The sequence below is a fragment of the Lampetra fluviatilis genome, chromosome 42, assembly GCF_964198595.1.
Source record: "Lampetra fluviatilis chromosome 42, kcLamFluv1.1, whole genome shotgun sequence".
In the NCBI taxonomy this organism is placed as follows: domain Eukaryota; kingdom Metazoa; phylum Chordata; class Hyperoartia; order Petromyzontiformes; family Petromyzontidae; genus Lampetra; species Lampetra fluviatilis.
Window position 1 is genome coordinate 591,236 of NC_136316.1, and position 71,410 is coordinate 662,645.

At 58.3% G+C, this 71,410-nt stretch overlaps 2 protein-coding genes across 2 annotated transcripts in view; both read right to left on the reverse strand.

Moving 5' to 3' along the window:
• LOC144946724 (rho family-interacting cell polarization regulator 2-like) overlaps window positions 1–4,433 on the reverse strand; it is a 19,454-nt gene extending 15,021 nt beyond the window's left edge. Inside the window, exons 1-2 of the mRNA XM_078875853.1 lie at window positions 4,363–4,433; window positions 385–482 (exon numbers count right to left, since the gene is read on the reverse strand). Of these exons, the coding sequence (XP_078731979.1) occupies window positions 385–476 (92 nt within the window). The 5' untranslated portion in view covers window positions 477–482; window positions 4,363–4,433. The remainder of the gene's footprint in view (window positions 1–384; window positions 483–4,362) is intronic.
• Window positions 4,434–20,393: 15,960 nt separating this feature from the next.
• On the reverse strand, window positions 20,394–38,552 carry CYP24A1 (cytochrome P450 family 24 subfamily A member 1). Its single transcript, XM_078875865.1, has 11 exons — window positions 38,154–38,552; window positions 35,830–36,020; window positions 34,240–34,333; window positions 31,940–32,036; window positions 30,209–30,300; window positions 29,255–29,366; window positions 28,536–28,678; window positions 27,049–27,215; window positions 22,941–23,019; window positions 21,394–21,594; window positions 20,394–20,970 (listed from the first exon to the last, which is right to left on the reverse strand). The coding sequence occupies exons 1-11, from the start codon at window positions 38,439–38,441 to the stop codon at window positions 20,854–20,856; spliced, it is 1,581 nt and encodes a 526-aa protein (XP_078731991.1). The 5' UTR covers window positions 38,442–38,552; the 3' UTR covers window positions 20,394–20,853.
• Window positions 38,553–71,410: the final 32,858 nt, after the last annotated feature.

The window sequence follows — 71,410 nt, forward strand, 5'->3', positions numbered from 1 at the left end:
TGACTTTACCGAAAAAACAAAGAGTATCTGCGTGGTTATCGAGGTGCCCGAGGCTCCCGTCACAGGTCCGGAATGTTGTCTTTCTTTCTGAACACATTTCACTCGAGCGGGGGGGGGGGGGGCTCGTGGTGGCGGCCGCGTTTGCCTCTCGCCGGCGCCGCTTGGCTCGACAACCCGGGACTGGGAGTCTAACCCGGGCCTGGGAGTCTAACACGTGACTGGGAGTCTAACATGGGGACGCAGCTGCGCCGCGGTTTCCGCTGCAGGCGATGCAATCTCACAGATCGACAAACCACACGGGCGCAGACTGCGGCCATGAGCCCAGAGTGAGACAACCTCGACAGCCAGGAGAGAGTCGGGGGTGAAGGAGGGGGGGGGTCTCACCTGCCCGTGGAGTCCTGCTGACCCCTGAACCCATGGAAGGATCGACTCCTCGTCACCGCGGGATGCAGCTTGGTTTGACCCCCAAGGGGCATGGTGACCTGTGGTGGTGGGGCAGGAAGAGAGACCACACCCTTACTCACTCACTCACTTCCTCCTTGCTCCAGCCTCACCCAGTGCCCCCTCCCTGACATCCTCCTGATGTCCCCATCCCCGCTGTGTTTCTGCCTCAATGTCCCCGCAGCCTCCAAATCTTCCTCGTCACCCACTCACCCCGTCTCCCTCCCTCCCTGTCTGCCAGGTCGCCTCCGAAAAATAAGTTCAAACCGAAGTGGGATTTGCCCGGTAGGATGGGGATGGTTAGCCTTCATTTGTTTGTGTTTGGGGTGATTTGTTTAACTTTGCTTGTACTTCGCACTCCTATCGTGTTTGTGTACTGTTTGTGTTGTGACGTTCTTACTCCCCCCCCCCCCACAGGACATCTGTGAAAGAGAGCTTGATAGCTCATGGGATTGCTGCAGCATGAATAGACATCCTGATTGTTAGTTGAAGCCGCCACTCAGACAGGAGCGTGGTGATCGAGACCCGACGCGAGTTTTATTTATTTTTCTCCCTGCACGAACCTCGCACGCTCGCAACACGCAAACGCTGCCACAAACACCCCCCCACCACACCACCACCCCCCACCCCACCACCACCACTCTCGGGTCTCGTGGAAATAAATCTGCCGAGCCGCCCAGACGCAGGAAAGCGACGATTCCCATCTGCAGCCGCCTGATCGTGACTCAATGGGGTCCCCCCCCCCCGGCTCAAGTTGAGACGCGGCGTGCCACTCCGGACTTCTGGCTTCGTCAGCGTCCAGGACGCCGGCGACAACCGCAGGGCCCTCTGGCCTGCCGCCTCTGCCATGCGGCGACTCGCCCTCTGGCCTGCCGCCTCTGCCATGCGGCGATCCGCGAACTCCCGATTCAGCCCACGGACTCGGAATTCCGCGGCAAACGACCACAGTGCCCATTTCGGACTCTCAGGACGCGGCGCTTGGGATTCAGAAAAAACGGTTACCGGTTTATGGGTGAACGGTTTACCTTCACTCAGGATGGAGGAGGGAGGGGGAAGGGAGATGAGTGAGGGGAGGGGGCCTTGCCTCCTCTGCACCAGCAGTGGTTCAAGCAGCCGCCACACTGACTCTGCCGAATGGAGACAGCGAACGTTGACACTGGCCCAGAGTTTTTCCTGTGCTCGACAACTTGCTGCTGATTCCATGCACTCCCAGAAGGCCACTTCGACTGCCCGTGAAGGCGGGGAGGCATCACGTGCCCAGCCGGGCCGTCTTGCGCTGCCCTCTGCGCTCCGAACCGCATCGCACCCCGACTCCCGCGAGTGACATCGACGATGCCGCCATCATCACCCGACCTCGTGGTTTCGGGTGGGCACCCTCGCTGTATCCCACCCGCTCGTTATCGTTAACTCAGCGTGTGCGGCAGGGTGGCGCTGGAGAGATCACAGCCGTGTCTCCTCACCCAACCCCGGGTGATGTCCGTATGGAGAGGTCACAGCCATGTCTCACCCAACCCCGGGTGATGTCCGTATGGAGAGGTCACAGCCGTGTCTCCTCACCCAACCCCGGGTGATGTCCGTATGGAGAGGTCACAGCCGTGTCTCCTCACCCAACCCCGGGTGATGTCCGTATGTTCCTCCCCCCTCCCTCCCTTTTATGCACGGGGTTGTATCCTCTAGATTCTCCGGGTTTTTACTCCTGCGGGCCAAATTAACACCGTCCAACATAACAACTGGAATCGAAAAAAAATATCACTGCAAGGCTGACAGGCGAAACAACAAAAATCACCCCCATATTTATAACTCAATTGGGATGACACTGCACCAGCAACATTGACCACCCCCGTAGCTGCGAAAAAGACTTGGCAAGACCCCTCCTGAGAGTGAGAGAGAGAGCGGGCAGACGAGGCAATCGTCGGTAAAGCGGCCGAGGGAGCGAGAGACTTGAAGCGAGCGGAGCTGGGCGCTGTGCCGCTGGCACGCGGCGCGCGATGCACGACGGGGGCTGCCCCGGGGACGTGGGGAGTCACGGAGTGGTTCTTGTTTTACTTTCTCCTCCGGGAAAGAAAAATAAATCTTCCAATGAGTTCAGTGGACACCTCAGGCGCGTCGCCTCTGTGATGTTTGCAGAAGGAACGCGCCAAGTCAAAGTCGGCTCGGTTATTCGGCACTTTGCTTCGTTAATGGTGTCGGGGTTTTTACGGGGGGGGGGGTGGGGGACGTATTTAATGTTTGGCTTTTATGGACTTTTTGTTTGTTTGTTAATACAATAAATGTGACAGAGTCGATCATCGATCATCCAGCGGCGTCGCGGGGGTTGGGGAAGGGGCGGGCACCGGATTTTCAAAATAAAGATTTAGTCACTGACCATTTAATTACCGACTAAATAAATAAATATTTTACATAGCTTACTTTTGCACACTCTTGCATAACGTTATGTTTTTAGGTTTCGCCGGATAATCGATGATCAATTGTCATACCTGACGACCCTTATCAGTGCTATACCTCATTACAGACCAATTCAGACCTGATTGGTCATCCCGTGACCTTACAACTCTCAACGTTCATCCTACAAAGTCCCATCACAAGTTTGTTTGAGAAATAAATAGGCAAACTTCGTTTTTTGTTGCGCGCACTGAAACGGATGTACGCCGTATGGACATGAAAACTCAATTTCCCTGCACAAGAATTGCATTTATATTTGTGCCGCGAGAATTATCATCATTATTAAAAGCTGAGTGCAGAACGCGATTACGGTAAACCACCACCAGCACCACCACCACGCTTCGTGCTGACAGCAATTGGCGACCACGCGTGGAACCACGCGGCCCGTTGCAACAAATGCCGCCTTCAAGATCCGATTTCTATAAAAACAACAACTAACCGCATAGCCGCAAGTATTTTTCATTCACGGATATTGTTTTACATCCCATCAGGCAAACACGGGCTATTATTCAGGCGTGCATCGCTTTAGCAGCGGTACTTCGCTGAACGCAAGCCAAACTCCGGAGCGGCTGTGTGTATCAACGCCAGGCTCACTGCTGTGTTCGGTGATGTTGCAGAAGCCTGCGACTGTTTTCTAGGAAGGCGCCCCTGGTGGTGTGAGACCGCGGCTCTCTCGAGGGGTCCTTGTTACGCCAGTCTCAAAACAAATGTCCCATGGTGGAGCTGCTCACCACCCCGAGCTATAAAATGCCCTGAGGGTGCATTGCCCTTGTGCTGTTCGCCCTTAGGCGTTCTCTGGGCTGACACTTGCGAGACAAGGCCCTACAGAAGGCTGTCTCTGGTGTAGCACAAGCAGTTCCAAAGGCAATGCCAACTATTCACCACAAGTCCTGTGTGTGGTTAATGCAGTACTCGATTCCTTGAAAATGTTTTATATTTGCTCTAAACATCCTGTCTCACTGCCAGAAATGGTAACATCTACTATTATTATTGTGTCTTACTCTGAGCTTGAGCTCGCGTGGCGAGGTGCGGAGTCAAGAGAGCCCAGGAGAAGAGGGAGTCTCATTCGCACGAGTGGACTGGGTCGACGACATGGCAACAGCGAAGCCCTAACGCCAGAAAGAGAAAGCTGAGCCACCCGCATGCACTGCCACGGCATTCTGCAGGCGTGCCGTGAGAGAGAGGGCTTGCTACACAATCCCGGCGACCAGAATTCGATTCCCGATCACGGCCAACGCCAGTGACGATTATCCGAACAGGTCTTGGGCTTCCCCTAGGTCGACTCAGCCTCAAACGAGTACCTGAGTGCGATGTGTAAAAAAAAACATCGTCGCCGGGGAGACGAAGGCGGGCGGGCGGTGGTGCTTGACCACCCACCCCCTCGTGTGCCCCGCCGGCCTTCACAGGTGCTGCTCGCTAACAGCACTTGCCCCTACAGCCTGTTACAGGCCATCCCCGGGGGGGGGATCTTTGTCTCACCTTGTGGGAGAGGCGTGGGAGGAGAGGCGCTGGGGCGACTCGATCGGCGCTGACGGCGAACGAGAAGGGGGACTCCGAGACTCTGGAACCAAACCCCAGCAGCGTCACCGCGCCCCGTCCGGCCACAATGCCCCCCCACCCCCCACTCCCCCCACCCCTCCCGCCCTCACTCCCTCCCGCACCCCCCTCGCCATGCGGTCAGCGCTCGGCGTTGCGAGTGAACGCCCCCCCCACACCCCCCACACCCCCGTGTAGCCTTAACAGACTGTAGGGGCAAGTGCTGTTAGCGAGCACCGATGATGAAGGCCGGCACGGCACGCGAGGGGGGTGGGTGGCCAGTACCACGCCCGACCGCCTTTGTCTTCCCGGTGGTGATGTTTACACACCGCACCAGGTACTAATTTGAGGCTGAGTCGACCTAGGGGAGGCCCAGGAGCTGATTCAGATAATTGTCATCGAACTCGGGTCGCCGGGTTCGTAGCGCAGCGTAGCGCTGACCGCAACGCTCCCGCTCCCCACAGACTGTTGGGGTAAGTGGAGTTTGCGAGCACCTATAAAGGCCGGCACGGCGCACACACGGACTCACCAAGCAAGCAACAACTGCCATTCGCCACTAGGTGGCGGTGATGTCACCACGACGCTTGTGCCAGGCAAGGATCCACTGAGGCCACGTGAAGTGTCGAAGGCTCGCTGGCAGGAGCTCACGAGACAGACCCAGGTGCCATGGGTTGACTGACTGAGATGACTGGCTGATGCACCACCTGTGCCCCCCACTGTGCCCCCCACTGTGCCCCTTACTGTGCTTTAGCCGCCGGGCGCTCCACTCGTTGTGAGCATCGCTCCTCTGGGCCCTCCGTTATTGGAGGGCGACTGCCTCCAAATGCCCAATTCCTTATCTTCTCCTGCCCGTTCTGCGCCCATTTAGCCTCCTCTATAGCGTCAAACAAACTCTGTTTGGGCATGCGGTGGATAGGCAGGCTAGCTACATGCCCCAGCCAATGCAGCCTCGATTGCAGGATGAACTCACCGTTGGGACTGTGTCCAGATCTTTCAAGGATCTGTGAGCTCCTCACACAATCCAGCCTGGTTAAACACAGGATGGATCGTAGGTAGGCCAGCCTAAATGTTTCTAACCGGCGCAAATGTTCCATTAGGGGAGATCCGCGTTCCGCAAGCGTAGAGAAGGGAGGGCATGACTGCAGAGTCAGACCAGGTAGCTTCCACAGAGCCTTACGCAGTCGATGAAAAGATACTGCCGCCAGACTGATTTGGAGTGAGACCTCTGCCGTCAAACTGGAGCTGGTCACAAGCACACTTCCCGGGTATAGAAACCTCTCAAATCTCCACCACTGCACTATCACCAATGGAGAGTGAGGGAGTTGGAGTGTTTGATGACACAGAATACCCAGGCAGGTGCTTAGTGTTTTGGTGGGGCTGATGGTAAGGCCCCACCTCTTGGCAGCACTCTCCAGCTTCAGAGCAGCGCCTCCAACTCCTTCACTGAGTGACCAGCAATCACCAGATCATCAGCAATCACCAGATCATCAACAATCACCAGATCATCAGCAATCACCAGATCATCAGCAATCCCCAGATCATCAGCAATCACCAGATCATCAACAATCACCAGATCATCAGCAATCACCAGATCATCAACAATCACCAGATCATCAACAATCACCCGATCATCAGCAATCACCAGATCATCAGCAATCACCAGATCATCAGCAATCCCCAGATCATCAGCAATCACCAGATCATCAATCACCAGATCATCAGCAATCACCAGATCATCAACAATCACCAGATCATCAGCAATCACCAGATCATCAGCAATCACCAGATCATCAGCAATCCCCAGATCATCAGCAATCCCCAGATCAATATACATAAAATGGCTGACCACGAGTGAGAGAAGGCGCTGGGTTTGGGAGGTCAACATCATCGCCATGATCAATCAACTGCTGGATGATGATGGCCTCCAAAACCCAGCGCCATCTCTCACCTGTCCTGCAATGTAACAATCTACCCTTTTGCATTGTAATTTCCCAGCATGCAATTGTAACGACTCTCGGTGGCACGGACTGTACAGGGTTTCTTCATTTCAACTTAGTCGCTTCACAGCGATGACTTCAAGACAGCGACGATGCGAAGACAGCGACGACCCGATTTCCACAGCAGCCCCGAACCTCGCCCCTCGCCCCTTTTTTTTATCCCCGGCGTGGCCATCCCTCCGCCCCTGGCCACGTCCTTACTTCTCCTTACTTCTCCTGGAGATTCCAGATCGTTCCCTTCTCTGTCACCTAGCCTGTTATTACTGCTTGTGACCGCTAGCCTTCTAGATTGCCGTCACACCTGTAATTACCACTCGTGACCACTAGTCCCCGCACTGTCTTTACACACGCAGTCTGTCTTTACACACGCAGTCTGTCTTTACACACGCAGTCTGTCTTTACACACGCAGTCTTTACACACGCACTGTCTTTACACACGCACTGCCTTTACACACGTATTCCCAGGAATGTTCCTCGTTTGGCTGCCACTCCGTTGTGAGTCCTGACCATCGGCCATCATCCCGTCTTAGCCACGAAGCGTCCTGCCCAAGGTCCACTGGCATTTTAACAGTCGCGATGATGAGTTTAACTCTTTAAATCGCAATACTATTCTTGCCTATAGTGGCAACATGTTCAGGGGCTTAATGGCAATGTCGAGGTCTGCTGGCTAGGAGAGGGCTTTGCTGTTCCTGCTCCGTTGAAGGAGCGCAGACTACCGTGGGTTACCATTCGGCCCATAGCTGGAGTTGCATGGCCACGATCGCACTCCATGTGCCTGGTGTCTTTTTAATTTATTTTCAATTTGGGAAGATGTGTGCATCGGTCTGGCGATGTTCTGGCGAGGTTGATGGTTCACACCACCGGTGTCTTGGAGGACTGTTAAAGGCAGGGGTGCGATGTTTGGGTCTGCAATGGTGTGTTTATTCTTGGAGGTCCAAGTTGCGCCCTTCTGTTCACCAGCGTTCCACCAGATCTGGGTGAGATTCTAGGCTGGTGGCAGCAGCTCAATCACAGAATGTTTGCCATCATCATTTGGCCGTGTTGCTCCCAAAGGCCGAATTGCAGGGATAGGTGACTTTGAAGTGCAGGACAAAACTTCCGTGCGTGAACATTGTTCCATTGTTGTTGAGTCCAACGGCGCCAACTCCGAGCTGCCTTTACGATGACTCCACAAGGGCAGTTTCTCGATTTGAAATGTTATATAGATTTAAACAAGGAACCGTTCAAACATCCTGTAAACAATCAAATTCATTTAAATAATCTTGTTTGCTTCGTCTGAACTTACGATTGAGAGTCTGGCAAAGATACGAGCCGACGGGTTAAACAGCAGTCCCCTCCCGCACGGGGTGATATCTCGACTCCGCAGCCGCCACCACCGTCCTCTCTTCCTCCCCGCAGCTTGACCACAGCCCCTGCCGCGCCCTGCGCAGCAGATGGGCTCCACAGCCACGAAAGAGGAACCGCGACCGTGGGAATCGAGCGCTCGCCGCACTCGCGGTCCCTGCGTCCCACGTGGCACGGCGGAGGTCGCTCTGGCGAAACTCGCGCGGGTTTTGTAAGCGCCCGGTTACTGGAAACACGCGCAGAGAACTGGGGGCGAGTGACTTGAGCGAGAGAGAGAGAAAAAAGAGGGGCATTTAATTTTCAGACCGTGAGCGTAACTTAAGAAGTGCCGTGACGTTGGTCGGAAGCAGGAGGCACCGTGGGAGAGGGCTGCGACCCCCTCCCCGTGACCGCATCCGAATTTCAAAAAAGTCAAATTTTAGGTGAATAATGTTTGGGGCACCATGTAGAGCCGGTGGGTGGATATTCCACGTTCTTGTGGTGCGGTCGAGTTTCTCCATAGCACGCAGGGCGGCCGCTGTTGGCTTGCCCAAAACAAGCGATTGTCGTTGTATGGGTCCCGGAAGGAGGAATGATGTGCCGAGTTCACCTCCCAATCAGGATTTGAACTCGTGACCTTCCGATTGCGAGCCGCTCGGTCTGCCGCTGAGCCAGTCAGACAGAGGGTCGAATCCGCTCCGGAGTTTGTGTTCAGCCATTGCTGGCGAAACGATGCGCTCGCGAGAAGGCCGTGTGGCTGATGGGATGTGTGAAAAAACAAAACGTGATTTTGTTGCGAGAAGGAGAGACGTGGGAATGAGGAGGCGGATTGTCTGACAGCTCAACGATTGTAGCGGCTCGAGCCTGGGCAACAACCGCCAGAACGCAACGACAATGGAGACATCAACATCAATTACCCGACATGCGCCTGGTCTTGAAACGCGAGCAGGGCTGGACAAGCGGTTGGGTGGTTGGGCCACCATGCATAACAGGTGCTATAGGCTTCCGGGGGAATGTGTGGTGGGTAGCAGAGGGCACTGGAGCAATATCAAGTGTTGTACCGTACTGATGAATCAGCTGTGATCAGCATGGTGGAGTTTGGTAAATTAAAGTCCCAACTCAGCTGTCAAACTGAATAAACACTCATAGACAACGACTGTACGCAGCCGCTCAGCACCACCACTCGACAAAACCACTCAGCTGCCGTCTCTCACCTGGTGTTTAACTCAGCTGGTGTTTAACTCACCTGGTGTTTAACTCACCTGGCGTTTAACTCACCTGGTGTTTAACTCAGCTGGTGTTTAACTCACCTGGTGTTTAACTCACCTGGTGTTTAACTCACCTGGTGTTTAACTCACCTGGCGTTTAACTCACCTGGTGTTTAACTCACCTCGTGTTTAACTCACCTCGTGTTTAACTCACCTGGTGTTTAACTCACCTGGTGTTTAACTCACCTCGTGTTTTACTCACCTGGTGTTTAACTCACCTGGTGTTTAACTCACCTGGTGTTTAACTCACCTGTTTTTTAACTTACCTGGTGTTTAACTCACCTGGTGTTTAACTCACCTCGTGTTTAACTGACCACGTGTTTAACTTACCTGGTGTTTAACTCACCTAGTGTTTAACTCACCTGGTGTTTAACTCACCTCGTGTTTGACTTACCTGGTGTTTAACTCACCTGACACTCTTTGGTTCTTTCGGTAAAGTCAAGTAAGTACAAAAATAAAATAAAAATATCACGACGTTTCGATCGCAACACAAGCGGTCGTCCTCAGGCGGAAAACATAATCCAGCAGCCCTCGACCGCCGTCCCCTCGTGAGCCGGCGACGCGTCCTGCCCCGAGCCCCACGCGCTCCTCCTCCTCCTCCTCAGCACCTGGGGACGATGCCTCCATCCCCACGGAGCCCCCAGCGTGGATCTCTCCGCGCCTCTCCACGCACCCTTCGGCTTCTCTCCCCGTCTCTTTTTCGTGGCACCCCTCTGGGTTCACCGCCAAAAGAACACCTCCGCGGCCACCACGGCGTGGGGGTGGAGCCCTCGAACACAATCGCCCAAGGTCACTGTCGTGCCCTCCCGTTGATTCAAATCTCCACTCAGCTCCTGTGATTCGCGCACGATGCGATTCTCACATCGGTGAGCCGAACCACCACTGGTGGGAACATCGCGCTCGCCCCTCGGAGCCCCGAGGGTGGAACTGAGCCTCGACTTCGTGAGCGAATTCAGCGGCTGCCGCTACTGCCCCCTCTGTTGGCGATACCGAGCCGATGTCTCAATGCAGTACCGTCATTTAACATTCAGGTGCCTCATCCAGCAGTGGAGTGATTGTGGCTGATGATGATGAGACCAGGTGCCTCATCCAGCAGTGGAGTGATTGTGGCTGATGATGATGATGAGACTAGGTGCCTCATCCAGCAGTCAAGTGATCGTGGCTGATGATGATGATGAGACCAGGTGCCTCATCCAGCAGTCAAGTGATCGTGGCTGATGATGATGATGAGACCAGGTGCCTCATCCAGCAGTCAAGTGATTGTGGCTGATGATAATGATGAGACCAGGTGCCTCATCCAGCAGTCAAGTGATCGTGGCTGATGATGATGATGAGACCAGGTGCCTCATCCAGCAGTCAAGTGATCGTGGCTGATGATGATGATGAGACCAGGTGCCTCATCCAGCAGTGGAGTGATTGTGGCTGATGATAATGATGAGACCAGGTGCCTCATCCAGCAGTGGAGTGATTGTGGCTGATGATGATGATGAGACCAGGTGCCTCATCCAGCAGTGGAGTGATTGTGGCTGATGATAATGATGAGACCAGGTGCCTCATCCAGCAGTGGAGTGATTGTGGCTGATGATAATGATGAGACCAGGTGCCTCATCCAGCAGTGGAGTGATTGTGGCTGATGATGATGATGAGACCAGGTGCCTCATCCAGCAGTGGAGTGATTGTGGCTGATGATAATGATGAGACCAGGTGCCTCATCCAGCAGTGGAGTGATTGTGGCTGATGATAATGATGAGACCAGGTGCCTCATCCAGCAGTGGAGTGATTGTGGCTGATGATGATGATGAGACCAGGTGCCTCATCCAGCAGTGGAGTGATTGTGGCTGATGATAATGATGAGACCAGGTGCCTCATCCAGCAGTGGAGTGATTGTGGCTGATGATAATGATGAGACCAGGTGCCTCATCCAGCAGTGGAGTGATTGTGGCTGATGATGATGATGAGACCAGGTGCCTCATCCAGCAGTGGAGTGATTGTGGCTGATGGTAATGATGAGACCAGGTGCCTCATCCAGCAGTGGAGTGATTGTGGCTGATGATGATGATGAGACCAGGTGCCTCATCCAGCAGTGGAGTGATTGTGGCTGATGATGATGATGAGACCAGGTGCCTCATCCAGCAGTGGAGTGATTGTGGCTGATGATAATGATGAGACCAGGTGCCTCATCCAGCAGTGGAGTGATTGTGGCTGATGATGATGATGAGACCAGGTGCCTCATCCAGCAGTGGAGTGATTGTGGCTGATGATAATGATGAGACCAGGTGCCTCATCCAGCAGTGGAGTGATTGTGGCTGATGATGATGATGAGACCAGGTGCCTCATCCAGCAGTGGAGTGATTGTGGCTGATTGCAATCGTGGTGGTTGTGGTGACGGTAGATTAGTACTTATGGGCATGTGTTTTAACTCCCGTGATGTAAGACATCCCAGAATAATTGCCCTGTCCTCTCACCTGGCTATCCACCACCACCACCACCACCATCCGTCTCGTCACCCATGCTCACTCTGCTGCTGGATGATGAGGCCTCCGGGCTCCCTGCTGCTGTTGGATGCCGGCAACTGGTTGCGACTTTGACGTTTTGGCTCCAGATTATCGGACGTTCCCGTATCTTGCCACCAGAGGCCGCTATGATCTAGGGAAGGTGAATACACCACAAGCAATGCACGATGTAACACGCTTTTTGTTCCTGAGTAGTGTTATTTCTAATTGCTTACGCTTCAAAAGTATAGAAGATGGCTATTATTACCCACACACTTTGCTTTTGTGACCAGGACTTTATGTGAAGGAATGACACAAATGCACACCACGTTTTCTCATTGAAAACAGGTACATTTCTAAATATCACTCTCCTGGTCTCAAAAGCAAAGTTTGTGGAGAATTAATAGCCATGTTTTGTACTTTTGAGGCATAAGCAATTTCGAAATAACACTTACTACCCAGGAACAAAAAAGTAAACACGTTTTTGTTACGCAGTGATATCAGTGTCATCACAAGTTTCACATCAGTGGTGCTTACAACCTCGACAGCAGCCTTGCACAATGTACAACGTTAATAAATACTGCGGGTTTGATGAAACAAAGTAAGTTGTATTTGCGTGCCCGTGTTTAATTTGTGTTTTAGATTACAAATCTGTTTAGCACGCAGGAGGCGTTCACAACCAATACCATCCGTAATGCGGGTGTTGTGGGTTCGATCGCGTTAAAATAAAAATGTGCCGTTAAACCCGCCACCACCCGACACAGCCAACTAGTAAGGGTTGTCACGTCAACAGAACGTGGCTAATTCGTCACTAGTACAGCACTAGCCGGTACTAGTTTAACGACACGTTTATATTTACGCGATTTAACCCAAACACCTGCATCACGGATTATTCACCTTCTAAAAACACCTGCGCAGCGTCTCGCTCCCCCAGGAAGGGCATCTCGCTCCCCAGGGGGTGCGTGCATGCCAGGTGAAGAACCGCCGTTCTACATCAGCTCCACTGCTGGATGAAGCCTTCGCCACCCCCCACGGTGTCGCGGCGCGGCCACCGTGCACGGTTGACGTCACGGTCGCTCCGTCTCCTCGGGAAGGGCCCCGCCGCTCTCTGGACGCGTTCCCTCGCCTTGAGCCGCCGCTCCGTTGCCGCCCTCGACCGCCGTCCCCTCGTGAGCCGGCGACGCGTCCTGCCCCGAGCCCCACGCGCTCCTCCTCCTCAACACCTGGGGACGATGTCGCGAACCTCTGTCCTCCATCCCCACGGAGCCCCCAGCGTGGACCTCTCCGCGCTTCTCCACGCACCCTTCGGCTCCTCTCCCCGTCTCCTCCTCCTGATCTCTCTGCACGCAGTTGTCAGTTGCCACGATGTCTCTGCCTGTGGTCACGATGTCTCTGCCTGTGGTCACGATGTCTCTGTCTGTCGTCACGATGTCTCTGTCTGTGGTCACGATGTCTCTGTCTGTCGTCACGATGTCTCTGTCTGTGGTCACGATGTCTCTGTCTGTCGTCACGATGTCTCTGCCTGTGGTCACGATGTCTCTGTCTGTCGTCACGATGTCTCTGCCTGTGGTCACGATGTCTCTGTCTGTCGTCACGATGTCTCTGTCTGTCGTCACGATGTCTCTGTCTGTCGTCACGATGTCTCTGCCTGTGGTCACGATGTCTCTGTCTGTCGTCACGATGTCTCTGCCTGTGGTCACGATGTCTCTGTCTGTGATCACGATGTCTCTGTCTGTCGTCACGATGTCTCTGTCTGTGGTCACGATGTCTCTGTCTGTGATCACGATGTCTCTGTCTGTCGTCACGATGTCTCTGCCTGTGGTCACGATGTCTCTGTCTGTCGTCATGATGTCTCTGTCTGTGGTCACGATGTCTCTGTCTGTCGTCACGATGTCTCTGTCTATGGTCACGATGTCTCTGTCTGTCGTCACGATGTCTCTGTCTATGGTCACGATGTCTCTGTCTGTCGTCACGATGTCTCTGTCTGTGGTCACGATGTCTCTGTCTGTCGTCACGATGTCTCTGCCTGTGGTCACGATGTCTCTGTCTGTCGTCACGATGTCTCTGTCTGTGGTCACGATGTCTCTGTCTGTCGTCACGATGTCTCTGTCTATGGTCACGATGTCTCTGTCTGTCGTCACGATGTCTCTGTCTGTGGTCACGATGTCTCTGTCTGTCGTCACGATGTCTCTGCCTGTGGTCACAATGTCTCTGTCTGTGGTCACGATGTCTCTGTCTGCCGTCACGATGTCTCTGTCTATGGTCACGATGTCTCTGTCTGTGGTCACAATGTCTATGTCTGTGGTCACGATGTCTCTGTCTGTCGTCACGATGTCTCTGTCTATGGTCACGATGTCTCTGTCTGTCGTCACGATGTCTCTGTCTGTGGTCACGATGTCTCTGTCTGTCGTCACGATGTCTCTGTCTGTGGTCACGATGTCTCTGTCTGTCGTCACGATGTCTCTGTCTATGGTCACGATGTCTCTGTCTGTCGTCACGATGTCTCTGTCTGTGGTCACGATGTCTCTGTCTGTCGTCACGATGTCTCTGTCTATGGTCACGATGTCTCTGTCTGTCGTCACGATGTCTCTGTCTGTGGTCACGATGTCTCTGTCTGTCGTCACGATGTCTCTGTCTGTGGTTACGATGTCTCTGTCTGTCGTCACGATGTCTGTCTGTGGTCACGATGTCTCTGTCTGTCGTCACGATGTCTCTGTCTGTGGTTACGATGTCTCTGTCTGTCGTCACGATGTCTCTGTCTGTGGTCACGATGTCTCTGTCTCTCGTCACGATGTCTCTGTCTGTGGTTACGATGTCTCTGTCTGTCGTCACGATGTCTCTGTCTGTGGTCACGATGTCTCTGTCTGTGGTCACGATGTCTCTGTCTGTCGTCACGATGTCTCTGTCTGTGGTCACGATGTCTCTGTCTGTCGCCACGATGTCTCTGTCTGTCGTCACGATGTCTCTGTCAGTCGTCACGATGTCTCTGTCTCTTGTCACGATGTCCCCCCTTCTCTCTCTCTTGGCGCTTTTGTTTTGTTGATTTTCATTACCGCGTTCAGTTTCCCTACACAAGCCCAACTCTCTGTTTACTTTTAATGCCGGTCAATAACGGCCACGTGTGGATTCGTTCCTCGGATGCGTGTGGCGTTGGTTTTTATCAGTCGACAGAGTCGCGGTTAGCAGCGCTACGCGGCGCTACGATTCCCGCTCACGGCCAACATCAGTGGCGATTATCTGAACCGGTCCTGGGCCTCCCCTAAGTCGACACAGCCTCAAATGAGCAACGGGTGCGGTGTGTGAAAACATCGCCACTGGGGATACAAAGGCGGTCGGGCGTGATGTTGGCCACCAACCCCCTCGTGTGCCGTTCCGGCCATAATACTGTAGGTGCTCGCTAACAACACTTGCCCCAACAGTCTGCTAGCACTATACAGGGGATCTTGTTTTTCATGTCTTAGCAGTCCTGTGTTCGTCCGGGACTTGCCATCAGACGGTCAATTGAAGACGGAGACTCTCACGAGCGGCATCATTAAAACAACGACATGTTGGGGTCGCGTCGCGTGAGTACGTTTCTGGCATCTGCCCGATGATCCTGGATGTAGCTACTCGCGACACGTCGGACTTCCCGACGGTTGAATGCTGCGTGTATTCGCTGCCGAGGCGCTACGAAATTGGCACGATTGTTCGCGCGACAAACGTGACGGACTGGCGGTGTGGGCGTGGGGTGGGTGTGACGCCTCGCGTGTTGCTCACGCGAGCACAACCACACGCCAGGTACGACAGCAGCAAATTGAAAGTGCGCTTAGACCTTGACAAGCTCCAAAGTGGGGTTCAGGTGAAGTGTGAGCAGGCGTCATCGTTCAATAAACAGCCTCGCGAAACTCGTAAAATGCCATTTAAACTGCATACAGGTTCATGTTTCTTGGTGGCTGTTGTATGATCCAATCTCTGCATCGATCCGCATGCCCCGCTTCTGTATAGGACTGCTCGACACGCAGTCGGCTTTCGCGACCATTATTATGCACGATGATACAGGGGTTTGGGTGACATCGCACAAATAAACTAGTAACAAACTGGCACGTTCTGTTTAGGTGACAAACATTACTAGCTGGCTGAGTCGGGTGGTGGCGGGTTTAACGACACATTTATATTTAACCGATCTTACCCAAAACTCTCTATTATGGATAGCACTGCTTGTTTAAGTGTTTCATCTCATTCGTATGGCATTGCTTTCGTCACCCAGATCTCCTTTAAAAAATCCGTTAAGTCTATCCTGACTCTCCCAAGCAGTGGATAGACCATTGGCTGATTTGGAAGACGTTGATGATGATAGTGACAGTCAACCAAATACTTTTAGCTCTCTGAGCTTGACATTTATCAGCCGAACAAAGTGCAGCACCGCATTAACCACGATTCGTTTGACGTTGTGTGTGGTCCAGTGGTGGCCGGGGTGAGAAGATGAAGTGACGGCACACGAGAGGCCGATGCAATGACGAGCACCGACCTGGATCCGAGCCCCGCATCTCACGGGGCGCTGACTGAAAGCTCTCACCTCGAACCACACGGCCGCCTCCAAAAAATAATTCAGAAAACCCATTGAAGTGCCCATTGTGTGTCACGTGGTGGCCGCGCTGCGTGTCACGTGGTAGCCGCGCTGCGTGTCACGTGGTGGCCGCGCTGCGTGTCACGTGGTGGCCGTGCTGCGTGTCACGTGGTGTGTGTTGTGTGTCACGTGGTGGCCGTGCTGTGTGTAACGCAGTCAGCTCAGAAACTCGCACGGTGTTCCACGCATGAGGTCATTGCACGTTTCAGTGGCTTTCGGGGGAGAGGGGGGGTCCAGCCATGGCTCAGCTTAGACCCAGCTCCTTTGATTGGTCGCGGGGAGGAGGTGCCAGGCACGAACAGCCTGGAGACGAGTTGACTTTGCTGCGCCACGGTGTTTTGAGTGGTCACGCGAGGTCGTAGCCACAGCTCATCGCAGAGGGGGGCCCCCCTTGCCGACACACACAATCTGGCTGTTCACCTTCACTGGCTCAAGTAAGCCCCACCCTGCTGATGAGACACGGAGCGCCGAAACCGGTTCCAGAGGTTGTTTGCGTGTAAACAATGCCGCTGAGGAAAAACAACCCAGAAGGGCGTGCGGCTGATGGGATGCGTCAAATGCGCGTGTACCTCCTGCGCGGAGACAGCAGATCGTCACTGGCACGTTTGGTCCCGAGGGTATGAAGGTGGAGGGGGGGGTCAGGTGGCCGTGCTAAAGGCTGTTCTGTTGCTGGACGCGACTCCGTGCGCCAGTGTCGAGGTGAGCGCCTGAACTTTGCCTTCCAGAGGTTCACCGCTTCCGTTGGACCTCCCGGTGCGGCAGTTGAGACAATGGGCCCCGTTTCGTATGGTGCCCCCCCCACTCCTCACCACCACCCTCACCTGCGCGCATCCTCCCCTCGCCTCTGTCTCCACTCAGTGGCGAATCGGCCGGTTGCTGCGTGTGGTGGCCCAGAGTGTGGCTAATGGAGGGAGGTTCGCGGAGGAAGCCGCCCCTCCGCTCCAGCCAGCGGCGGAGGGCGAAGAGGAGCGACGCTCACAACAACAACGAGCAGAGCTGCCGGGCGCATAAGACGTAGCCTTTTGGCCACAGCTCGGCAGCACAGACGACACATCATGGGCCAGTCATCTCAAGTCAGTCGACCCATGGCACGCCCGGGTCTGCCCCGTGACCATCTGCCGGCAGCGATCCTTCGACACTTGGCCTCAAAGTGCACCTAGCCTGGCACAAGCGCCGTGGTGAGGTCCCACCGCCAGTTGGTGGCAAATGGCGGCTGTCGCTTCCGTTGTTGTGGGGACGGCCAAGACGCCTGGCAGCCGGCGTGGGAGACTTGGCTCCAAATAGCGTCCAGTTGAGGCTCTTGCACCAGCAGCGGCATGATCAGGACATTCCAGGGCTGCGCCTAAAGCCTCTGAACTCTAAAGCTTTGTGTGTTCGCTGCACCTCGGCTCCCACAACACCACGGCGCTTGTGCCAGGCTAGGTGCACTTGAGACGACTGGCCCATGATGTGTCGCCTGTGCTGCCGAGCTGTGGATGCGCCTGATTTATAGCGTTGGTAACAGAGCGGAATAATTGTGATGGTGCTCTGCACAATACAATAAGTTACCGAAATCAGGTCGATTCGTTTCAGCTGCCTGGTTTTATTATTCCAAAAGGTCAGACTTGTCACAACGACCCGATCATCACAGAAACGTCATGTAAACGGTCAATGCACACAGCCGGTGGCATTTTAACCATTGTGCCCGGTCAACAGCACGCGTGATTTACAGTATCACACAGAAGACTCACACACAACACACACACAACACACACTCGCATAACACTCTCACACGGCACACTCGCACAACAAGACAAAGATCCCCCCGTATAGCCTGTAACAGGCTGTAGGGGCAAGTGCTTTTGGCGAGCACCTACGAAGGCCGGCACGGCACCCGAGGGGTTCGGTGGCCAGCACCACGCCCGGCCGCCTTTGTCTCCCCAGTGGCGATGTTTACACACCGCACCAGGTACTCATTTGAGGACGAGTCGACCTAGGGGAGGCCCAGGACCGGTTTGAATAATTCTCACCGGTGGTGACCGTGAGCGGGAATCAAACCCGGGTGGCCGGGTTCGTCACGCAGCGCAGCGCTAACCCCAACGCCACTTTCGTTGGGCTATCATCTGTGGCCAGGTCGCTGCTGAAAGAGAGCTGTGTAGGGCAGTGGGCCTTACCTGGGCACATACATTGTGCTCACCTCGTGTTAGATTTACGTCGCGTAAACACACGCACCACGATCACACATCGCACACACACGCGCGCTCACGCTCACACAAACACACCTAATTTAAACAACACACACACCACGATCACACACACACGCTCACACAACACATTAACACACACACCACGCTCACACACACACGCGCGCTCACACAAACACACCTAATTTAAACAACACACACACCCGTCTCACTCACACACGCTCACACAACACATTAACACACACACCACGCTCACACACACACGCGCTCACACAACACATTAACACACACACCACGCTCACACACACACGCGCTCACACATACACACGCGCTCACACACACATTATCACACACACACCACGCTCACACACACCACGCTCACACACACCACGCTCACACACACACGCGCTCACACACACCACACCCACACGCGCTCACACAACACATTAACACACACAACACGCTCACACACTTCTTTCTAGATTTGAAGCTTTCGTGACTGCAAGGAATCATCTTCTTAGGTTTTTTCGGTAAAGTCACGTAGAAAGTAAAATAAAATAAAACATTATCACACACAACACGCTCACACCCACACACACGCGCTCACACCCACACACACGCGCTCACACAACACATTAACACACACAACACGCTCACACACACGCTCACAAACACACACACGCTCACACAACACACACACCACGCTCACACCCACACACACGCGCTCACACAACACATTAACACACACACCACGCTCGCACATTCATCGTGTCCATTGAGCCGCGCGCAAGGGGCCGCTCGGGGCAATCGGGTTCGGGGAGTTCTCGTGACGCCACCACCGCCACCACCGCCACCGGGGAAGGGACAATCACGCAGTGTCAGGAGGGCCTCGTGGGGGGGGGGGGGGGGTCACAGGTCAGCAGTGGAGCGCTATCATCCACGGGGCGCGCTCCGCACAAACACGTCGCTCTCTCGCTCCCTGGGCCACTCACGCAAACAGATGCGGGGAGGGCGAGCGGGGGGCGCCGGTGTTTGAGATGTCCCCACGGGGGGTTTGTCTCCCCGTCAACAAGGACATCGGCCGTGTGTTTTCGTTTCACGCTGCACCCAGGCCGGGGTGAACTGCTTGACCCCCCCCCCCCTGTGAGTCACCGGGCTGTGCCGCAGCAGAGAGCACCCGGGAGGAGGGAGTCGAACCGAGAATTTCACAACTTAGGGGGGGGGGCAGCGGACGGGGAGGGGAGGGGGTGTGACAACTACGGCAACGGAAGACTCCGCGAAAGTCGAGCCCCCCCCCCCTGCCCCCCCCCCTCCCCCCACCGGGGTCATGAATTGATGGCCCCGAGCGCAGAGGAGGCATTGGGGAGTCCGTGCCACTTGCGCCCTCTCCTATCGCAATCTGACCCGCGGCCAAATCTAATCCAAAACTATTTTGTGCAGATAAGGCGCGCTCAGAGGTCCTTACGAACAACAACGTTTGATGACTGTCCCGGAGAGGACCGCGATGACCCACGTACAGAGCCCAACACGACGGCTCCGCCTGCCGCTGTCGCTGCTGCGGTCGAGAGCAGTTGGATTAAGTGGACGACTTCAGCATTAATGATCACGTCAACTGTTCCACGACAATAATACAACACGGGAAGTGGTTTGTGCGGCGTCTGAATGAGGTTAGCCGCGGGTCGCGCCACGTGCCGCTCGCGAGACACCGACACGCTGACGACGTCGCACAGCCTCGCCCGGCAGATCCAACGCAACCGCCACGGTGCTCCTGGCGGGGAGCAGCAGGCCCCCTGGTGTGGCGGTAAGCCTCCTGGTGTGGAGGGGGGGGCCCTGGTGTAGAGGGGGGGCCCTGGTGTGGAGGGGGGGGCCTGGTGTGGAGGGGGGGGGCCCTGGTGTGGCGGTAAGCCTCCTGGTGTGGAGGGGGGGGGCCCTGGTGTAGAGGGGGGGGCCCTGGTGTGGAGGGGGGGCCCTGGTGTGGAGGGGGGGGCCCTGGTGTGGAGAGGGGGGCCCTGGTGTGGAGGGGGGGGGCCCTGGTGTGGAGGGGGGGCCCTGGTGTGGAGGGGGGGCCCTGGTGTGGAGAGGGGGGCCCTGGTGTGGAGGGGGGGGGCCCTGGTGTGGAGGGGGGGGCCTTGATGTGGAGGAGGCCCATTGGTGTGGCAGTGGGCCCTCTAGTGTGGCGATAGGCTCCTTGGTGTGGTGGGGGCGCCCTGGTGTTGTGGGGGCTCCTGGTGTGGTGGGGGCCCCCTGGTGTGGTGGGGGCCCCCTGGTGTGCTGGTAGGCCCTCTAGTGTGGTGGTACATCTCTGGTCTCGCGGGAGGCCCCCTGGGGTGGTGGTAGACCTCTGGTCTCGCGGGAGGCCTCTTGATGTGGAGGAGGCCCCTTGGTGTGCCAATAGGCCCCTGGTGTGGCGGGAGGCCCCCCGATGCACGGGGGGCCTCGTCCACAGGTCCCCGAGCTGCCTCCACGAGGCCCGAGACTCGGAATGAGCGACGCAGCGACGCAGCGACGCTCTCCGCCGCGGGATTGGAGTTTGCGGAAGCGCTGGAAGCTGCGGGTGGCCTGCGGTTACCTCCTCCTCCTCACGAACGCCACCGGGATCTTCCTGTCCGGAACCATGGTGCCCGAGTGCAGCGCGGTGATGGGGCCATCATCCGTGGCCACGATGTTGTACGTCTGGACGATCTGCAGGAGGGAATAAAGTAACCGAGCTTACAATTCGTATCCTTCCCATAGCTGTCCTTCTATATGAAAAAAAAACATTCCGTCAGCGACACGGCCGTTTGGAAGCGCATCATTTCAAAAGAAATTGGCTCAACGCGGACAACTCTGGACTGGTTTCGACACTCGAATGCCTCATCAGCAGCGGCATCCAGCCAGGCAGCTCGGCGGTGGGCGAGCGGCTCCAAGTCGCTGGAAGCCCAACGCTGAACCGCCACACGGCACACGACACGCGGACGGGACGTGGGGACGCGGGGACGCGGGGACGTGGGGACGTGGGGACGTGGGCACGTGCTTTCACTTTCAATGTGGGGGGACGACGCGGGAAGGAGGAGAGGGCGGCGCGGCCCGAGACCGGAGGCTCGCTGGGGAACGCGGCGCGCTCACCGTGGCCAGGGCCAGGTGGATCTCCAGCTCGGCCAGGCGGCGGCCGATGCACATGCGAGGCCCGAAGCCGAATGGGATGTGCGAGAAGGGCTTCACCGTCCCCGGCGGGTCCTCCAGCCAGCGCTCCGGGCGGAAACTCATGGCGTTCGGGAAGTAGTCCTCGCTCCAGGCGAGCGCGTGGTTGCTCACCATCACCACCGTCTGTGGAGTGAGACGCGTCGTTCATTAGCATCTCTGTAGCTCCCAGTGACCCTCCCCCCCCCACCCCTCCGTGTCTCAAAAAAAAGAAAGATGCATCCCAGTGTCTATCTACGTCTCCTGGTATGGCATCTCCCTCTGCGTTTCAATGCTCTCCCAGTGCCTCCCACTGTCAACGGCCGAATCCCAGTGTCTCTCCGTCTGTGCCGCCGCCGCCCATGGACGCGCCGTGGTTCGGCGTCGTCGAGGCGCGGGTCACCGCGCGCCGGACTGGACACGCCGCGGGCGTGGCGACGACGGGGCCGTGGGAACGCGGCCGCGGGCCCTGGTGTCCCCCACCACGGGCTCCCTCCCTCCCCGCCGCCCTCACCACGCAGGGCCACCGTGGGGGGGGGGGGTGAACGAGGTTCGGAGCCGAGAGGAGGAGGCCGTCGGCGGAGAGGTTTTAATCGCCGCGCACGCTCGGTCTCGGCGGCGATGAGGTCACGCCGCGTGACGCTGCGCGACTTGGCCGCAAAACCTCATTCAGCGATTACGGCGCAGCAGCAGCCTCGCTTCAAACGCCGCTGCTCAATAATAATGATGAGAAGTCCCCAGCTCGTGCACCCGTTGCCCTCGCCCCACCCCCCCACCCCTACGCCACCGCGCTGGCATCACCGCGGCGGCGGTGTCGCTTGCAGGAATTGGCAGCGGCACGATGACGAAAAACAAAGTTGCTGATGAGAGCCTCGCGTGGGACGTGATGACTGCGGGGAAAACGCGGCGGTGGGGGCGACTGTTGGCTCGCGCGAGAGGAGGGGGTCGCCAGCGATGGGGGCCGGGTCATCGGGTTCAAACCTCGGGAGTTGCCGTTACGTAAACTGACTGTGGCTGCAGAGCTACGCTGACTGTGGCTGCAAGGCTACATTGATTGTGACTGCAGGGATACGCTGGCTGTGATTGCAAGGTTAAGTCTCAAGGCTTAATCTCAGCTGGCTGCTGCCTTCAATGCTGTGCGCGAAGACATTTGGAATACCTGGAAGGCAACCCCGGCATGCGAGGTAACGTCACAAACAGCTGTCGCACAGGAACTACTCATCGCTGCCCAGCCTTCTTCACAGACCCGTGCCTCCACATACAACGTGGGTACACCGGCATTGTTTTTACACATCCCGTCAGCGACACGGCGGCGTTGTGGGCGTGCATTACTTCGACGGCATTAGAACAATGCAAGCAAAACTGTGGAGCAGTTTCAATATTGATTGTCTCATCAGGCAAGGGCCCTCTCTGATGCGACACGCTGTAGTCAGGTGAATGCCCCCCTACGACTGCCCGCGTTCGGAATCGACGGCGTTTGCGGTGAGTCTCACGTCTTTGGGGAGGAGGTATTCCCCGATCGGTGTCTCCCGGCTCAGGGTGCGGCTCGTGAAGGGGATCGTGGGGCTCAGCCTAGGGGACACGGGCAGAGACACGTGCCGAGTTGAGCGCACACACACGCACACACACACACATACACACGCACACACACAGATACCCCCACGAAGCCCACACAGGCTGCTGGGGCAAGTGCTAGGAGCGAGCGTCTGTGAAGGCAGGCGAGGTGGATGAGCGGGCGGTGTGGGCAGAGGCTGCCTGGTCGCCTTTGACTGCCCACTGTCGATGTTTCACGCACTGGACCAGGAACTTGAAGCCCAGGACCGGTTTGGATATTCGCCACTGCAGTTGGCTGTGAGCGGAAATCAGAATCGAACTCGGGTCGCTGGGTTCATAGCGCAGCGCGCCAGGCATGCGACCACTCCTCAGGACACACAAATGCACACAAAGATAAAGATCCCCCGTATAGCCTTAACGGACTTTCGGGGCAAGTCCTGTGTGCGAGCACCTACGAAGGCCAACGCGGCACACGCACGGCCGCCTTTGTATCCCTAGTGGCGATGTTTACACACCACACCAGATACTCATTTGAGGCTGAGTCGACCTAGAGGAAGAGGCCCAGGACTAATTCAGATAATCGTCACCGGTGTTGGCCGTAAGCAGGAATCGAACTCGGGCCGCCGGGTTCGTAGCGCAGCGCGCTGACCGCTACACCATGTGTACGTATGTTGAACTTCTTTCACACCGTACGTAGCCAAAACCGTGTTAATCGGTTGGCCCAGTGCCATGTTTACAGACAGCACCATGCACTCATTTAAGGCCGAGTTGACCTTGTGGAAGGCCTAAAACTGGCTCAGATATCCGGTGTCACTGACGTCCATCCGTGACGGGAATTGAATTCGGGTCACTGGGTTCACTCGTGCAGAGCGCTCGTCACAATTAGCACGAGAAACGAACCCTGCCCTCGTCAACAACACCGCGGCCTTAGCAGCAACATTGTCGACAATCGGCGACGTTTTGGTCATTGTCCTTCTCCATAGCACACGGACGCGCAATCACAAATATTGACTTGTGTACACACACACGGCCATACCCGGCACGCGCACACATACACGGCAACACGGCTACCGACAACATCTCTCCGTGCACGCACACGTGGTCACATACGAGCACACGTGGTCACATACTAGCGCACGTGGTCACATACGAGCACACGTGGTCACATACTAGCGCACGTGGTCACACACAAGCACACGTGGTCACACACTAGCACACGTGGTCACACACTAGCACACGTGGTCACACACGAGCACACGTGGTCACACACTAGCACACGTGGTCACACACGAGCACACGTGGTCACACACTAGCACACGTGGTCACACACGAGCACACGTGGTCACACACGAGCACACGTGGTCACACACTAGCACACGTGGTCACACACGAGCACACGTGGTCACATACAAGCACACGCGGGCAGGAGCGGCGGCACACCGGGGAGAGTAACCCTCGTCCCGTGAGCTCCAACGACGCAGGGACGTGGTCGATGCCTGAACGTGCGGCATCGTGTGCAGTGGCGGCTGCCCACGGGGTAAACGCCAGCGCTGCTTGTCCCCCCCTCCCCCCGCCTGCAGCCCTGCTGCTGGAAGCGTGTTTGCCCGTGTCTATGATTGATCACAGAATGTGATTGATCACAGGATGTGATTTTAGCTTTTGCTTCAACGCTGCCCAGTTGAATGGTTGTGATTTTCTGTTGAGCCATTCCTGCACCATGCCCCCCCCCTCTACCCTCCGCCCCCCTCCATGGACTCTCCCCCGCTCAGAAGCATTCACGGCGACAGCTCGAGGTGTCGACGATTCTGCGTCTCGTCAGCGGAGTCGAGTTATCACACCTGTCACAACCCCTCCTCGTCAGTGCCCCACCTTGTTACACACCGACTCAGACCTGATTGGTCTCACCCCGTGCCCCTTATGAATCTCAACGTTCATCCTACAAAGTCCCATCACGAGGGAGAAACACAAACACAGAGACACAATTAGAATTGTGTTTGCCCGCATTGAGACGGCTGTACGCCGTGCGGACCTGAAAACTCAAATTCCCTGCACGAGGAAACGGGGGGCGAACTGGATGGGTCGACAGCTGCGAGTTTATGCTCGAACAGAATGAGGGTGAACTTCCGGCTTCGCAGCGCGATGCGTTGACCACTACACTACCGCTCCTTATCACACACCACACACACACCAACCACACACACCACACACACCACACACACGCCACACACACACCACACACACGCACACACACACCATACACACACCACACACACCACACACACACCAATCACACACACACACCAACCACACACCACACACCGCACACACACCACATACACCAACCACCCACACACACACCACACACACAGCACACACACACCACACACACACACCAACCACACACACCACGCACACACCACACACACCACACACACACCAACCACACACACCAACCACCCACACACACACCAACTACACACACCAACCACACACACACACCATACACACACTACACACACCACACACACACACCACACATACCACACACACACACCACACACACGCCACACACACACCACACACACACACACCCCACACACACCACACACACGCCACACACACACCACACACACACACCCCACACACAGCACATCCTCTCGGCCACGGCCCCTGTCACGGCGAGTTCCCCGATGAATGGGGGAGCTTGTGTTGACGGCTCGCGACGAGCCCATATCCAGCACACAGTGCCAGCGAGAGGGCGCATACATTACCCCGTGGGGGAGCGGTGGGGGGGGGTCACCCGGGTTCATTTGTGAAGGCGAAACGAGTTCACGCATGAGCAGACGCGATGGCCAGTGATGTGTGTCCGTGATGGTGCGGCAGAGGCGATGTTCGTGATGGTGACGGTGGTGTGATGACGGTGTGATGTGTCACGTGTGGTGACGGTGTGATGTGTGATGGTGACGGTGTAATGTGTCACGTGTGATGACGGTGATGCGTGAGTGATGTATGATGTGTAATGGTATGACAGGGATGGTATGATGCTGATAGTGACCCAAGCTCTCCTTCCCCATCCTTGACACCGTCCCTCCTCATCACGTCTCTACCCATCATCATAACCACTCATTGTCACTTTCATCATCATCGTTTTGTCACACGTAATCATATTCATCATCTACTACCATCATCCTCAGCAACTCACTCTGCACCATTGCTAATTCTCTGTTCAGTGCTTTGGTTAATGCGCTAGGAAAATAATTAAGATAAGATGGTGATAATGATCATGGTGGCATGATCGTATGACGCTATGATACGAGGACGATGGTAATAGTATGATGATGATGATGGTGGTGTGATAGCGTGATTATAGTATGGTATGATGGTATGCTGTTGTGATAGAATCATGATAACAACGGAAATGGGATGATAATGATGAATTGCTCATGATGATAATGGTATGATGATGATGATGACAAATGGCATGGCGACAATGCTGATACTGGAATGGTGATGACAATGGTATCTTAATGATGAATTGATGATCATGATGACAATGGTATGTTAATGATGAATTGATTATCATGATGACAATGGTATGTTAATGATGAATTGATGATCATGATGACAATGGTATGTTAATGATGAATTGATGATCATGATGACAATGGTATGTTAATGATGAATTGATGACCATGATGACAATGGTATGTTAATGATGAATTGATGATCATGATGACAATGGTATGTTAATGATGAATTGATGACCATGATGACAATGGTATGTTAATGATGAATTGATGATCATGATGACAATGGTATGTTAATGATAAATTGATGATCATGATGACAATGGTATGATAATGATGAATTGATGAGCATGATGACAATGGTATGTTAATGATGAATTGATGATCATGATGACAATGGTATGATAATGATGAATTGATGAGCATGATGACAATGGTATGTTAATGATGAATTGATGATCATGATGACAATGGTATGATTATGATGATGGTGGTGGTGGCGGTGGCTGTGAACCCGCACCTCATGGATTCCTTGAGGCAGGCGCGCAGGTAGCGCAGGGAGGGCATCTCGGCGGCGCTGGGCGCTCGCCCCGGCGGGAGCAGCGCCTCCATCTCGCCCCGCAGCCGCTTCTGGGCTCGCGGGCTGCGGGACAGGTGGAAGATGGCCCACATGAGGGTCACGGCGGTCTGCGGAGACACGGGGGTCGGGGGGGGGGGGAGACACGCGGGAAAGTCTCCGCTCGATTATTATGACAATAAAAACAATGTCCCCTCCGACACAGGGTGCCCCCCCCCCTCGACTCGCTCTCCACGCGGTCGCTCGACACAGGCCCCCCCCCCCGGCGGCACCCGACAAACGTCGAGCGGCCGAGGGTGGCGGTGCCATTGGAGGGTGGCGGTGCCGCGTCCCGGCCACGGTGGCGGTGGCCGGAGGGGACTACAAAAGCGGGGGGGGGGGTGCGGGGTAAGAAGCGGACAGAGAGGTGAAACCCGGGACTCTGTGATGGCTGCTTAGGCAGGTAACAGGAACCTCCTTCAAACCCAGACGTCGCCACAGACACACTCACACACGTGAGAGAGAGAGAGAGAGACTCCCTCCTGCCCAGAGCTCACGCACGCTGCTAGGGCCAGTGCTGTTCGCTCGCCGCATCTACGGAGACCGGCACGGCACACAACGGGGGCTGTTGGCCAGTATCACGCCCGGCCGCCTTTGTCTCCCCAGCGCCGATGTTTACACACAGCGCCAGGTACTCATTTAAGGCTAAGTCGACCTAGGACAGGCCCAGTACTGGTTCAGATGATCGTCACTGGTATTGGCCGTGAGCGAACTCGGCCATGGAATTGCACTCGGGGTTCGTGGTGCGAGGCACCAACGACTGCTCCACACCACAGAGCCATGTGTCACTTTACCAGCTCAGGCGCACTGGGCGATGTCGTGCTGTTTAAGAAGCGGCCTGGCTACTACAAATGATTGGCCGACGAAGCGGCTTTTCACGTGGAAATTAATATCGCCCAAATACTAAACGCAACTTTCTGGATGTGTGGGGGGGGGGGGGCCGGAGGACCCGGAAACAACCCCAGGCGGCCACGGAGAGAGAGAGAGAGACACACGCAGCCTCCACGTGCACAGCAGCAGCAGCAGGCGTCAGGGTCGGGATCGAACCCAGGCCCTCCTGTAGCACAGGCGAGGTCGTCAACATCTCCGAGCCACCGCGGCACCCTCACACAGCCGCAGGAGGGGGTGGTGGGTGGGGGTGAGGGGCGGGGTTGGTTGAAAGGGCGGGGGGTGGGGGTGGTGAGGGTGGTGGGGGGTGGGGAGGGGCGGGGGTGGTGAGGGGTGGGGGGTGGGGGTGAGGGGCGGGGTTGGTTGAAAGGGCGGGGGGTGGGGGTGGTGAGGGTGGTGGGGGGTGGGGGGTGGGGGTGAGGGGCGGGGGTGGTGAGGGGTGGGGGTGGGGGTGGGGGTGAGGGGCGGGGTTGGTTGAAACGGCGGGGGGTGGGGGCTCTCACCGTCTCCACCCCCCCGATCTGCATCTCGGCGACGCCGGCGTAGAGCTCCTTGGGGGAGAGGACCCCTCCCCGCGCCACCTGCGAGACGAGGTCCTGGCCCGGGCACTGCGCGTTGCCCAGCCGCGTCAGCACGCACTGCTTGGCTGCTCAAGCACACACACACACAGATACATACACACAGATACACAGTTACATACACACAGACACACAGATACATACATACACCCACTACATACACCCACTGCGCGTTGCCCAGACGCGTCAGCACGCACTGCTTGGCTGCTCGAGCACACACACACACAGATACATACATACATACACACAGATACATACACACAGACACACAGATACATACATACACCCACACACACACACAGATACATACACACACACATACACACTGACACATACAAATATCCCCCCCGCATAGACTTAACAGACTGTAGGGACAAGTGCTGTGAGCAAACATCTATGAAGGCCGGAACAACACACGAGGGGGTGGGAGGCCAACACCACACCCGGCCGCCTTTGTCTCCCTAGCGGCGATGTTTCCACACCGCGCCAGCAACTTATTTGAGGCTGAGTCAACCTAGGGGAGGCCCAGGACGTGGCTAATTATATCGAGGCCGAGGGCATCGGCGGCTTGTGGCCGGGAATCGAACTCGGGGCGGTCGCCGGTCCATCGAGCGGCTCGCCGGCGTGGGGAGAGCGCGACGCACCGATGCGGAAGATGTTGTCCCACGCCTCGGTGTGGACGCGCCACGTGCGCGTGTTGAGGCTGCGGTGCAGCCCCACGGGAGTGACGAGCATCGTGCCGAACGTGGCCATCATCTGCGACAGGCGCGCACGTCCATCATTGCAGCAACACCACACACAGCATCACCACACAGCATCACACACAGCATTGTAGCAACACCACACACAGCATTGCAGCAACACCACACACAGCATTGTAGCAACACCACACACAGCATTGTAGCAACACCACACACAGCATTGTAGCAACACCACACACAGCATCACCACACAGCATTGTAGCAACACCACACACAGCATCACCACACACAGCATTGTAGCAACACCACACACAGCATCACCACACAGCATTGTAGCAACACCACACACAGCATCACCACACAGCAACACCACACACAACATTGTAGCAACACCACACACAGCATTGTAGCAACACCACAGCAACATCACACACAGCATTGTAGCAACATCACACACAGCATTGTAGCAACATCACACACAGCATTGTAGCAACATCACACACAGCATTGTAGCAACACCACGCACAGCATTGTAGCATCACCACGCACAGCGTCACCACGCACAGCGTCACCACACACAGCGTCACCACGCACAGCGTCACCACGCACATCATTGCAGCAAGACCACACACAGCATCATCACACACAGCATCATCACACACAGCATCATCACACACAGCATCATCACACACAGCATCATCACACACAGCATCATCACACACAGCATCATCACACACAGCATCATCACACACAGCATCATCACACACAGCAACATCACACACAGCGTCACCACACACAGCATTGCGGCATCACCACACACATCATTGCAGCAAGACCACACACAGCATCAAAGCAAGATCACATGTGCGGGCCCGTCTCCCGCGGTGCGCAGCTCACCTGCTTGATGGAGGTGATGAAGATCTGCCCTTCCTCGCCCATGTCCTGGGAGAGGAGGCCGAAACGTTTCCCGTAGAGGATGTAGGAGATGGCTGCGTGACACAGATCGGGGATCGCGCCATCAACGAGGAGGCCGCTCTTCTCTCATTTAGGCGCCGCGTGGGGCCGTTCCCGTGAACTTCAATCCCCGACTCGTGCACCCGCGTTGGGGAGCTACTGGCGCCCGACGGTGCTGGACGTAGTTGCCAGCGAAACGTCACGGGACTCAAATTGTTTACTCTCCAACACACCGGTGGGCTGAAGTAGTAAACGAATTGGCCACGTGTTGTTTGCATGACAAACCTTCCTGCGGTTTAACGACGCGTTTACGTACGCGATCTTACCGCAAAAAAAGTTTTCATTCATAAAATTGGTCGCGAAAGTCTCTCACGTGTCAAACTGAGCTACCACTGTGTTGAACCACGACGCTGCAGGGCACAACAATGCACACACCAACTCATTCACTCACCCACTCACTCACCTACTCACCCACTCACACACCCACCCACTCAATCACTCACTCACTCACCCACTCACTCACTCAATCACCCACTCATTCACTCACTCACTCACCAACTCACTCACTCACCACTCACTCACTCACTCACCCACTCACTCACCCACTCACTCACCCACTCATTCACTCACTCACTCACCCACTCACTCACTCACCCACTCACCCACTCACTCACCTACTCACCCACCCACTCATTCACTCACCCACTCACCATTCACTCACTCATTCACTCACTCACTCACTCACCTACTCACCCACCCACTCATTCACTCACTCACTCGCCCACCCACTCACCCACTCACCTACTTACCCATTCACTTACTCATTCACTCACTCACCCACTCACTCACCTACTCACTCACTCACCTACTCACCCACCCACTCATTTATTCATTCACTCGCATCTATCATAACTCTCACTATGTGCTGACTGTTGCTGGCCGTTTTACGTTGTGTGCCTTTGGGCCTGTGCTCGGCAATTTCGTGTACATTTAAAATAATAATTCACCAGCAGCAGGAAGAATTGGACTCCCTGCCGGATCTCCCGAGGGGGCTCGCCCAGCCGAATATCTGAACCAGTCTTGGGCCTCCCCTAGGTCGACTCGGCCTCAAATGAGTACCTGATGCGGTGGCGTAAACATCGCCACGAGGGAGACAAAGTTGCCACTCACCGGGCGTGGTGCTGACCACCTACCCCCTCGTGTGCCGGGCATACATACGTGCATTGGTGCTCGCTAGCAGCACTTGCCCCAAGAGTCTACTAAGGCTATACGGGGGATATTTGTCTTTATCTTGTCTTGTTTCAATGTGCACTTTAAGTCACTGGGGGGGGGGGGGGGGCAGCAGGAACCAGGCAACGCGCGTGCGTCTTTGTGTGCGCGCGCTGGGGGAGGAGGGGGGAGCGAGGGGGGAGGGGAGGGAGGGGGGTGCACGGGCTGGTGGTGGAACTTGGGAATTGAAAGTGAACTGAGTGGGAGGGGAGGCGTGGGTGGGGGTTGTGGCCGGGACCCCTGGCAAGGCGGTGGTGGGTGGCGCGGTGGTGGGTGGCGCGGTGGTGGGTGGCGCGGTGGTGGGTGGCGCGGTGGTGGGTGGCGCGGTGGTGGGTGGCGCGGTGGTGGGTGGCGCGGTGGTGGGTGGCGCGGTGGTGGGTGGCGCAGTCCGAGTGGGGTTCCTACTTTCGAACGACCACTTGTGCAGCTCCAGGCACAGGTCCCGGATGCCGCCCTGAGCGTCGCGAGTCGCGTCCAAGTGAACCACGAAATCTGAGAGCACCTGGGGAGGGGGGAGGGGGCAGGCGGGGGGTAGAGGGAGAAATTCCGGGGGCGGCGGGGGAGGAGGAGGGGGGGGGCAAAGTATGGAGGGGCGCGGAGAGGGGAGGGACGCATTGCCACGAGTTGGCTCAGAGCTGCGCGTTGCGTAACGCGCCCCGTGAGGCACCGCCACTCTCTAGGAAGGAGCGAGGTGGTGGTGGTGGTGGGGGTGGTGGGGGTGGTGGTGGTGGAGGTGGTGGTGGGGGTGGTGGGGGTGGTGGTAGTGCTGGGGGTGGTGGTGCTGGGGGTGGTGGTGGTGCTGGGAGTGGTGGTGCTGGGGGTGGTGGTGCTGGGGGTGCTGGTGGTGGTGCTGGGGGTGGTGGTGCTGGGGGTGGTGGTGCTGGGGGTGGTGGTGCTGGGTGTGGTGGTGCTGGGGGTGGTGGTGGTGGTGCTGGGGGTGGTGGTGCTGGGGGTGGTGGTGGTGCTGGTGGTGGTGGTGCTGGGGGTGGTGGTGCTGGGGGTGCTGGTGGTGCTGGGGGTGGTGGTGCTGGGGGTGCTGGGGGTGGTGGTGCTGGGGGTGGTGGTGGTGGTGCTGGGGGTGGTGGTGGTGCTGGTGGTGCTAGGGGTGGTGGTGCTGGGGGTGGTGGTGCTGGGGGTGGTGGTGCTGGGGGTGGTGGTGGTGCTGGGGGTGGTGGTGGTGGTGCTGGGAGTGGTGGTGCTGGGGGTGGTGGTGGTGGTGGTGCTGGGGGTGGTGGTGGTGCTGGGGGTGGTGGTGGTGGTGCTGGGGGTGGTGGTGCTGGGGGTGGTGGTGGTGGTGCTGGGGGTGGTGGTGCTGGGGGTGGTGGTGGTGGTGCTGGGGGTGGTGGTGCTAGGGGTGGTGGTGCTGGGGGTGGTGGTGCTGGGTGTGGTGGTGCTGGGGGTGATGGTGGTGGTGGTGCTGGGGGTGGTGGTGCTGGGGATGGTGGTGGTGCTGGGGGTGATGGTGGTGGTGGTGCTGGGGGTGGTGGTGCTGGGGGTGGTGGTGCTGGGGGTGGTGGTGGTGGTGGTGCTGGGGGTGGTGGTGCTGGGGGTGGTGGTGCTGGGGGTGGTGGTGCTGGTGGTGGTGGTGCTGGTGGTGGTGGTGGTGCTGGTGGTGGTGCTGCTGCTGCTGGTGCTGGTGGTGGTGGTGGTGCTGGGGGTGGTGGTGCTGGGGGTGGTGGTGGTGCTGGGGGTGGTGGTGCTGGGGGTGGTGGTGGTGCTGGGGGTGGTGGTGCTGGGGGTGGTGGTGGTGCTGGAGGTGGTGGTGGTGCTGGGGGTGGTGGTGCTGGGTGTGGTGGTGGTGCTGGGGGTGGTGGTGCTGGGGGTGGTGGTGGTGCTGGGGGTGGTGGTGCTGGGGGTGGTGGTGGTGCTGGGGGTGGTGGTGGTGCTGGAGGTGGTGGTGGTGCTGGGGGTGGTGGTGCTGGGGGTGGTGGTGGTGCTGGGGGTGGTGGTGGTGCTGGGGGTGGTGGTGGTGCTGGGGGTGGTGGTGGTGCTGGGGGTGGTGGTGGTGCTGGAGGTGGTGGTGGTGCTGGGGGTTGTGGTGCTGGGGGTGGTGGTGGTGCTGGGGGTGGTGGTGGTGCTGGGGGTGGTGGTGGTGCTGGAGGTGGTGGTGGTGCTGGGGGTGGTGGTGCTGGGGGTGGTGGTGGTGCTGGGGGTGGTGGTGCTGGGGGTGGTGGTGGTGCTGGGGGTGGTGGTGGTGCTGGGGGTGGTGGTGGTGCTGGGGGTGGTGGTGCTGGGGGTGGTGGTGGTGCTGGGGGTGGTGGTGCTGGGGGTGGTGGTGGTGCTGGGGGTGGTGGTGCTGGGGGTGGTGGTGCTGGGGGTGGTGGTGGTGCTGGAGGTGGTGGTGGTGCTGGGGGTGGTGGTGGTGCTGGGGGTGGTGGTGCTGGGGGTGGTGGTGCTGGGGGTGGTGGTGCTGGAGGTGGTGGTGGTGGTGCTGGGGGTGGTGGTGGTGCTGGTGGTGCTGGGGGTGGTGGTGCTGGGGGTGGTGGTGGTGGTGCTGGGGGTGGTGGTGCTGGGGGTGGTGGTGCTGGGGGTGGTGGTGCTGGGGGTGGTGGTGCTGGGACGCGCTGTGCGCTTGATGGCGCTACCAGGACGGGAGGGGGGAGGGCCCGCGGGGGATGGGGGGCGGGGGGGGGAAGGGACACGCGGGGGATGGGGGCGGTGGGGAGGGAGGGGACACGCGGGGGCAAGGGGATGGGAGTCCTCACCTCGTTAATCTTGCCATCGTATTTAGCCACCTCTTCTGGCAGCATGAGCTTCTTTTGGAACGCCCTCCTCATCTTCTGCCACGGCTTGTCGTCCCTGCGGGGTCATCATCGTCGTCGTCAGCAGAGTTGTGTCGTCAGTGGTGGAACTTCACTCCACACTACCATTACCACCACCACCCCACGTGATCAACTCGCTGTGAGTGAAACCAATTCACACTGCGGGGGTGGCTAGGGGCATTGGCGAGGTGTGTGTGTGTAGCGAGGTGTGTGTGTATGGCGAGGTGTGTGTGTGTGACGAGGTGTGTGACGAGGTGTGTGTGTAGCGAGGTGTGTGTGTGGCGAGGTGTGTGTGTGACGAGGTGTGTGTGTGTAGCGAGGTGTGTGTGTGTGTAGCGAGGTGTGTGTGTGTGTGTGTGACGAGGTGTGTGTGTGTGGGGCGAGGTGTGTGTGTGAGTTCGGGGTAAGGGGCCACAGCGGAGAGCAAACGTTTCCTAATCAGGGGTGGGGGGGGGGGTACCTGGGGGCGGTGAAGTTGTAAACAAAATGGTCAAAACAAAACCACAAATCCCCGGATCCACACGACACAACACCAACAACAATGAAGGCGGTGTAGAGTTGAACGCGCTGCGCGGGTCTCATTTCCAGTTGGACACGCAGCATTGTGTGGCACAGGCTGCGCTAGTATAAGGGGGGGGGGGGTTGACGAGACGCAGCGTTGCTCGAGACCACGTGGGGTGTCGGCGGCGGGGCGCGTGGACACAGGTCGCGCTCTGCTCCGATGGAGCCGTGCGGCTCTCCGTGCGGCTCTCCGTGCGCGGTGCCGGAGTTGTTGCGCGCCCGCTGCCAACCTGCCGGCTCAGTCCTAAGTGTGTGCTGCTGCTGCAGCTACTGCTGCTGCTGCCGCGTGTTTACACCGCCACTGGGGAGACAAAGGCGGCTCGTGCATGCCGCTTGAGAGCACACCACCCGCTCTCTCCATAGGGGCTCGCTAACAGCACTTGCCCCAACAGTCGATGCGGCTACACGGTGGGGGGTGCTGCTTTGTCTTTGTGCGTGCGGCTCTCGCTCGCGAGTCGCGCCGCTGTTGTTTAATCATCGGGAGCGTGCGGCGTGTGCCTCACGAGTTTCTGGTAACTTAGAGAAAGTGTTCGGGTGGTGAATGTTATCTAGCAACGTAATTGCTGTGATGAAGGTTTGATTTATTTATTAAAAACTTCGTGTAATTGTGTAATGCTTTAATGTTATGAAAAATAATAGGTTTTAACCCTTTCTGCCAATAAAGCACGAGTTGTATGAAGATGTTCAAACACCCAATAATAGAAGCCTTTTGAAAACAAATCAAGTGCTGCACTAACCACGCACGGTACCTGCGGTGAACATGCGAATAAACATGCTCCGATAATAACTGATGGCGTTGTCTTTGAAACTCAGTGTCTGGAGCTCACGGGGCTTTACGGGGAAATGCACTTCTGACTGTGAACCTCCGATTCCGATGTTCCGACTCGCGTCGACGGAACGGGCAGGATTCGACCCCGACACCAGCGGGACCAGGGAGGGCGCAGCGCGCGAGCGGCCCCCCCTCTCACGTACAGGATGAGCAGTCCGTAGGCCTCGCCGCGCAGGTCGCGGTAGGCCTTCCACGGCTTGATGTCGAGGCGGTGCGGGCACGCGGCCTCGCGGCGGAACAGCGACTCGACGAGGTGCGGCGCGCCCACGTGGACGCTCTCGAACGAGCCGAGGCGCATGCGGTAGATGCTGCCCAGCCGCTGGTGGTACTCGGTCTGTGGGATGAGCGAGTGAAGCACGCGGCAGCTGTCAGCGTCGACGCTGCGGCCCCCCCGCCCCCCGCCACGCGGGCTCTTGTGGCTCTCTGGGAGGCTCGCGGAACGAGCCTCTGTGCAGGCCACTCTCGTCCCATGAGTGCCAAGCCGCTGTCTCTACCCGCGAGGCCGTCGGCGTCGAGCTCCCCCGCGCACGCGGCGAGGCGCACATGGACGATGAACACCGCGCGCAGCGGACGCCACGTGGGGTGTGACGACGTCACAAACGCCGTGGGAGAGGCCTCTTATCCAGCAGTGGATTGATCATGGGCTCAAGCTGAATTCATTATTTACGCATCAATACCCATAACACCTCCGTGTTGACTCTGTGTATAGCTGTGGGCCGGATCGGCAGAATGAGTGGCAGACCGTATGCGCACTGATAAGATTTCGGGGGCGACTTACGAATGGGAGAGAAAACGCGCCCGGGGTCAGATGCCTGGCCGTGACCTTGACCCTTCGTGAGCACGTCGCAGCCATGACCCCTTCACTTTACCTGCGCCTGAATGTCCGCGTGCGGCATGCGCCCGCGCGCTGCTCAACCTCTCCAGGCGTCTCCTCCCGCGAGTCTCGCGGGAGACGCGGGGACCACGGAGACCACGGGGACCACGGGGACCACGGAGACCACGGATGCTTGGAGATGGGGGGGGGTTGGGGGCATTGGAGGTGCCCGCGGGCGCTCGTTACGCGGGCCTCACGTCAAATGTAACCGGGAAGGGAGCGCTGATTTTGATTCGCAAAGTCATTCACGGAGCCAGTGGAGGTTGGGGGGTGGAGGGGATAGGTGGTGGGGGGGGATCGTGAGGACTTTCCGAAGCGACGTGGAAGAGAAGCACGTCGCTTAGATCAACATTCCCCGTACACAACAACATCACGCGGCGGGCACAGCGGGGGCCCCGCGGGGAGGGGGAGGGAGGGGGTGTGGTGCTGTTGGCAGAGAGGTGCGAAGCGAAGATGCTCATGGGTCCCATTCACGAGGCAAGATGCGATTCATCGAGAGAGAGGGACAGAGAGAGAGAGTGGTTGATGTGCGTGTGTGTCTGTGGCGTTTGATTCATAGAGAGAGAGATTCATGTGCGAGTGTGTCTGTGGCGTTTGATTCATAGAGAGAGAGGGTTGATGTGTGTGTCTGTGGCGTTTGATTCATAGAGAGAGAGGGTTGATGTGCGTGTGTGTCGTGTTTGATTCATAGAGAGAGAGGGTTGATGTGTGTGTCTGTCGTGTTTGATTCACAGAGAGCGATGTGCTTGGGGAGGCGGTAGTGTAGTGGTTAGCGCTACGCTGCGCTACGAACCCGGCGACCCGAGTTCGATTCCCTCTCACGGCCAACACCGGTGACGATTATCTGATCCGGTCCTGGACCTCCCCGAGGTCAACTCAGCCTCAAATAAGTACCCGATACGATGTGTGTAGTAAACATCGCCACAAGGGAGACAAAGGCGGCCGAGCGTGGTGTTGACCACCCACCCTCTAATATGCCGTGCCGGCCTTTATAGGTGCTCGCTAACACCACTTGTCCCAACAGTCTGTGATTCACACAGAGAGCGGTGTGAGTGTGTGTTGGTGTGAGTGTCTGTTGGTGTGAGTGTGTTGGTGTGTGTGTGAGTGTGTGTGATTCACACAGAGAGCGGTGTGTGTGTGTGTGTGATTCACACAGAAAGCGGTGTGAGTGTGTGTTGGTGTGAGTGTGTGTGATTCACACAGAGAGCGGTGTGTGTGTTGGTGTGAGTGTGTGTTGGTGTATGTGTGTGATTCGCATAGAGAGCGGTGTGTGTGTTGGTGTGAGTGTGTGTTGGTGTGAGTGTGTGTTGGTGTATGTGTGTGTTGGTTTGAGTGTGTGTTGGTGTGTGTGTGTGTTGGTGTGAGTGTGTGTTGGTGTGTGTGTGTGTGTTGGTGTGTGTGTGTGTTGGTGTGAGTGTGTGTTGGTGTGTGTGTTGGTGTGAGTGTGTGTTGGTGTGAGTGTGTGTTGGTGTGAGTGTGTGTTGGTGTGTGTGTTGGTGTGAGTGTGTGTTGGTGTGAGTGTGTGTTGGTGTGAGTGTGTGTTGGTGTGAGTGTGTGTTGGTGAGAGTGCCAATGGCCCGTGGCGCCTCTCACCAGTACTTGGTACTGCTTGGAGATGCCGCCTTTCCGCAGCACCTCGAAGAGGCTGCCCACGACGGGCAGGCTGGGCGGGCTGGGCATCTCGCTCATCGACCGGAGCCCGCTCGCTGCCCCCCCCGCCGCGGGGGGCCACGTCTCCCGGGCCAGGCTCGCCGGCGCTTCCACGGCGACAGGAGCCACCGCCTGCGCCGCCCGGCTGCTGCTGCTGCCGCTGCCCTGGGGCGCGAAGGGGCAGCCCCGGGGCAGCTGGGCGGCCGCTCTCTGCAAGACGACGCGATTCATCGTCTGACGCGTTCGCGCAGTCGGTCCGCTAAAGCGCGCCGGGATCGCAAGTGTCGCACACTCGGTGGACGATGCGGTAACGCGAGACCTCAAGCGGAGCCCTGCGGCAAGGGTCGCTGTCGCTCAGGAGTTTAACGAGACGAATGAATGAGCCGAGCGCGGTCGCGAACCGAGCCTGACACCCGCATGAAACCCTCCGGTAACAGACCCCCGACCACTCCACTCAGTTGAAGCGCTCGCGTGCCCAGCCACTCACTGCGCTAATTGCGGCGCTTGCGGGCACGGAGCCCGTATATATACCGCGTGTGTGCGTGTGGGAGCGTGAGTGCGCGTGTGTGTGGGAGCGTGAGTGCGCGCATGTATGTGTGTGTGTGGGTGCGCGTGTGTGTGTGTGTAAGCGTGAGTGTGCGCGTGTGTGTGTGGGTGCGCGCGTGTGTGTGTGTGTGTGCGTGAATGCGTGTGTGTGTGGGTACGTGAGTGCGTGTGTGTGTGTGTGGGTGCGCGCGTGTGTGTGTGTGTGTGCGTGAATGCGTGTGTGTGTGTGGGTACGTGAGTGCGCGTGTGTGTGTGTGGGTGGGTACGTGAGTGCGCGTGTGTGCGTGAATGCGTGTGTGTGTGTGGGTACGTGAGTGCGCGTGTGTGTGTGTGTGTGGGTACGTGAGTGCGCGTGTGTGTGTGTGTGTGGGTACGTGAGTGCGCGTGTGTGTGTGTGGGTGGGTACGTGAGTGCGCGTGTGTGTGTGTGTGTGGGTACGTGAGTGCGCGTGTGTGTGTGTGGGTGGGTACGTGAGTGCGCGTGTGTGTGTGGGTGGGTACGTGAGTGCGCGTGTGTGTGTGGGTGGGTACGTGAGTGCGCGTGTGTGTGTGTGTGTGGGTACGTGAGTGCGCGTGTGTGTGTGGGTGGGTACGTGAGTGCGCGTGTGTGTGTGGGTGGGTACGTGAGTGCGCGTGTGTGTGTGTGTGTGGGTACGTGAGTGCGCGTGTGTGTGTGTGTGGGTACGTGAGTGCGTGTGTGTGTGTGCGCCGTGGCGTAAACACACCGGTCAGGACGCGCCAGCCAATCGCGGCTCTCAGTGACAACTCCCTGGGTCTTCTCGGAAGCACAGACAACAACATCATCGAAACAGATACTCGGGAGCGCGTTCACCCTTTTTATTGTTTGCGAGGTTCAGGGCTGAGAGTTCACGCTCACTCCGACCTCACACCGCCACGGGAGGTCACGGGCGCCAGTTCCTCACAAGCTGCGTTAGAGATTTGCATCGCATGGGGGCGGGGTGGCATAATTGAGATTAAAACCTCGGCTAGGGTTACAAGCCATAAAACCTCGCAGCCTCTTGTCACAAGCGCCAAACCGGTGTAAGCTTTACCCGGTGTAAATCAGGCGTGTGTTTAATTAAACTCTCACCTAAGCCGTGTCGCCTCGACAGACTGTTGGGGCAAGGGCTGTTAGCGAGGAGCACCTGTGACGGCCGGCACTGTGGCACACGAGGTGGGTGGGTGGCAGCACCACGCCCGACCGCCTTTGTCTCCCTCGTGACCATGTTTACGCACCGCACCAGGTACTGATGTTGAGGCTGAGTCGACATCGGCGAGGCCCAGGACGGTTCAGGTAATCGTCGCTGGTGTTGGCCGTGAGCGAGAATGGAATTCGGGTCGTCGGGTTCGTCGTGCAGATTAGCGCTAACCGCTACACTGCTCCTCGCACGCACGCACACGCAGATAGATGCACACACCCCGTCACACACAGACACACGTATATACAAACACACAACACGAACGAACGTACACATGTGCCAGGCTAGGTGCACCTTGAGGCCACGTGAAGTGTCGAACGCCCGCCGGAAGGAGGAGGTCACGGGGCAGACCCAGGTGTCGACTGACTGAGATGACTGGCCGATGCACCACACACATACACACTCAACCACATACATGTAAAACCACACGAATACACACACATACATACAAAGACAAAGGTCCCCGGAATGATTTAACAGACTGTTAGGGCACCTCTGAAGGTCGGCACGGCACACAAGGTGGTGAGTGGCAACTTTGTCTTCTCAGTGGCGATGTCTATGCATCGCACGAGGTACTCATTTGAGGCTGAGTCGACCTAGGGGAAGCCCAGGACCGGTCCAGATAACCGTCACTTGTGGTGGCCGTGAGCGGGAATCGAACTCGAGTCGCTGGGTTCGTAGCGCAGCGCGCTGACCGTTGCGCCACCGCTCCCTCCACACACGGGCACGCATGCACACACACGTGTGATGAACTCACACAATCACACACGTGTGATCACACACGTGTGATGAACTCACACTCACACACGTGTGATCACACTCACACACGTGTGATTAACTCACACTCACACACGTGTGATTAACTCACACACTCACACACGTGTGATTAACTCAAACTCACACACGTGTGATCACACTCACGCACGTGTGATTAACTCACACACTCACACACGTGTGATCACACTCACACACGTGTGATTAACTCACACTCACACACGTGTGATCACACTCACGCACGTGTGATTAACTCACACACTCACACACGTGTGATCACACTCACACACGTGTGATTAACTCACACTCACACACGTGTGATCACACTCACGCACGTGTGATTAACTCACACTCACACACGTGTGATTAACTCACACACTCACACACGTGTGATTAACTCAAACTCACACTCACACACGTGTGATTAACTCACACACTCACACACGTGTGATCACACTCACGCACGTGTGATGAATTCACACTCACACACGTGTGATCAACTCACACCCACACACGTGTGATCACACTCACACACGTGTGATGAATTCACACTCACACACGTGTGATCAACTCACACCCACACACGTGTGATCACACTCACACACGTGTGATGAACTCACACACACACACACGTGTGATCAACTCAATAACAACCGACGTTCACCACTAAGTGGCGATGACATCACCACGGCGTTTGTGCCAGGCAAGGTGCACGTTGAGGCCACGCGAAGAGTCAAAGGCCCGCTGGCAGGAGGTCACGGACCAGACCCAGGTGCCACGGGTCGACTGACTGAGACGACTGGCTGATGCACCACCTGTACTTCCCACTGTGCCAACTCGCTGCGCGTTATCCGCCCGGCGCTCCGCTCGTTGTTGTGGGCGTCGCTTCTCCGCCCTCCGTTGTTGTTGGAGTGCGACCGCCTCCAACTGCCCAGCAGCGTCCTTCACGAACCGACCCCACATAGGCCGATCTTGACACCGCTAGTAACAGTCATCGGCAACTCCAATCGGTTCCACATCTTTCTGTACCACATCACCGAACAGAAGCTGCTTGGGCGGTGGCTGGGCATGCGGGCTCCATGCCAATGCAGCCTCGCTTGCCAGAGTGGCTCACTGATGGGATAGTGCCCAGATCTTTCAAGGACCTGTGGACTGCTGACACAATCCAGTCTGGTTAAACCCATGATGGGTCGTATGGAAATGTTTCCACTCTCTTCACAATGACCCCGTCACTCATGAGGAGTTGAGGAAGAGGAGCATTTGATGAATTAAAATACCCAGGCAGGTGGGGCTGATAGTAAGGCCCCATCTCTTAGTAGCATGCTCCGGATTCAGCAGTATGATCTCCAACATCTCAGAGTAGGCATAAATCACCAGATCATCTGCAAACAAAATATGGTTGACCAATAGGGAGCCATCTCTCGACCGCACACGGGCATCGATCAGTCTCCCATTGCATCTACACCAGATGGATGTTCACCGGTACGTCCATGGAGAACTTATTGAACTCCATGGCCAAAAAACGAGGTTGACTGGGGTAGGCGCCAGAGGTTGTAATTACGCCAGAAGGCATTCCTGTCGCACCCCAAGGCGAACACACAATGGCCCCCACGACACCCAGCCACGCAACCTTACCTGGACCTGCCCACCATCACGGAGGCCCTTAATGATTGCGAACAGATTGTCTCGGACTCCAAAAGCACAAAGAATAAAGCAGAGCCCTGGCCTATTGATGCTATCATGGGCCTTGACCAGGTCAATAGAGTAGAGATTGTAGGCCCTGTTGAAATTCTATACTGTAGCATACAGACAGAAAATGGCGTCCGTGCAGGACCACCCCGGTCTGAAACCATATTGGAGCTCCGCAAGTTTCTCCTCAGCTCGCCTAGCAAGGGCAATGTTGAATCATTCTTTCCAGGAACTTTTCCGGCACACTGAGGAGCGTGATACCTCGGTAGTTGCAATCAGTACGGACCACCAGGGCATCCTTATAATCTTGCAGAACCAGTCCTGTGGACCAGACGGTTGTAATTACGTCAAATCGGGCAGTCTGCACACAAACGCCACCCTCCCTCAGCAGTTCACTTTGGAGGTCATCTCTCCCCGTTCGTTTGACCTGGTTTCAAGCTCCGGATTGCCCTTCATACTTCCTCAACAGATGGCTCCTCGGCGAAACAGTCACAAGGAGTGGCTACTTCCTCCAATATTTGAGGCACGGCAGCATCGGCAGAGGTCCACCCCCACGTTGCCCTATGAAGCTGTTTGAGCCGAGGGGTTCCCCTAAGACCTCACAGCAATGCTCAGCAAACCTGCGAACCTTTTCTTGGGGGGGTCGGAGATCGGATCACCATTCTCTCCCTGTAGGATGGTGATAGGTGTGGCGTTGCAAGTATATTTTTGATGATGGTAAAAAAAGGTGACTTGTTATCGCTTGCTACTTGGAGCAGTTTCCATTTCCTCAGCAACTCGCGACCACCACTCATCCTCGCAGCGCCGCACGGCTCTCCAAACCTCCAAGCGAAGGCTGCGGTAAGCCTCCTCGCTGCTCAACGTGGGATGTAGTAGGCAGGCGGAGTAGTGAGCATTCCATTAACTCTCAACTTGTCAAAACACTTCCTAACGTTAGCGAGGGTTTCTGGGGAGGTCTGCACTGCGTACGCAATGCAGCCATAGCAGCTGCGTGACCCGCTGTCTTACAACTCATTTGCCTTCGGCATCAGGAGGAAGGGGGGGGGGGGGTCCAACCCCAGTTGCAAGCGTTGATGAAATTCCTATCTATCACCTTCATCAGCTCGACGAGACCAGGCCAGTGTGGCCTTGACTTGGGTCCTTGATGGGTGATTGCTGCCGCAATAAAAGCGCAGTCGAGGCATGTTGCTGATGGCATACCGATGGTCAGTAGGGAGATCAGCACCGTGGGAGGTCTTGGTGTCAAGGCAGTGGGCCCGCATTCGCTGTTCCCTCACTGTGTAGTCCAGCAGATGTCCTCGCCTGGACCCGGCGTGCATCCATGGTGTTGTGTGAATGCGTCAATGCCGGCGCAGCGTGTTGGTGATGACAAGCACGTAAGTGTAGCAGCCTCCTGCCGTTGTGATCGAGCTGATCTGTTCCATGCCTTCCATTCACTCCGGGCCAGGTATCTGCATCATGACCCACTTGGGCGTTAACGTCACCCAAGAGGATGACTCTATCCCGAGGGGTCACTTTAGCCAGCACCTGGGACAGATCGTAGAAGGCATCTGACGCTTCTGCCTCGCCTGCATCCCTCCACTGATGTTCATCTTCTGTGGAGGGCATGAGCCTTCAACAGCCACCATCCCTCTCCTCCCGTTGATGGGGAGGCGAGCCCACACACACACACACACGTGTGTGTGTGTGTGTGTGAGTTAATCACACACACACGTGTGTGATTAACTCACACACACGCAAACACACGTGTCACTAACTCTCTCACACATGCACGTGTGATGAACTCACAAACATGCACACGTGTCATTAACTCACACGCACGTGTGATCAACTCACTCACACACACACGTGTGATGAACCCTCTCACACACAGACACGTGTGTTATTGACTCACACACACGCTTGGAGCTAGCCATTCGTCGCGGGGCGCGGGGGATTCGTCGCCGCTATCGCCGCCGTGTCTCGCGCTGGCGATTTCAGACTCCAGACACCACGCGACGCCGAGATGGGCACTGACTCAATGCCTCTGACTCTCTGCCTCTCTGCCTCTCTGCCTCTCTGTCTCTCTGTCTCTCTGACTCTCTGACTCTGTCTCTCTGTCTCTCTGACTCTCTGTCTCTCTGACTCTCTGCCTCTCTGACTCTGTCTCTCTGTCTCTCTGACTCTCTGTCTCTCTGACTCTCTGCCTCTCTGACTCTCTGACTCTCTGTCTCTCTGACTCTCTGACTCTCTGTCTCTCTGACTCTCTGTCTCTCTGACTCTCTGTCTCTCTGACTCTCTGACTCTCTGTCTCTCTGCCTCTCTGCCTCTCTGCCTCTCTGACTCTCTGTCTCTCTGTCTCTCTGACTCTCTGACTCTGTCTCTCTGTCTCTCTGACTCTCTGTCTCTCTGTCTCTCTGTCTCTCTGACTCTGTCTCTCTGTCTCTCTGACTCTCTGTCTCTCTGACTCTCTGCCTCTCTGACTCTGTCTCTCTGTCTCTCTGACTCTCTGTCTCTCTGACTCTCTGCCTCTCTGACTCTCTGACTCTCTGTCTCTCTGACTCTCTGACTCTCTGTCTCTCTGACTCTCTGTCTCTCTGACTCTCTGTCTCTCTGACTCTCTGACTCTCTGTCTCTCTGCCTCTCTGCCTCTCTGCCTCTCTGACTCTCTGTCTCTCTGTCTCTCTGACTCTCTGACTCTGTCTCTCTGTCTCTCTGACTCTCTGTCTCTCTGTCTCTCTGTCTCTCTGACTCTCTGCCTCTCTGACTCTCTGACTCTCTGACTCTGTCTCTCTGACTCTCTGCCTCTGCCTCTCTGCCTCTCTGCCTCTCTGTCTCTCTGTCTCTCTGACTCTCTGACTCTGTCTCTCTGACTCTCTGACTCTCTGCCTCTCTGACTCTCTGTCTCTCTGTCTCTCTGTCTCTCTGACTCTCTGACTCTCTGTCTCTCTGTCTCTCTGTCTCTCTGACTCTCTGCCTCTCTGACTCTCTGACTCTCTGACTCTGTCTCTCTGACTCTCTGCCTCTGCCTCTCTGCCTCTCTGCCTCTCTGTCTCTCTGTCTCTCTGTCTCTCTGACTCTCTGCCTCTCTGTCTCTCTGTCTCTCTGACTCTCTGACTCTGTCTCTCTGACTCTCTGACTCTGTCTCTCTGACTCTCTGCCTCTCTGTCTCTCTGTCTCTCTGACTCTCTGACTCTGTCTCTCTGACTCTCTGACTCTGCCTCTCTGCCTCTCTGCCTCTCTGTCTCTCTGTCTCTCTGCCTCTCTGCCTCTCTGCCTCTCTGTCTCTCTGTCTCTCTGACTCTCTGACTCTGTCTCTCTGACTCTCTGACTCTGTCTCTCTGACTCTCTGCCTCTCTGCCTCTCTGCCTCTCTGTCTCTCTGTCTCTCTGACTCTCTGACTCTGTCTCTCTGACTCTCTGCCTCTGCCTCTCTGCCTCTCTGCCTCTCTGTCTCTCTGTCTCTCTGTCTCTCTGACTCTCTGCCTCTCTGACTCTCTGTCTCTCTGTCTCTCTGTCTCTCTGACTCTCTGACTCTGTCTCTCTGTCTCTCTGTCTTTCTGACTCTCTGACTCTGTCTCTCTGTCTCTCTGTCTCTCTGTCTCTCTGCCTCTCTGCCTCTCTGCCTCTCTGACTCTCTGTCTCTCTGTCTCTCTGACTCTCTGACTCTGTCTCTCTGACTCTCTGTCTCTCTGTCTCTCTGTCTCTCTGTCTCTCTGTCTCTCTGACTCTCTGCCTCTCTGACTCTCTGACTCTCTGACTCTGTCTCTCTGACTCTCTGTCTCTCTGTCTCTCTGTCTCTCTGACTCTCTGCCTCTCTGACTCTCTGTCTCTCTGTCTCTCTGTCTCTCTGACTCTCTGCCTCTGCCTCTCTGACTCTCTGCCTCTCTGTCTCTCTGTCTCTCTGTCTCTCTGACTCTCTGCCTCTCTGACTCTCTGTCTCTCTGTCTCTCTGTCTCTCTGACTCTCTGACTCTGTCTCTCTGTCTCTCTGTCTCTCTGACTCTCTGACTCTGTCTCTCTGTCTCTCTGACTCTGTCTCTCTGACTCTGACTCTCTGTCTCTGTGCCTCTCTGTCTCTCTGCCTCTCTGTGTCTCTGCCTCTCTGACTCTCTGTCTCTCTGACTCTCTGTCTCTCTGTCTCTGTCTTTCTGACTCTGACTCTCTGACTCTGTCTCTGTCTCTCTGCCTCTCTGACTCTGCCTCTCTGACTCTCTGTCTCTCTGTCTCTCTGACTCTGTCTCTCTGACTCTGTCTCTCTGTATCTCTGCCTCTCTGTCTCTCTGCCTCTCTGTGTCTCTGCCTCTCTGACTCTCTGTCTCTCTGACTCTGACTCTCTGTCTCTCTGCCTCTCTGTCTCTCTGCCTCTCTGTGTCTCTGTCTCTCTGACTCTCTGTCTCTCTGACTCTGTCTCTCTGACTCTCTGCCTCTGCCTCTCTGCCTCTCTGCCTCTCTGTCTCTCTGTCTCTCTGACTCTCTGACTTTGTCTCTCTGACTCTCTGACTCTCTGCCTCTCTGACTCTCTGTCTCTCTGTCTCTCTGTCTCTCTGACTCTCTGACTCTCTGTCTCTCTGTCTCTCTGTCTCTCTGACTCTCTGCCTCTCTGACTCTCTGACTCTCTGACTCTGTCTCTCTGACTCTCTGCCTCTGCCGCTCTGCCTCTCTGCCTCTCTGTCTCTCTGTCTCTCTGTCTCTCTGACTCTCTGCCTCTCTGTCTCTCTGTCTCTCTGACTCTCTGACTCTGTCTCTCTGACTCTCTGACTCTGTCTCTCTGACTCTCTGCCTCTCTGTCTCTCTGTCTCTCTGACTCTCTGACTCTGTCTCTCTGACTCTCTGACTCTGCCTCTCTGCCTCTCTGCCTCTCTGTCTCTCTGTCTCTCTGCCTCTCTGCCTCTCTGCCTCTCTGTCTCTCTGTCTCTCTGACTCTCTGACTCTGTCTCTCTGACTCTCTGACTCTGTCTCTCTGACTCTCTGCCTCTCTGCCTCTCTGCCTCTCTGTCTCTCTGTCTCTCTGACTCTCTGACTCTGTCTCTCTGACTCTCTGCCTCTGCCTCTCTGCCTCTCTGCCTCTCTGTCTCTCTGTCTCTCTGTCTCTCTGACTCTCTGCCTCTCTGACTCTCTGTCTCTCTGTCTCTCTGTCTCTCTGACTCTCTGACTCTGTCTCTCTGTCTCTCTGTCTTTCTGACTCTCTGACTCTGTCTCTCTGTCTCTCTGTCTCTCTGTCTCTCTGCCTCTCTGCCTCTCTGCCTCTCTGACTCTCTGTCTCTCTGTCTCTCTGACTCTCTGACTCTGTCTCTCTGACTCTCTGTCTCTCTGTCTCTCTGTCTCTCTGTCTCTCTGTCTCTCTGACTCTCTGCCTCTCTGACTCTCTGACTCTCTGACTCTGTCTCTCTGACTCTCTGTCTCTCTGTCTCTCTGTCTCTCTGACTCTCTGCCTCTCTGACTCTCTGTCTCTCTGTCTCTCTGTCTCTCTGACTCTCTGCCTCTGCCTCTCTGCCTCTCTGTCTCTCTGTCTCTCTGTCTCTCTGACTCTCTGCCTCTCTGACTCTCTGTCTCTCTGTCTCTCTGTCTCTCTGACTCTCTGACTCTGTCTCTCTGTCTCTCTGTCTCTCTGACTCTCTGACTCTGTCTCTCTGTCTCTCTGACTCTGTCTCTCTGACTCTGACTCTCTGTCTCTGTGCCTCTCTGTCTCTCTGCCTCTCTGTGTCTCTGCCTCTCTGACTCTCTGTCTCTCTGACTCTCTGTCTCTCTGTCTCTGCCTCTCTGACTCTGCCTCTCTGACTCTCTGTCTCTCTGTCTCTCTGACTCTGTCTCTCTGTATCTCTGCCTCTCTGTCTCTCTGCCTCTCTGTGTCTCTGCCTCTCTGACTCTCTGTCTCTCTGACTCTGACTCTCTGTCTCTCTGCCTCTCTGTCTCTCTGCCTCTCTGTGTCTCTGTCTCTCTGACTCTCTGTCTCTCTGACTCTGACTCTCTGTCTCTCTGCCTCTCTGTCTCTCTGCCTCTCTGTGTCTCTGCCTCTCTGACTCTCTGTCTCTCTGACTCTCTGTCTCTCTGTCTCTGTCTCTCTGACTCTGACTCTCTGACTCTGACTCTGTCTCTCTGACTCTGCCTCTCTGACTCTCTGCCTCTCTGACTCTCTGTCTCTCTGTCTCTCTGACTCTCTGTCTCTCTGTCTCTGTCTCTCTGACTCTGACTCTCTGACTCTGACTCTGTCTCTCTGACTCTGCCTCTCTGACTCTCTGCCTCTCTGACTCTCTGTCTCTCTGTCTCTCTGACTCTGTCTCTCTGCCTCTGACACTTTGACTCTCTACCTCTCTGAGTTCCATTCCCTGACATCCATGGCAACAATTTGAGCCGGGTCCTGGGCTTCTACCTAGGTCGACTCAGCCTGAAACGAGTGCCTGGTGCGGTGTGTAGTAAACATCGCCATTTGGGAGAAAAAGGCGGCCGGGCGTGGTGCTGGCCACCCACCCCCTCGTGTGCCGTGTGGGCCTTCATAGGTGCTCGCTAACAGCACTTGCCCCAATAGTCTGTTAAGGCTATAAGGCGATCTGAGTGACAGCCACAAGCTACTAGTGATAGGCACTAGCCACGAGTGATAGGCACTAGCCACGAGTGATAGGCACTAGCCACGAGTGATAGGCACTAGCCACGAGTGATAGGCACTAGCCACGAGTGACAGCCACAAGCTACTAGTGATAGCCACTAGCCACGAGTGATAGCCACTAGCCACGAGTGACAGCCACAAGCCACGAGTGATAGGCACTAGCCACTAGTGATAGGCACTAGCCACGAATGATAGGCACTAGCCACGAGTGATAGGCACTAGCCACGAGTGACAGCCACAAGCTACTAGTGATAGCCACTAGCCACGAGTGATAGGCACTAGCCACGAGTGACAGCCACAAGCCACGAGTGATCGGCACGACCCAGAGTCACTCGCCCAGCACCCCGTGGGGAGGGAGCAGCTTTGCCTAAGTGGCAGAGGCGACACCGACCCCTGACCCGAATTCTCACCCCCGACTGGGGTCTTCTTCCCAGAGCCTCGTCAACACGACACCCGAGACCCCCTCCTCCCCCCCTCCCACTGCCCCCTCGCGTCAGCATGGGGGCCACGACCCCCAGGGAGTGATCAGCTGAGTGGAGTTGGGGTAGACCAGATTGGGGGGGGGGGCTCGTGTCCCGGTTTCACGAGGATCTCCCTGGGGATGCGTTTTTTATTCGGGAGAAATCTCCACATCTCGAGCCTCCGCACCCTGTGCCTCCATGTTCCTGGTGCCCCCCACACTCCCAGTGCCCCCCACGCCCCCCACGCCCCCAGTGCCCCCCATGCCCCCCACGCCCCCCACGCCCCCCACACTCCCAGTGCCCCCATGCCCCCCACGCCCCCCACGCCCACACTCCCAGTGCCCCCCATGCCCCCCACGCCCCCAGTGCCCCCCACACTCCCAGTGCCCCCCATGCCCCCCACGCCCCCCACGCCCCCACGCCCCCCACGCCCCCACGCCCCCCACACTCCCAGTGCCCCCCATGCCCCCCACGCCCCCCACGCCCACACGCCCCCCACACTCCCAGTGCCCCCCACGCCCCCCACGCCCCCAGTGCCCCCCATGCCCCCCACGCCCACACGCCCCCCACACTCCCAGTGCCCCCATGCCCCCCACGCCCCCCACGCCCCCACGCCCCCCACACTCCCAGTGCCCCCATGCCCCCCACGCCCCCCACGCCCCCACGCCCCCAGTGCCCCCCACGCCCCCCACGCCCACACGCCCACACGCCCCCCACACTCCCAGTGCCCCCATGCCCCCCACGCCCCCCACGCCCCCACGCCCCCCACACTCCCAGTGCCCCCCATGCCCCCAGTGCCCCCCATGCCCCCCACGCCCCCCACGCCCACACGCCCCCCACACTCCCAGTGCCCCCCACGCCCCCCACGCCCCCCACGCCCCCACGCCCCCCACACTCCCAGTGCCCCCCATGCCCCCCACGCCCCCCACGCCCCCACGCCCCCCACACTCCCAGTGCCCCCCATGCCCCCCACGCCCCCCACACTCCCAGTGCCCCCCATGCCCCCCACGCCCCCCACACTCCCAGTGCCCCCCATGCCCCCCACGCCCCCCACACTCCCAGTGCCCCCCATGCCCCCCACGCCCCCCACGCCCCCACGCCCCCCACACTCCCAGTGCCCCCCACACTCCCAGTGCCCCCATGCCCCCCACGCCCCCCACGCCCCCACGCCCCCCACACTCCCAGTGCCCCCCATGCCCCCAGTGCCCCCCATGCCCCCCACGCCCCCCACGCCCACACGCCCCCCACACTCCCAGTGCCCCCCACGCCCCCCACGCCCCCCACGCCCCCACGCCCCCCACACTCCCAGTGCCCCCCATGCCCCCCACGCCCCCCACGCCCCCACGCCCCCCACACTCCCAGTGCCCCCCATGCCCCCCACGCCCCCCACACTCTCAGTGCCCCCCATGCCCCCCACGCCCCCCACGCCCCCCACACTCCCAGTGCCACCCATGCCCCCCACGCCCCCCACACTCCCAGTGCCCCCCATGCCCCCCACGCCCCCACGCCCCCCACACTCCCAGTGCCCCCCATGCCCCCCACGCCCCCCACGCCCCCAGCGCCCCCAGCGCCCCCCACACTCCCAGTGCCCCCATGCCCCCCACGCCCCCAGCGCCCCCCACACTCCCAGTGCCCCCCATGCTCCCAGTGCCCCCCACGCTCCCAGTGCCCCCCACACTCCCAGTGCCCCCCACACTCCCAGTGCCCCCCACGCCCCCCACGCCCCCAGCGCCCCCCACACTCCCAGTGCCCCCCACGCTCCCAGTGCCCCCCACGCCCCCCACACTCCCAGCGCCCCCCACGCTCCCAGTGCCCCCCACACTCCCAGTGACCCCCACACTCCCAGTGCCCCCCACGCCCCCCACGCCCCCAGCGCCCCCCACACTCCCAGTGCCCCCCACGCTCCCAGTGCCCCCCACGCCCCCCACACTCCCAGCGCCCCCCACACTCCCAGTGCCCCCCACACTCCCAGTGCCCCCCACACTCCCAGTGCCCCCCACACTCCCAGTGCCCCCCACGCCCCCCACGCCCCCAGCGCCCCCCACACTCCCAGTGCCCCCCACACTCCCAGTGCCCCCCACGCCCCCCACACTCCCAGTGCCCCCCACACTCCCAGTGCCCCCCACGCTCCCAGTGCCCCCCACGCCCCCCACACTCCCAGCGCCCCCCACACTCCCAGTGCCCCCCACGCCCCCAGTGCCCCCCACGCCCCCAGTGCCCCCCACGCCCCCAGCGCCCCCCACGCACGGGTAGAGGCGCACGGGTGCACACACGCACACACAGGACACATGCACGAGCCCCCGTGTCTACGTGCGCACACATCGCTCGCTTGTCCATGTGTAGTGGTGTCACGGGAGGAGAACGGACGGTTACACGGGGGCTGTCCACAATCACGTCCGCAACGGTTACCACCCTGGGGGGCTGTGGGGGGATGCTGTGATCCCACACAGCCCCGCCCCTCGGTGGCAAGTTGGTATAAACGGCGGAGAGCCAGAGAGCTCGAGGCAGACGTTGGGAACGGGTCAAGATGAAGAGCCAGTAAAGATCGAAGGCCAGCTCGTCCCTGGAACTCCTCTGGTCGCTGTCCTTCTGAGGGCCGGCCAGAGCAAGCCAGCGGTGCGGCTAGCCAGAGCCGCCAAGGTCGGCGTCTTTGTGAGGGCCGACTTCGTGTGGCTGGTGGTTGGGATCTGTGCCCAGCCAGATCAGGTCGTCTCCGTGAGAGGACGGGTGTGAGGATCAGTGGGAGCTCGCCACTTACCCTTAATAAGCCGGTGAAGAGGCCGCTACCTCTTGGGTTATGCGCTGTACAAACTGCGTGAGTGTTAATACACGGGTGTTGGCTCAAGCTCGACCGCCCCTGTCGTCACGACACGTGCACACGGGGTCACGTGCATCACAGCGCCGCGGTGGCCGCGGTTCATTGAGCCACGACTCCTCCCCCCATCCACTCCACGGTGGTGAGGATGATGATGATGCCGGTCAAGATGATGATGGTGAGGATGAAGGTCATAGTATATGGCAACGATGAGGATAGATACTTGATGATGATGACGATGATACGGTGACGACGATGATGACGGGTGATGATTGCTAATGTTGAATTTGTGTTGTTTGTGATTGTGGTGATGACTCTGAGTGATGATGCAGATGATTCTATAATGACTACGATGATGATGATGCCGATCACTGCGAGTTAATGCGTCACGACATCTTCAGACGCTTCAAGGGAAACCAAAAGCATTGAGAGGAGCTTCATCATACTGCCGCCTGATGAAGCTAGTGGTAATTACTGGAAAAACGTCGTACTCAGATTGTAAATGTCGTGGCTTGGCTCTCCAACACACAACCGGTGTGCTGTACTAGTGACGAATTGGCCACGTTCTGTTTACGTGACAACCCTTATTAGTTGGCTGTGTCGGGTGGTGGCGGGTTTTAACGACACATTTATATACTTACACGATCTAACCCAAGAAACCTATATTATGGAGCATTGAAATAGTTGGGTAGAACCAGGGCAATAGACACGAGAAATAAGACTCAAGTAAAACTACCAACAATCAATCAGACGTGAACATAGATGGGGCCTTAAGTCTTGTCTTGAACAAGGGCAGCAGAGTCTCATCTGCACAGAGTTGGTAATCTGTGATCTTGTAGAGGTCATCGTGATCTTGTAAAGGTCATCGTGATCTTGTAGAGGCCACCGGTGATCTTGTAGAGGTCATCGTGATTTTGTAGAGGTCATCGTGATCTTGTAGAGGTCATCCGTGATCTTGTAGAGGTCATCTTGATCTTGTAGAGGTCATCCGTGATCTTGTAGAGGTCATCGTGATCTTGTAGAGGTCATCCGTGATTTTGTAGAGGTCATGATGATCTTGTAGAGGTCATCCGTGATCTTGTAGAGGTCATCGTGATCTTTTAGAGGTCATCCGTGATCTTGTAGAGGTCATCCGTGATCTTGTAGAGGTCATCCGTGATCTTGTAGAGGTAATCGTGATCTTTAGTTGAGCCGTCTCAGTGCTGTGGAACTTCCGGGTTCAATATGCCCATCGCAGCGACGTGGGGAAGCAACCGCTTCAGGCAAAGCCGCTCTATGACCTTTGAAATCCTACTCACGTTTGAGATCTGGCAATAGTTGGCAGGGTCGCTATGGCTTCAAGGCAACTTGTTTCAGGAGCGGTGTTACCTGCGCCATTTCGAACTGTTCTGGGAAACAGCCCCTCACTCAACGAAAGATTTGCCAGGCGGATAATCAGCGGCACAAGCACCACCCAATCACGATTTGAGAATCGACGCGTGGACGTAGTCGAGCGGCGATGTCTTATTTGGCAGCCGTGTGACGGGCGTTGACAACCCCTGTCACCGTCGTTGGTGCCAGGGTGTCGATTGTTGCATCGGTTGCAGGTTGATGAAACTCAAGTGGCAGACCGCGAGAATGCCGTTGCCTTCCAGTTAGTAACTGCCGTCTTGATCGTGAGGATTTGATCGGCGAGGAACGTCGCAGGTGCCGTGCACAGACCGCCGGGTTGACTAGAGCTGACGACGGGTGGTCGGAGTGCCGCCAGCGCTCTTCACGACGCTCCACAGGGCACGGCGATCGTGGGCCTTGCTCGTCGACTCGCGGAGCGATCCGCAAGACTCAACAATGAGTCAGTTGGCAGATCTCCAGGCGGCTCTGTGCGCGAGTAGTCGGACAGTCTCGAAACCATTTTTATTCCGAAGACTCTCCAGCCTCCTCTGCGTCTGCTTCGCAGCGATCGCCCGCGGTGACAGTCACCGGGCGCTTTCACCATTCTCTTCGTGCTTGTTGGAATGGGCACGAGTTCATAAAAAAAACCCGGCAGTGATGTCATTTTCTAATTGAGATGCAAATTAATCGAACGTTGATGCAGGGTTGACACGCGCCAATGGTGGCCGGATCTTCTGACGGAGAGCATCGTGTTCCAGTCGCTTCCAGTCTCGCCGGATGGTGTCGTTGTGACGGTTGGGCGATTAAATCGGGCACGTCACTTTGCACCTCACGAGACTGCGATCTGAAATAATCCCACGTGTTTGATAGCAGCATGGGCGGATGTGAAATCGGAGGTTCTGCTGGTTGGCAGTCAGGCTCAGGTGGAAAAATTGTGGAAGGCTCAGGTGCGGAGGTTGTAGACACCAGGATTCGGTTTTATATTCGTATCTAAAGAGCTTCGGCACCGCACTCGACCAGGATATGTCGTTTGATCACCACGTGTAAAATAGAGTCAGGTCGAGCAATTTTCACATCAGGGCTCCAGCACACATTCGGCCATTCCTGAGTCGTGACACAGCCAACACGGTGGCGTGTAGCAGAGTTTCGACAAGGTTCAATTATTGCCACTCACTACTATACGGGACGTCTGGTAAAAGCATGAGCAGGCTGCAGCGTGCACACAACTCTGTGGCACGTGGTCGTGACGGGTACCGCAAGATCCGACCGTAGCCGCCCGGTGCTCACCGAACTGCATGGGCTTCCGATTGCTGAAATAAAACATTACGGGGTCGCGCTCGTTACACACAACGTGCTTGCCACACGTGAACGACAATGCCTGGCTGATCTTGCCAGGAGGTACACACTTGACTTGGAGATTGCATTTAGAACTGTTTTTTGTTGTTGTTGTGCATTTACAATTTGAAGGTTCTCAGTTTGCTCGCGTTCACATGAAGGGAGTTCGAGCCGTGCCAGTCAGAGATGGCATCAAGATGAGACCCGCAGCTGAAAGAGGGCGCGCCAACCGAGTAAGGAGCCCCTGACGCAGCCAATGAGTTCACGGCCCTGGAGGAGAAGGCTTTACCCTGCAAGGGGACATAACGAGAACAGTCTAAGATTAGGGTAGAACGCTACCAGGGACAATGACGACTCTGATGATTGCCGTTATAATTCGTCATAAACTATCGCGATGAAATTGCTACGAGTCGCGGTTAATGATCCGCTTTGGGACTCGTCCGCCGGGGTGGGGGGGGGGGCGGGAGGGGCCGTTCGGGCCGTGGAGAAGCCGCGCCCGAAACCCCTTCGCTGGGGTCGACTTGGCACGAGCGTGGCGCACCGCACGCGGCCCGACTACGCACGCTATTTTCGCACAGAGGTCACCTCCCCAACCCTTGGACTGGTAGGAGACGAGAGCTGTGTGTGGGGGGGGGGGGGCTTTGATGAGCGTGACCCCGCGCTGACCCCGTGCTGCACATAAACAGCTGTGTGTGTGTGCGCGGCCGCAGTCAACCGGGTTCGTGTTTTCTCCACTCGCGCTCTTTTGCGCTTTCACCGAAACGGGCGAGGGGGCGAGGCGCGCGGTTCACGGAGGTTCGCGGAGTCCGACGTCACCGCCCTTGCCAACGTCCGCTGGCAGGAACGGGGGCCGCTATTTGACCCCGAAACGCGGCTCTGACCCCCGATGCGAGTGCAACATAACAGGGGCCCGCAGTCCGCAAACCCCCTCACCCCCCCTCATCCGCCCTCCCACCTCCGGCCCTCCACCCGCTTCATCTTCCCAATTTCGGAGGTCCCGCGCGAGGGGGGCCGAGCCGGGCCGCGAGAAGTCGCGCGGGCCGCACACAGCGAGCAGAAGGGAGCCCACGTGGTGGTGCACTGGGCCCACCACGTGGTGCCCTGAGCCCACCACGTGGTGGTCCACTGAGCCCACCACGTGGTGGTGCACTGAGCCCACAACGTGGTGCACTGAGCCCACCACGTGGTGCACTGAGCCCACCACGTGGTGGTGCACTGAGCCCACCACGTGGTGCCCGAGCCCACCACGTGGTGGTGCCCTGAGCCCACCACGTGGTGCCCTGAGCCCACCACGTGGTGGTCCACTGAGCCCACCACGTGGTGGTGCACTGAGCCCACCACGTGGTGCACTGAGCCCACCACGTGGTGGTGCCCTGAGCCCACCACGTGGTGCACTGAGCCCACCACGTGGTGGTGCCCGAGCCCACCACGTGGTGCACTGAGCCCACCACGTGGTGGTGCCCTGAGCCCACCACGTGGTGCACTGAGCCCACCACGTGGTGGTGCCCGAGCCCACCACGTGGTGCACTGAGCCCACCACGTGGTGGTGCCCTGAGCCCACCACGTGGTGGTGCACTGAGCCCACCACGTGGTGCACTGAGCCCACCACGTGGTGGTGCCCTGAGCCCACCACGTGGTGCACTGAGCCCACCACGTGGTGGTGCCCGAGCCCACCACGTGGTGCACTGAGCCCACCACGTGGTGGTGCCCTGAGCCCACCACGTGGTGCACTGAGCCCACCACGTGGTGGTGCCCTGAGCCCACCACGTGGTGCACTGAGCCCACCACGTGGTGGTGCCCTGAGCCCACCACGTGGTGGTGCACTGAGCCCACCACGTGGTGCCATGAGCCCACCACGTGGTGGACTCCGCTGGGGCCGCGCGGTCACCCCCTTCCCCCCCCCCCGTGCTAGCTCCGCCGTGGTAGCGCTCTCCGTGCGCTCTCCGTGCGCTCTCCGTGCGCGCGTCAATGCACGTGGCGCTCGCTCGAGGCGCCGCGTGATTTCGCACCGGTGAGACGATCGCCGGCGCGGCGAGAGCCGAAAGTGCCGGCGCCGATCCGAATCGATGCGTCAGCCACTGCGGACGCGCGCGTCTTTACATAACCCATGCAGATTTGATACGCGTGCAGGCGCGCACGCCATGGACACGGAACAACAACGACAGAGAACGTCGAGAAGACAAAGCGTGCCCATTGAGCTGTCTCGAGAGAGAGAGAGAAAGAGAGAGAGAGGAAGAGGAGGGTGACAATTGCGTGGAGGTGGTGCCGCGCGATGCCCGGGTGGCTTTAGGAGCGATGAGCCGGGCGCCTGGTGGGTGGCTGGGTGAGGGTGGGGGACCGGGACCCCCGCCGTGTCTGGCTCCAGCCACCAGTTGCTGTCCCAGGGCCCCGCGCGGTAGCTACAGTCGGGTCGCCGGGTTCGCGCGCGCGGGCTGTGCGAGGAGGGTGGCCACATGATTGTTATTACCTAACGCCTCTGGCCACGCGCCCGCGCGTTATATAACGCGCGCCCGCCGCCTCCCCGTGCGAGCGGGCGGGGGGTGGTGGGCGGTGGGCGCGACGGGCGAGGCCCTCTCGACCGCAACCTCGGGGATGAGCCCTCGACGTCACGGCTGCTGATGCTGCTGCTCCGAGTTCAGATGGTTTTCACCGTTTTCTATACAAGGTCTTACTGGCCCCCCAGGAATCTTTCCTTGACAAGGAGACCTTTGCTATCCCCTCTTACACAACTCCACTGCGCGTAAAACTTAATTTGCGCGTGTTTGTGAATGAGCCAAACGTGGTTTCCTGATCAAAAGAGCACTGAAGCTAGTGACGATCATCTCCCGTGTACAGCTCTGCGGAGCCAGCAGTGGAAATCCCGCGTTCCTACGGCAGGGGACGAGTCTATGAACTGGGCAGTCGCGGTAAAATGTGTCCACAACGTGGCGTTCATGTGAGTGACCCCGCAACGATTATCGTGGATGATCGGCCGAATAAACCCCGAGCTGGGATCTCAACTTGAACCCTTCTGATCGCGAAGCCGCTCGCGCTGCCGCTGAGCCAACCGGCCGGATCGAATATCAGGGGCCCACGAATTCAAACGAGTGGCCAAACATTCGAGCGCGCAGGCGGTGCAACTGCGGCACCAGAACCCACACGTCCCGGCGGGGTGCCCCAGGCGCTGGGCTACATGGGGGGAGGGGGGGTGAATTACGTTCTTCGCAATCGTGCCCTTTGCATCCTCGCTCTGACGTGAGCAGGCCCCGAGTTGTAATGCTGAAGTGGGAGGAAGGGCGGGGTTTATTGGGGGGGGGGAGGGGGGCTCGGCGTGCTCCCGCTCCCGCTGGGGTCGCGCTGCAGGTCGCGGGCTGCGAGCCAACACTCCGCGTGTCCCCAGCCCGAGCGAGCGCGGATTTCTTGGTGAATGTTACGTAAGCACAGCCCCTTTCGCGAATAAAGGAACACGCGCAGATAACGACGGCGACGTGGAACGGAGGGCGCTGGGGCCTGGTGGGGGGGGGAGGCGCGCGGAGTCGTCACCAGAGCCCAGATCCCATGGGGGCAATGGGGGGGGCAATGGGGGAGGGGGCAATGGCGGGGGGGGGGGTAGAGAGAGGCGACTCGACCACGTGACGCGGGGCATGATGCACGCGCGTCACACGCAGCACTCTCCGGGTCGCGATTCCGCGATGCCTCGTCTCGACCTCGCCTCGACCTCGTCTCGACCTTCCTCGACCTCGCCTCGACCTCGCCTGGACCTCACCGCTCGCGCCTTGCCAAGAAGCCGCTCGGCCGCAGGGAGCTGTCGCCGTCTCAACGTGCCGTGCACCAACGCGCGCTTTCACTTGAACGCGAGCGGCCTTGTACCGCCGAAGCAGTTTCGGGGAGGAGAGAGTGGTGTTAGCGAGCTCCAGACCAGGGCTCGGCAACCGAAATCACAATGAGAGGCGTTTTTCTCTCTCTAAAATTCCGTAAAATCACACAACCATATTGCATGAGCTGCGATGCGGAGCGGCGAATCGACGAAGCGGCGGTCCCTGAATGCACGACGCTGCCACGCTGCCGTCCCTGCACGCTGACTCGACGAAACGGGAGTCCCAGGAACTGTGGGAGGCGGGTTACAGTCACGCAGTGTGCACGACAGACACCTGCACTCCCGAGAGAAGGCCGTGTGGCTGGTGGGATGTGTAAAGCAAAGGCAAAGATGCCCCGGTATAGCCCGAACAGAGTATTGGGGCAAGTGGTTCCATCTGTTCAGGCCGGCACGGCGCACGAGGTGGTGGTGGGTGGAAAGCGCCACCGATACCGTTCCCACACCTCCGATTTGCACGGTTGGTTACGTACAGTGCGAAATAAATTCAACGTACTGTACATACATGGCCGCCTTTGTCTCCCCAGTGCTCATTTACGACTGAGTCGACCTAAGGCAGCCCCAGAACTGGTTCAGATATTCGTCACCGTTATTGATCGTGAACGGGAATCGAACTAGCGTCGACGGGTTCGTAGTGCAGCGCGCTGACCGCTGCACCACCGCTCCCCACGCACATACACACATACACACACATGTACACACAACAACAACCGCCATTCGCCACTAAGTGGTGGGGACGTCACCACGACGCTTGTGCCAGGCTATGTGCACCTTGAGGCCACGTGAAGTGTCGAACGCCCGCTGGCACAAGGTCACGGGGCAGACCCAGGTGCCACGGGTTGACTGACTGAGACGACTGGCTGATGCACCACCTGTGCCCCGTATTGTGCCAACTTGCTGTGCTTTAGCCAACCGGCGCTCCGCTCGTTGTTGTGAGCGTCGCTCCTCCGCCCTCCGTTCTGGACGACTGCCTCCAACTGCCCAGTAGCGTCCTTCACGAGCCTCCTCCACAGAGGCCGATCTTGACACCGCTGGTACCAGTCATCGGCAAGTCCACTCAGCTCCACATCCTCCTGTACCACATCACTCCATCTCTTCTCCAGCCCGTGCCGCGCCCGTTTAGCCCCCTCGATCCGGCCGAACAAAAGCTGTTTAGGCATGTGGTGGCTGGGCATGCGGGCTACATGACCCAGCCAACGCAGGCTTGCCTGCCGGAGGAGCTCACCGATGGGACTTTGTCCAGATCTTTCAAGGATTTGTGAGCTCCTCACACGATCCAGCCTGGTTAAACCCAGGATGGATCGTTGGCAGGCCAGGCTGAATGTTTCCAACCAGCGAAGTTGTTCCGTTAGGGGGGTCCACGTTTCGCAAGCGTAAAGTAGGGAGGGAATGACCGTGGCCGAGAAGACCCGAAGCTTCGTGCGGAGTGATAGACCAGGTAGCTTCCACACTGCGTTATGCAACCGATGAAAAGATAATGCCGCTCGACTGATTCGGAGTAAGATATCTGCTGTCAAACCGGGGCCGGTCATGAGCACACTGCCCATGTATGGGAAACTCTCCACTCTCTGCACAACTGCCTCATCACACACACGCAATACAAAGATTAAGATCCCCCGTATAGCCTTAACAGACTGTCGGGGCAAGTGTTGTTCGCGAGCACCTTTGAAGGCCGGAACGGTATACGAGGGGGTAGGTGACCAACACCACGCCCGACCGCCTTTGTCTCCCCAGTGGCGATGTTTACACACCGCACCAGGTACTCATTTGAGGCTGAGTCGAACTAAGGGAGGCCCGAGACCGGTTCAGATAATCGTCACTGGTGTTGGCCGTGAGCGGGAATCGAATCTTGGTGACCGGGGTTCAAAGCGCAGCGCGCTAACCACAACACTATTGCTCCACACACATACACACACGCACACACGCACACACACATATACACACATACATACGCACACACATACACACGTACACACGCACACGCACACACACGCACACAGGCACACACGTACACACAAAGATAAAGACAAAGATCCCCCGTATAGCCTTAACAGACTGTAGGGGCAAGTGCTGTTAGCGAGCACCTATGAAGGCCAGAACGGTACACGAGGGGGTGGGCGGCCAGCACCACGCCCGACCGCCTTTGTCTCCCCAGTGGCGATGTTTACACACCGCACCAGGTACTCATTTAAGGCTGAGTCGACGTACACACACACACACAGGCACACGCACACACATACACGCACACACACACGCACACAGGCACACATACATATTACATACACACACGCACACAGGCACACATACATACACACACACAACAACAACCGCCATTCGCCACTAAGTGGCGGTGACGTCACCACGACGCTTGTGCCAGGCCATGTGCACCTTGAGGCCACGTGAAGTGTCGAACGCCCGCTGGCAGGAGGTCACGGGGCAGACCCAGGTGCCACGGGTCGACTGACCGAGATGACCGAGATGACTGGCTGATGCACCACCTGTGCCCCCTACTGTACCAACTTGCTGTGCTTTAGCCACCCGGCGCTCCGCTCGTTGTTGTGAGCGTTGCTCCTCCGCCCTCCGTTGTTGTTGGAGGGCGACTGCCTCCAACTGCCCAGTAGCGTCCTTCACGAGCCTCCTCCACTGAGGCCGATCTTGACACCGCTCGTACCAGTCATCGGCAAGTCCACTCAGCTCCACATCCTCCTGTACCACATCACTCCATCTCTTCTCTAGCCCGTGCCGCGCCCGTTTAGTCCCCTCGATCCGGCCGAACAAAAGCTGTTTAGGCATGCGGTGGCTGGGCATGCGGGCTACATGACCCAGCCAACGCAGCCTTGCCTGCCGGAGGAGCTCACTGATGGGACTTTGCCCAGATCTTTCAAGGACTTGTGAGCTCCTCACACAATCCAGCCTGGTTAAACCCAGGATGGATCGTGGGCAGGCCAGCCTAAATGTTTCCAACCGGCGAAGATGCTCCACTAGGGGGGTCCACGTTTCGCAAGCGTAGAGAAGGGAGGGAATGACCGTGGCCGAGAAGACCTGAAGCTTCGTGCGGAGCGACAGACCAGGTAGCTTCCACACAGCGTTACGCAACCGATGAAAAGATATTGCCGCTCGACTGATTCGGAGTGAGACCTCTGCTGATAAACTGGAGCCGGTCATAAGCACACTACCCAGGTATGGGAAACTCTCCACTCTCTCCACAACTGCCCCATCACCAATTGAGAGTTGTGGGGGTGGAGTGTCCGATGGTACAAAATACCCAGGCAGGTGCTTAGTTTTGGTGGGGCTGATGGTAAGGCCCCACCTCTTAGTGGCATGCTCCAGTCTCAGCAGCAGCGTCTCCAACTCCTCTTCTGAATGAGCAGCTATTACCAAATCATCGGCATACATAACGTGGTTGACCAATAGGGAGCCATCCCTTGATCGCACCCGGGCGTCGATCAGCCTCCCATTATATCTGTACCAAATGGAAATTCCCCCGGTACAGCTATTGAAGGCTTCACGAACTACGCAGTCGAAATAGATGTTAAATAATGTGGGAGCCAGAGGACATCCCTGTCGCACCCCAAGGTGTACAGGGAAAGGATCCGACTCCCGGCCACGTAGTTTTACCCGGGCCTGCTCACCATCATGAAGGTCCTTAATGATCGTGAGCAGAGGGTCAGGGACTCCGAAAGCACGAAGAACAACCCAGAGCCCAGTCCTACTGATGGTATCATAGGCCTTGACCAGGTCAATAAAGCAGAGATGTAGGTCTTTTTGGAATTCCCTACACCTCTGCTGTAGCAGACGGACAGAAAATATGGCATCTGTGCAGGACCGCCCTTTCCTGAAACCGCATTGGGGCTCCGCAAGCCTCTCCTCAGCGTGCCTAGCAAGGCGATGTTGAATAATCCTTGCCAGGACCTTACCCGGCACACTGAGGAGTGAGATGCCCCTGTAGTTGTTACAGTCGGTACGGTCCCCCTTCTTAAAGAGGGGGACCACCAGGGCATCCTTCCAGTCCTGCGGAACCCGTCCAGTGGTCCAGACTGTTGTTATGATGTCATATAGGGCAGTCTGTGCACAAACGCCACCCTCCCTCAGCATTTCGCTTGGGAGATCATCTCTGCCCGGTGCCTTCCCTGGTCTCAGACTCCGGATCGCCCTCAGTACTTCCTCAACAGCTGGCACCTCAGCCAGCCACTCACAGGGGGTGACCTCTTCCAATATTTGAGGCACCGCAGCCTCAGCAGGGTTATCCCCACTTTGTGCCATGATGTTTTCCTGGCTGAGAGATTTTCCCTCCCCCAGGACCTCACAGAAATGCTCAGCAAATCTGCAAACCTGTTCCTGGGGGTCGGAGATTGGATCACCGTTTTTTCCTCTAATGATGGTAATAGGTGTGGCGCTGCAGGTTACTTTTTTGATGGAGTTAAATAGTGATTTGTGATCGCAGGCCACTGAGGCAGACTCCATCTCCTCAGCAACCCGCGACCACCACCCATCCTTACAGCGCCTTACGGCTCTCCGAACCTCCGAGCGAAGGCTGCGGTAAACCTCCTCATTCTCTGACGTGGGATGCTGTAGGCGATGAGAGTGGGCCTGTCGCTTTTTCTCAATTAACCTGAACACCTCCTCTGTCAGCCAGGGTTTCTGGGGAGGTCTGGACCGCGTACCCAAAGCAGCCATTGCAGCTGCATGAGTCACAGTCTTAAACCTCGCCCATTTACCCTCGACATCAGGTGGAGTGGGGGACGATGCCAACCCCAGCTGCAAGCGATGATGAAATTCTCGCTTGCAACTTTCATCAGCTAACTGAGACCAGGCCACTTTTGGTTTGAATGGGGTCCTGGGTGTACACCCACCACCGGAGTGGAAAAATGGCAGGCGCATCTTACAGATGACCAGTCGATGGTCAGAGGGCAGATCAGCTCCACGGTAGGTCCTGGTGTCAAGGACATGGGCTCGCATCCGCTGGTCCGTCACTATGTAGTCCAGCAGATGTTCTTGCTTGGACCCGGCATGTATCCATGATGTTGTGTGGATGCGCCGATGCCGGAAGAGCGTGTTGGTAATTACAAGCCCATGGGCTGCACAAAAATCTAGCAACCTCCTACCGTTATTATTGAGCTGATCTGGCCCATGCCTTCCAATCACTCCAGACCAGGTGCCAGCATCATGACCAACTCGGGCATTGAAGTCACCCAACAAGATGACTCTGTCCCGAGTGGCCACTTTAGCCAGCACCTGTGACAGGAGGTCATAGAAAGCGTCTGACTCATCGGCCTTGCCTGCATCCCTCCACGGATGTTCGTCTTCGGTGGGGGCATAAGTAACCACGACCACCACTCCTCGCCTCTGATTGATGGGAAGGCGAGCCCAAAGTATCCTGGGGCTTACAGCTTCCCACACCTCACCGCCACGCTCCCACGCCCCCTTCATTCTTTTGTTCAGAAGAAGAGCCACACGCTGTTGTTTGGCAGTCTCCTGCCCCGAGTAGAGAACTGTCCACCCCTCACGGTGGCAGGATCCAGAACCGGTCCACCGGACCTCCTGAATGCCACAAAGATCCAGGCGGTACCGGTCCAGCTCCCGACAGAGGAGTGGCAGCCTCTCCTCCGCAGTGAGCGTTCGAACATTCCACGTGGCCATCCGCAATGGTTTTTCACACACGCACACAGGCACACACACACAGGCACACACGCGTGCGCGCGCGGTCTGCCCCCGCGCGCCTGTGGCCCAGCGCTGCGGGTTGTGGAGGCAGCGGGGAGGGTTGGTGTCTCGGCACGCACCCGGCGACGTGGCGACACCCCCACCCCGTGGACAGCGACGCCTCCCCCGGGGCTGGCCGCGCAGCAGGCGGCACTGGGCACGTCTGTGCCGCGAGAGAGCGCTGCCTCCGATGCCCTCTCACGCGTAAACACACGAACCAATTGGCCCATAACGGTAACAACCTTTAATGTGCACACACAGCAGACCGCAGAGAGCTTCACCAATTGTTGGCGCCAGCTGATGGCGTGTCTGGTGCACGCCCGTCAACCCACGCGGTTTAACCCCCCGTATCCTTGTGCGGGGAAACTGAGTTCTCAGGTCCACACGGCGCAGAGCCGTTTCAATGCGGACAAACAAAATTATAATTGTGTCTCTGTGTTTGTGTTTCTCCCTCGTGATGGGACTTTGTAAGATGAACGTTGAGATTTATACTTGGTCTGTAAGAAGGTAGGCACTGATTAGGGGGTTGACAGGTATGAGAGTGTGTGAGTGTGTGGGTGAGTGTGTGAGTGAGTGTACCAGTGGTGCGTGTACCAGTGGTAATTGTCTATCTGTTTTGTGTTTCTCCCTTGTGATGGGACTTTGTAGAATGAACGTTGAGATTTAGAAGGACACGGGGTGACCAATGAGGTCTGAGTTGGTCTGCAATACGCGAGGCACTGAGTAGGGTGTTGACAGCTCTGCTGGTGCCTTCCCGTCTCTCCGTGGCTTTGTCGTCGCGACCCCGAGTCGAGCCCTGTCCTCGAGAGCGAGCGGCAGGGGCGGCGCGGTGTTACGAGAGGACGAATGCAGAGAGATCGAGGGAGGAGGACGAGGAGGAGGAGGTGGCAGCAGCAGCAACGACTGCCGCGTGAGGCTCTCGTTCTATCGCGACCCCAACGAGTGCAGCGAGCACCTCGCGTCAGCAGAGGGAGACAGAGCCCCGCTGGAGACTCCGTCCCACGTGTCTCAGCAGAGGGAGACCCTCCGCCAGGCTCGGCTGCTCTGTAAACCTTCCATGCCATAGGATCACCCAATCACTCCGTCAGCAGCACGACATTCACATCCATTCATCACCATCATCATCAGTCATGGTCAATCCACTGCTGGATGAAGGCTCCCCTCATCCGCATCTGCCACCTCTGACCAACCTGCTGGGTAATGATCCACCGTGCGCTTGATCACCACACTACCAGCTGACTGAATCGGCGTCCGATTATTTCCGAATGATTTCTGAGTTGTTCCGAGCACCGCCTCCTCCTTCACCTCTCCAGCTGCACAGGAACCCACAGACTCCCACAGAGCGCGCCAGACACGCACAGAAACCCACACAATCACTCAGACACCACCAGACTCACACATAACCCCCTCGGGCCTAGACTCACACGCATACACTCAGACCACGCGGAAACCCGGACTCCCAAAAACCGCCACAGACTCACACAGAGAGACATGGGCTCACACGAAGATCCACAGACTCACTGGCTGCTACGTCATCACAATAACGCGATGATCACCACCACCATCCTCCACTCAACCCTAGTGCCCCCCACCCTCCCCTTACCCCTAGTGCCCCCCCTCCACTCACTCCTAGTGCCCCCCACCCGCCACTCACCCCTAGTGCCCCCCGAGGGGCACGGGGCAGAGCACGGGGGGGGGGGGGGGAGCAAGCAACGGGGCAGGGCACGCGGCACGGCCGAGCGAGGCTGTGGGCAGCAGCTTGAAGGGCTTTCGTCGACCGCCTCATTGAGCCAAGCCGCAACACCTGGGGGGGGGGGGGTCACTGCCGTGATCTCCTGCGGAGCCGAGAGCCTCCACACGCCACGTGACCTTCAGGCGCCACCTAGCCTGGCACAGACGCCCTGGTGCCGAAGTGACTGCCACCACGTGGCGAACGGCGTTGGTTGTTGTTGTTGTGACGAGCACAGCGGGTGAGAGAGGGGCTGGCGAGCGAGGCGAGAAGGGACAGGTCTCGGGTTCTCAAGAGCGCGACCTCCCATCGACCCCTGCTCAGAGTCACCGCACAAACACACACGCGCCATTGTGCTGCCGCGAGCCCCTTCAATACAACAAGAGAAACTCTCCACTGCACTGACTCATCCACAAGCTGCTGCTGCTGCTGCGAGAGAGAGAGAAAGAGAAAGTAGACGCCACCACCACCACCACCCCACCACCACCCCACCACCACCACCCCACCACCACCACCCCACCACCACCACCCCACCACCACCACCACCCCACCACCACCCCACCACCACCACCACCCCACCACCACCCCACCACCACCACCCCACCACCACCACCACCCCACCACCACCACCCCACCACCACCACCACCACCCCCTCTGGTGCCGCCGCGCTCAACCCCGCGGTGACGCGGCACGCGAGGCGCGCTCCGCTCCCGGCGTCGCCTCGCGTGGTCCTCGGTGCGCGCTGCTCCGCATCGCCCTTCTCCCAGCGCCCCCCCCCCAGCACCCCCCCCTAGCGCCCCCCCCCCCAGCGCCCCCCCCCCCTAGCGCCCCCCCCAGCGCCCCCCCCCCCTAACGCCCCCCCTCCAGCGCCCCCCCCCTAGCGCCCCCCCCCCAGCGCCCCCCCCCAGCGCCCCCCCCCCCAGCGCCCCCCCCCAGCGCCCCCCCCCCAGCGCCCCCCCCCAGCGCCCCCCCCCAGCGCCCCCCCCCAGCGCCCCCCCCAGCGCTCCCCCCCTAACGCCCCCCCTCCAGCGCCCCCCCTCAGCGCCCCCCCCCAGCGCCCCCCCCCAGCGCCCCCCCCCAGCGCCCCCCCCAGCGCTCCCCCCACGCCCCCCTAACGCCCCCCCTCCAGCGCCCCCCCTCAGCGCCCCCCCCCAGCGCCCCCCCCCAGCGCCCCCCCCCAGCGCCCCCCCCAGCGCCCCCCCCCTAGCGCCCCCCCCCAGCGCCCCCCCCCCAGCGCCCCCCCCCCCAGCACCCCCCCCCTAGCGCCCCCCCCCCCAGCGCCCTCCCGCCGAGTTTGTCGCTCCGCACATCGTCGGGGGCTGCGCGCCGACGGAGGAAGAGCGGCGACGCTAAAACTCGTCTTCTTGCCGCAACGACGACGACATCGCTGGGGATGAACGCGACGCGAGGCGGCCTTTAGCAGGCAGTCAGCTCGACGACGTGACCCCCCCCCAGCCCCCCTAAAACATCGCTACCATGAAATGAAAACCGCAGTGGAGAGGGTGAGAGAGAGACGCGTGTTGGTGTCTTCAAGAGTCCCCGTAGACCTGCTGCTGCTGCCGCTGCTGCTGCTGCCACTGCTGCTGCTGCTGCTGCCGCTGCTGCTGCCGCTGCTGCTACTGCTGCTGCTGCCGCTACTGCTGCTGCCGCTGCTGCCACTGCTGCTGCTGCTGCTGCCGCTGCTGCTGCCGCTGCTGCTACTGCTGCTGCTGCCGCTACTGCTGCTGCCGCTGCTGCCACTGCTGCTGCTGCTGCTGCCACTGCTGCTGCCACTACTGCTGCTGCTGCCGCTGCTGCCACTGCTGCTGCTGCTGCTGCCACTGCTGCTGCTGCCACTACTGCTGCTGCTGCCACTGCTGCCACTGCTACTGCTGCTGCTGCCGCTGCTGCTACTGCTGCCGCTGCTGCTACTGCTGCTGCTGCCACTGCTGCTGCTGCTGCTGCCGCTACTGCTGCTGCCGCTGCCACTGCTGCTGCTGCCACTACTGCTGCTGCTGCCACTGCTACTGCTGCTGCTGCTGCCGCTGCTGACACTGCTGCTCCTGCTGCTGCCACTGCTGCTGCCGCTGCTGCTGCTGCCACTACTGCTGCTGCTGCCACTGCTACTGCTGCTGCTGCTGCCGCTGCTGACACTGCTGCTCCTGCTGCTGCCACTGCTGCTGCCACTGCTGCTGCTGCCACTACTGCTGCCGCTGCTGCCACTGCTGCTGCCGCTCCCACTGCTGCTGCTGTACCTGTACCTGCTGCTGTACCTGTACCTGCTGCTGTACCCGCCGCGTGTCCACCTCGTGCCCGACACGGCCAGCGCAAGTGTCGGGGTCTCCGGCCCACAGACGCTGGGACACGCTCCCGGCTCTGAGTCTGAGCCAGTTCTGCGACAGACTCTAAACGCTGCTGCTGTTGTTGCTGCTGCTGTTGTTTCAGAGAGGAGCCGACTTCAAAGTGCGATCGATGCGTGCTCGTGATGGACCGGACTCATCAGAGTGCGCAATAACAAATGTTCTTACTTACTTGTGTCACCCCCCCCCCCCACTATCCACAGGCCTTAGGAGTCACATTCAACCGCTGGCAAATTGTCGCTGCGATCAAATTCAATCGGCACGTGGTCGCGAATCGAACTCACTCGCTCGGGTTTAAAAACAAGATACCCACGTCGAAGCAGGATATTAAAGAACAATGTACAGTGTCTCGACTCGTTCGCATCAAACTTCATTCACCTCCTCGACGAAGGACGGCGGAGTCACCCCCCCCCCCCCGCGACGCCTCGGACCCGAGCCCCGCGCGCGCGACGGGGACCCCCTGCGAGTGGTTGTCGCCACGCCGCGCTCGAGGGCGCAGCCACTCGCCAGGGGCCACGGCCCGCGGGGAAGGGGCGACGGGGAGCAGGGGTAACACAACAATAACACGACACAAAGCCCATCATCATCATCATGGTGATTCTGTGCTATGTATCACTGCGTGTGTCGTCCCACTCGGACGCATCATCAGAGGGAGAGGGAGGGAGGGAGGCTCCTGGCACGTTCACACGACGGGACGACCGCCAGCGCCGCTTGGGGCGAGTCTCGCTCTGCTCACGAGACACCGAATGTCGACACGGGAGCGGAGATTTGCTCGCGATCAACCGATGCCGATGAGACAATGCACTCCCCACGACAATAGCTCCACTGATGGGATAACAATAAACTACTACTGCTGTTGTTGTATATATGTGTAATTACAGGTACGTGGGGAGCGACAGATATGGGGAGGAGGGGGGGTGTCTCCTTGCCAGATTATGTTGTATTCGAGTAAAACCCGCGAGTTGGCAGCGCGGCCACAGCTCGCTACCCTCCACGTGGAAGCAGCGAGCGCCCCTCAGCTGGATGAGATCGCGATCTGGAGGGCGGAGCGGGGGGCGGTGGGGGGGCGGTGGGGGGGGGGCTCTTGTCTTAGAGGAGAGTGGGGGGGGGGCTCTTGTGTTAGAGTAGAGGAGAGTGGGGGGGGGGGCTAGGGGAGCGGGGTGTGGACGAGCCGCGTGCTCCGCTCCGGACGAGGCGACCTGGAGGAGGAATTCGCGGCGGGTGGCAGCGAGAGCCCAGAGCCACACAGAGTCTCACAGAGTCTCACAGAGCCACACAGAGCCTCTGTGAGGCTCTGTGTGGCTGGATCTGTGAGGCTCTGTGTGGCTCTGTGAGGCTCTGTGAGGCTCACAGAGCCACACAGAGCCTCACAGAGGCAGCCTCACAGAGCCTCTGTGAGCCGGGGAGGGGGGGGGGGGCGTACGCGCAGAATCAGACCCCGAGGGCCGCCGCTCGCTTCGAAGCTTCCGCGTTACTCTTTTCCCCGTTATCCTCTCCCCGTTACCCTTCTCCCCGTTACCCTCTCCCCGTTACTTTACTCCCCGTTACCCCTGCAAGGCGTTACCCTTCTCCCCGTTACCCCTACTCCCCGTTATCACTACTCGGCGTTTCCCGTTCTCCCTGCGCACGGGGTCCGAGCCGGAGGTGCGGGGACGAGGAACAGCGCTCGGCACGCGCGAGAGGAGGTGGAGGAGCTGGAGGAGGAGGAGGAGGAGCTGGAGGAGGAGGTGGAGGAGGTGGAGGAGGAGGTGGAGGAGGAGGTGGAGGAGGAGGAGGAGGTGGAGGAGGAGGAGGTGGAGGAGGAGGTGGAGGAGGTGGAGGTGGAGGAGGAGGAGGTGGAGGAGAAGCTGGAGGAGCTGGAGGAGGTGGAGGAGGAGGAGGTGGAGGAGGTGGAGGTGGAGGAGGAGGAGGAGGAGCTGGAGGAGCTGGAGGAGGTGGAGGAGGAGGAGGTGGAGGAGGAGGAGGTTGGAAGTGGAGGAGGTGGAGGAGGAGCTGGAGGAGCTGGAGGAGGTGGAGGAGGAGGAGCTGTAGGAGGAGGAGGTGGAGGAGGTGGAGGAGATTCTCGCCTCTTCAGACTTGCTGATTAAACTGCGGGCGGTGGAGGTCGGGGATGGGGGGGGGGGCGCAGGGCACCGCCTGCCCCGCGCAGTCCCCGACTCCACGAGGGGTCTGGGCTGGCGGCATCGGCAGTGACGTTGTCCAGGAGAGCTCGGCTCGCCATCAAACCACAGCCCCCCCCCCTCATGGAGGAATGCCCCGTGCGTGCAGCCTCGCGTGGTCCTAATTATTTATTTATTATCATTAGCGAGATGATGCTGGGAGCCGCTCGGGTCGATAACAGGAGGAGGAAGGAGGTTGGGGGGAGGGGGGGTGCGACATTGGAGCCGAGCGCGACGTCTCCGCCGATCGAGGCGGACGCGCCGCTGCTGGAAGCCGCCGCCGCCGCCGCCGCTGCTGCTGCTGCTGTTCTTGTTGTTGCTGTTGCCGTCATCGCGCCACTCGCAGTGCCGCAGCCGCGGGGGGCCCCGGGAGGCCCACGCCGCGGCCTCTGAGCCTCGCGGCCGTCTCTGGGCAGCGGCCGTGCGTCCCGAGTGCGGGTTCTCAGATCGAGTCGGGGATCAAGAGACGCGAGCCGCTGGCAGCAGCAGCAGGAGCAGGCTGCTGGCAGCAGCAGCTATTGCAGCAGCAGCAGCAGCAGGCAGCAGCAGCAGGAACAGGAGCAGGCTGCTGGCAGCAGCAGCAGCAGGCAGCAGCAGCAGGAGCAGCAGGCTGCTCGTGCGGCTGTGGGTTGGGTTGATGGCGAGT

Coding starts and splice junctions, on each gene's coding strand:
- CYP24A1 (XM_078875865.1), bottom strand. CDS start 38,441: ATGAATCGCGTCGTCTTGCAGAGAGCGGCCGCCCAGCTGCCCCGGGGC. Junction 30,301..31,939: donor GCACAAGTGGTCGTTCGAAA/GTAGGAACCCCA, acceptor TGTGTCACGCAG/CCATCTCCTACATCCTCTAC. Junction 23,020..27,048: donor TGCCTCAAGGAATCCATGAG/GTGCGGGTTCAC, acceptor CGTGTCCCCTAG/GCTGAGCCCCACGATCCCCT.